The sequence below is a fragment of the Taudactylus pleione genome, unplaced genomic scaffold (assembly GCF_031769625.1).
Source record: "Taudactylus pleione unplaced genomic scaffold, aTauple2 ptg001984l, whole genome shotgun sequence".
NCBI classification, from domain to species: Eukaryota; Metazoa; Chordata; class Amphibia; order Anura; family Myobatrachidae; genus Taudactylus; species Taudactylus pleione.
Window position 1 is genome coordinate 925,698 of NW_028286380.1, and position 72,089 is coordinate 997,786.

General features: G+C 45.0%; 1 protein-coding gene across 1 annotated transcript; it reads right to left on the reverse strand.

The window, feature by feature from the left end:
* Positions 1-19,297: 19,297 nt before the first annotated feature.
* On the reverse strand, positions 19,298-57,360 carry GPX1 (glutathione peroxidase 1). The gene is made up of 2 exons (XM_088465368.1): positions 57,102-57,360; positions 19,298-20,063 (listed from the first exon to the last, which is right to left on the reverse strand). The coding sequence occupies exons 1-2, from the start codon at positions 57,324-57,326 to the stop codon at positions 19,698-19,700; spliced, it is 591 nt and encodes a 196-aa protein (XP_088321494.1). The 5' UTR covers positions 57,327-57,360; the 3' UTR covers positions 19,298-19,697.
* Positions 57,361-72,089: the final 14,729 nt, after the last annotated feature.

Genomic DNA, 72,089 nt, shown 5'->3' on the forward strand with positions numbered 1-72,089 from the left:
GCCTATCTATGCTCTCTCCCTACCTATGCTTTCTGCCTACCTATGCTCTCTACCTATCTACCTATGCTCTCTCCCTACCTATGCTCTCTGCCTATCTACCTATGCTCTCTGCCTACCTATACTCTCTACCTATGCTCTCTGCCTATCTATGCTTTCTGCCTATCTATGCTCTCTGCCTATCTATGCTCTCTGCCTACCTATATTCTCTACCTATGCTCTCTGCCTATCTATGCTCTCTCCCTACCTATATTCTCTACCTATGCTCTCTGCCTATCTATGCTCTCTCCCTACCTATATTCTCTACCTATGCTCTCTGCCTACCTATGCTCTATATCTATGCTCTCTGACTACCTATGATCTCTGCCTATAAGTCTATGCTCTCTGCCTACCTATGCTTTCTGCCTACTTATGCTCTATATCTATGCTCTCTATCTATGCTCTCTGCCTATCTATGCTCTCTCCCTACCTATATTCTCTACCTATACTCTCTGCCTACCTATGCTCTCTGCCTGTGCTCTCTGCCTATCTGCCTATGCTCTCTGCCAGCCTATGCTCTCTGTCTATCTACCTATACTCTGTGCCTAGGTATGCTCTCTGCCTACCTATGCTCTCTGCCTATCTATGCTCTATATCTATGATCTCTGCCTACCTATGTTCTCTATCTATGCTCTCTCCCTACCTATGCTTTCTGCCTATCTATGCTCTCTCCCTACCTATATTCTCTACCTATGCTCTCTGCCTACATATGCTCTATATCTATGCTCTCTCCCTACCTATGCTTTCTGCCTATCTATGCTCTCTGCCTACCTATGATCTCTGCCTATATATGTCTATGCTCTCTGCCTACCTATGCTCTCTGCCTACCTATGCTCTCTGACTACCTATGCTCTCTGACTACCTATGCTCTCTGACTACCTATGCTCTCTGACTACCTATGCTCTCTGACTACCTATGCTCTCTGCCTACCTATGCTCTCTGCCTACCTATGTTCTCTATCAATGCTCTCTCCCTACCTATGCTTTCTGCCTATCTATGCTCTCTCCCTACCTATATTCTCTACCTATGATCTCTGCCTACATATGCTCTCTATCTATGCTTTCTGCCTATCTATGCTCTCTCCCTACCTATGCTCTCTCCCTACCTATGCTCTCTCCCTACCTATGCTCTCTGCCTATCTATGCTCTCTGCCTATCTATGCTCTCTGCCTATCTATGCTCTTTCCCTACCTATATTCTCTACCTATGCTCTCTGCCTACATATGCTCTATATCTATGCTCTCTCCCTACCTATGCTCTCTGCCTATCTATGCTCTCTGCCTATCTATGCTCTCTGCCTATCTATGCTCTCTGCCTATCTATGCTCTCTGCCTATCTATGCTCTCTGCCTACCTATGCTCTCTGCCTATCTATGCTCTATATCTATGATCTCTGCCTACCTATGTTCTCTATCTATGCTCTCTCCCTACCTATGCTTTCTGCCTATCTATGCTCTCTCCCTACCTATATTCTCTACCTATGCTCTCTGCCTACATATGCTCTATATCTATGCTCTCTCCCTACCTATGCTTTCTGCCTATCTATGCTCTCTGCCTACCTATGATCTCTGCCTATATATGTCTATGCTCTCTGCCTACCTATGCTCTCTGCCTACCTATGCTCTCTGACTACCTATGCTCTCTGACTACCTATGCTCTCTGACTACCTATGCTCTCTGACTACCTATGCTCTCTGACTACCTATGCTCTCTGCCTACCTATGTTCTCTATCAATGCTCTCTCCCTACCTATGCTTTCTGCCTATCTATGCTCTCTCCCTACCTATATTCTCTACCTATGATCTCTGCCTACATATGCTCTCTATCTATGCTTTCTGCCTATCTATGCTCTCTCCCTACCTATGCTCTCTCCCTACCTATGCTCTCTCCCTACCTATGCTCTCTCCCTACCTATGCTCTCTGCCTATCTATGCTCTCTCCCTACCTATGCTCTCTCCCTACCTATGCTCTCTGCCTATCTATGCTCTCTGCCTATCTATGCTCTCTGCCTATCTATGCTCTCTGCCTATCTATGCTCTCTGCCTATCTATGCTCTCTGCCTATCTATGCTCTCTGCCTACCTATGATCTCTGCCTATATATGTCTATGCTCTCTGCCTACCTATGCTCTCTGACTACCTATGCTCTCTGACTACCTATGCTCTCTATCTATGCTCTCTCCCTACCTATGCTTTCTGCCTATCTATGCTCTTTCCCTACCTATGCTTTCTGCCTATCTATGCTCTCTCCCTACCTATATTCTCTACCTATGCTCTCTGACTACCTATGCTCTCTGCCTACCTATGTTCTCTATCTATGCTCTCTCCCTACCTATGCTTTCTGCCTATCTATGCTCTCTCCCTACCTATATTCTCTACCTATGATCTCTGCCTACATATGCTCTCTATCTATGCTCTCTGCCTATCTATGCTCTCTGCCTATCTATGCTTTCTCCCTACCTATGCTCTCTCCCTACCTATGCTCTCTCCCTACCTATGCTCTCTGCCTATCTATGCTCTCTGCCTATCTATGCTCTCTGCCTATCTATGCTCTCTGCCTATCTATGCTCTCTGCCTACCTATGATCTCTGCCTATATATGTCTATGCTCTTTGCCTACCTATGCTCTCTATCTATGCTCTCTGCCTACCTATGCTCTCTGCCTACCTATGCTCTCTGCCTACCTATGATCTCTGCCTATATATGTCTGTGCTCTCTGCCTGCCTATGCTCTCTGCCTACCTATTCTCTCTGCCTGCCTATGCTCTCTGCCTACCTATGATCTCTGCCTATATATGTCTATGCTCTCTGCCTACCTATGCTCTCTATCTATGCTCTCTCCCTACCTATGCTCTCTGCCTATATATGTCTATGCTCTCTGCCTATCTGTGCTCTCTGCCAACTATACTCTCTTCCTACCTATGCTCTCTGCCTGTGCTCTCTGCCTATCTACCTATGCTCTCTGCCTATCTATGCTCTCTCCCTACCTATATTCTCTACCTATGCTCTCTATCTATGCTCTCTGCCTTTCTGTATTATCTGCCTACCTATGCTCTCTGCCTACCTATGCTCTCTGTTGACCTATGATCTCTGCCTATATATGTCTATTCTCTCTGCCTATCTATGCTCTCTGCCAACTATATTCTCTTCCTACCTATGCTCTCTGCCTGTGCTCTCTGCCTATCTACCTATGCTCTCTGCCTATCTATGCTCTCTCCCTACCTATATTCTCTACCTATGCTCTCTATCTATGCTCTCTGCCTATCTATGCTCTATAATTATGCTCTCTGCCTACCTATGATCTCTGCTTATATATCTCTATGCTCTCTGCCTACCTATACTCTCTACCTATGCTCTCTGCCTATCTATGCTTTCTGCCTATCTATGCTCTCTCCCTACCTATATTCTCTACCTATGCTCTCTGCCTATCTATGCTCTCTCCCTACCTATATTCTCTACCTATGCTCTCTGCCTACATATGCTCTATATCTATGATCTCTGCCTATCTATGATCTCTGCCTATATATGTCTATGCTCTCTGCCTACCTATGCTCTCTCCCTACCTATATTCTCTACCTATGCTCTCTGCCTTCCTATGATCTCTGCCTATATATGTCTATGCTCTCTGCCTATCTATTCTCTCTGCCAACTATACTCTCTGCCTACCTATGCTCTCTGCCTATCTACCTATGCTCTCTGCCTATCTATACTCTATGCCTATGTCTATACTCTCTGCCCTCTGCCTATGCTCTCTGCCTATCTACCTATACTCTCTGCCTATCTATGCTCTCTCCCTACCTATATTCTCTACCTATACTCTCTGCCTACCTATGCTCTCTGCCTGTGCTCTCTGCCTATCTGCCTATGCTCTCTGACTACCTGTGATCTCTGCCTGCCTATGCTCTCTGTCTATCTACCTATACTCTGTGCCTATGTATGCTCTCTGCCTACCTATGCTCTCTGCCTATCTATGCTCTATATCTATGATCTCTGCCTACCTATGTTCTCTACCTATGCTCTCTCCCTACCTATGCTTTCTGCCTATCTATGCTCTCTCCCTACCTATATTCTCTACCTATGCTCTCTGCCTATCTATGCTCTCTCCCTACCTATATTCTCTACCTATGCTCTCTGCCTATCTATGCTCTATAATTATGCTCTCTGCCTACCTATGATCTCTGCTTATATATCTCTATGCTCTCTGCCTACCTATACTCTCTACCTATGCTCTCTGCCTACCTATGTTCTCTATCTATGCTCTCTCCCTACCTATGCTTTCTGCCTATCTATGCTCTCTCCCTACCTATATTCTCTACCTATGCTCTCTGCCTACATATGCTCTATATCTATGCTCTCTCCCTACCTATGCTTTCTGCCTATCTATGCTCTCTGCCTACCTATGATCTCTGCCTATCTATGCTCTCTGCCTACCTATATTCTCTACCTATGCTCTCTGCCTATCTATGCTCTCTCCCTACCTATATTCTCTACCTATGCTCTCTGCCTACATATGCTCTATATCTATGATCTCTGCCTATCTATGATCTCTGCCTATATATGTCTATGCTCTCTGCCTACCTATACTCTCTACCTATTCTCTCTGCCAACTATACTCTCTGCCTACCTATGCTCTCTGCCTACCTATGCTCTCTGCCTACCTATGCTCTCTGCCTACCTATGCTCTCTGCCTACCTATGCTCTCTGACTACCTATGCTCTCTGCCTACCTATGCTCTCTGCCTACCTATGCTCTCTATCTATGCTCTCTCCCTACCTATGCTTTCTGCCTATCTATGCTCTCTCCCTACCTATATTCTCTACCTATGATCTCTGCCTACATATGCTCTCTATCTATGCTCTCTGCCTATCTATGCTCTCTGCCTATCTATGCTCTCTGCCTATCTATGCTCTCTGCCTATCTATGCTCTCTGCCTATCTATGCTCTCTGCCTATCTATGCTTTCTGCCTATCTATGCTCTCTCCCTACCTATGCTCTCTGCCTATCTATGCTCTCTCCCTACCTATGATCTCTGCCTATATATGTCTATGCTCTCTGCCTACCTATGCTCTCTGCCTACCTATTCTCTCTGCCTGCCTATGCTCTCTGCCTACCTATGATCTCTGCCTATATATGTCTATGCTTTCTGCCAACTATACTCTCTGCCTATCTATTCTCTCTGCCAACTATGCTCTCTGCCTATCTACCAATGCTCTCTGCCTATCTATACTCTCTGCCTATGTCTATGCTCTCTGCCCTCTGCCTATGCTCTCTGCCTATCTACCTATACTCTCTGCCTATCTATGCTCTCTCCCTACCTATATTCTCTACCTATGCTCTCTCCCTACCTATGCTTTCTGCCTACCTATTCTCTCTGACTATATATGTCTATGCTCTCTGCCTACCTATGCTCTCTATCTATGCTCTCTCCCTACCTATGCTTTCTGCCTATCTATGCTCTCTGCCTACCTATGATCTCTGCCTATCTATGATCTCTGCCTATATATGTCTATGCTCTCTGCCTATCTATTCTCTCTGCCTGCCTATGCTCTCTGCCTACCTATGATCTCTGCCTATATATGTCTATGCTCTCTGCCTATCTATGCTCTCTGCCAACTATACTCTCTTCCTACCTATGCTCTCTGCCTGTGCTCTCTGCCTATCTACCTATGCTCTCTGCCTATCTATGCTCTCTATCTATGCTCTCTGCCTATCTATGCTCTCTCCCTACCTATATTCTCTACCTATGCTCTCTATCTATGCTCTCTGCCTTTCTGTATTATCTGCCTACCTATGCTCTCTGCCTACCTATGCTCTCTGCCTATATATGTCTATTCTCTCTGCCTATCTATGCTCTCTGCCAACTATATTCTCTTCCTACCTATGCTCTCTGCCTATCTATGCTCTCTCCCTACCTATATTCTCTACCTATGCTCTCTATCTATGCTCTCTGCCTATCTATGCTCTATATTTATCCTCTCTGCCTACCTATGATCTCTGCTTATATATCTCTATGCTCTCTGCCTACCTATACTCTCTGCCTATCTATGCTTTCTGCCTATCTATGCTCTCTCCCTACCTAATTCTCTACCTATGCTCTCTGCCTACATATGCTCTATATCTATGATCTCTGCCTATCTATGCTATCTGCCTATGCTCTCTGCCTACCTATGCTCTCTCCCTACCTATATTCTCTACCTATGCTCTCTGCCTACCTATGATCTCTGCCTATATATGTCTATGCTCTCTGCCTATCTATTCTCTCTGCCTACCTATGCTCTCTGCCTATCTACCAATGCTCTCTGCCTATCTATTCTCTCTGCCTATGTCTCTGCCCTCTGCCTATGCTCTCTGCCTATGCTCTCTGCCTATCTACCTATACTCTCTGCCTATCTATGCTCTCTGCCTATCTACCAATGCTCTCTCCCTACCTATATTCTCTACCTATGCTCTCTGCCTACCTATGCTCTCTGCCTACCTATGCTCTCTGCCTATCTACCTATGCTCTCTGCCTATCTATTCTCTCTGCCAACTATACTCTCTGCCTATCTATTCTCTCTGCCTATCTACCAATGCTCTCTGCCTATCTATACTCTCTGCCTATGTCTATGCTCTCTGCCTATCTACCTATACTCTCTGCCTATCTATGCTCTCTCCCTACCTATATTCTCTACCTATGCTCTCTGCCTACCTATGCTCTCTCCCTACCTATATTCTCTACCTATGCTCTCTGCCTATCTATACTCTCTGCCTATGTACATGCTCTCTGCCTGCCTATGCTCTCTGCCTGTGCTCTCTATCTACCTATGCTCTCTACCTATGCTCTCTGCCTATCTATACTCTATGCCTATACTCTCTACCTATGCTCTCTGCCAACTATACGCTCTGCCTATCTATGTCTATGCCTGCCTATGCTCTCTGCCTGCGCTCTCTGCCTATCTATACTCTCTGCCTACCTATTGTCTCTGTCTTGCTCTCTATCTATACTCTCTGCCTACCTATTGTCTCTGTCTTGCTCTCTATCTATGCTCTCTGCCTACCTATACTCTCTGCCTATCTATTCTCCCTACCTATGCTCTCTGTCTACCTATGCTCTGTCTACCTATACTCTCTGCCTATCTATGTCTATGCCTGCCTATGCTCTCTGCCCTCTGCCTATGCTATCTTCCTATCTATGATCTCTGCCTACCTATTGTCTCTGTCTTGCTCTTTATCTATCTATTGTTACTGAGTTATCCAGACCAATAGCAAATTTGAGCTGCTCACATGCTGAGGGGGGCGAGAAGACATACATGTCCAATCATTGTTATGTTTGTCTTCATGGAGAACCTCCAGGCACTCCACAACCACGTCACAAACACCAGGCTTTTCTTCCGTCCTGCCCCAGGTCCCATTGGGATACATCGGCTTCTGGCTTTCTTCCTGCGGCTGCCAGTCCAGTAGCCCAAAATTTTATACATCCTGAGGGCAGTCATTGGGACTGATTGGCTGTCGTTGCCGTCATTCAAGCCAGCTGAGAGGGAGGGGCAGATATTTGCCGGGCCACGGAGCTTCACTCAGGAGATAGGACTGGGGTGTCAAATCCGTCGGCCTGTCCCAACCAAAACTGTCCGAGTGGCCTACTATGTGGACTACCCCCTTACCCTGGATGGCACATCCAAGTGGCACCCTGGCAAGTGCCAACTTGGCCAAAGGGTAGGTAAGCCCATTGGTTATCACTCAAAATGCAAATAGCAGCTTTCGTCATGGTATTATCCCAGCACCAGATCACAGCATTCTTCCAGTATCCCTGCAGGGAAAGTAAATCTCATGCTCCACACAGCACAGTGGTAATACTGGGTCAGGGGAGTGTAAGGAGCCAGCAGGTAATCAGTACACAGGACAGTGGTAATACTGTGTCAGGGGAGTGTAAGGAAGAGCCAGCAGGGAGTCAGCACACAGGACAGTGGTAATACTGGGTCAGGGGAGTGTAAGGAGCCAGCAGGTAATCAGTACACAGGACAGTGGTAATACTGTGTCAGGGGAGTGTAAGGAAGAGCCAACAGGGACTCAGCACACAGGACAGTGGTAATACTGTGTCAGGGGAGTGTAAGGAGCCAGCACACAGGACAGTGGTAATACTGTGTCAGGGGAGTGTAAGGAGCCAGCACACAGGACAGTGGTAATACTGTGTTAGGGGAGGGGAAGTAAGAGCCAGCAGGGACTCAGCACACAGGACAGTGGTAATACTGTGTCAGGGGAGTGTAAGGAGCCAGCAGGGACTCAGCACACAGGACAGTGGTAATACTGTGTCAGAGGAGGGGAAGTAAGAGCCAGCAGGGACTCAGCACACAGGACAGTGGTAATACTGTGTTAGGGGAGTGTAAGGAAGAGCCAGCAGGGACTCGGCACACAGGACAGTGGTAATACTGTGTCAGGGGAGGGGAAGTAAGAGCCAGCAGGGACTCAGCACACAGGACAGTGGTAATACTGTGTCAGGGGAGTGTAAGGAGCCAGCAGGGACTCAGCACACAGGACAGTGGTAATACTGTGTCAGAGGAGGGGAAGTAAGAGCCAGCAGGGACTCAGCACACAGGACAGTGGTAATACTGTCAGGGGAGTGTAAGGAGCCAGCAGGGACTCAGCACACAGGACAGTGGTAATACTGTGTCAGGGGAGTGTAAGGAGCCAGCAGGGAGTCAGCACACAGGACAGTGGTAATACTGTGTCAGGGGAATGTAAGGAAGAGCCAGCAGGGAGTCAGCACACAGGACAGTGGTAATACTGTGTCAGGGGAGGGGAAGTAAGAGCCAGCAGGGAGTCAGCACACAGGACAGTGGTAATACTGTGTCAGGGGAGTGTAAGGAGCCAGCAGGGACTCAGCACACAGGACAGTGGTAATACTGTGTCAGGGGAGTGTAAGGAAGAGCCAGCAGGGACTCAGCACACAGGACAGTGGTAATACTGTGTTAGGGGAGTGTAAGGAGCCAGCAGGGACTCAGCACACAGGACAGTGGCAATACTGTGTCAGAGGAGGGGAAGTAAGAGCCAACAGGGACTCAGCACACAGGACAGTGGTAATACTGTGTTAGGGGAGTGTAAGGAAGAGCCAGCAGGGACTCAGCACACAGGACAATGGTAATACTGTGTCAGGGGAGTGTAAGGAGCCAGCAGGGACTCAGCACACAGGACAGTGGTAATATTGTGTCAGGGGGGTGTAAGGAGCCAGCAGGGACTCAGCACACAGGACAGTGGTAATACTGTGTCAGGGGAGGGGAAGTAAGAGCCAGCAGGGACTCAGCACACAGGACAGTGGTAATACTGTGTCAGGGGAGTGTAAGGAAGAGCCAGCAGGGACTCAGCACACAGGACAGTGGTAATACTGTGTCAGGGGAGGGGAAGTAAGAGCCAACAGGGACTCAGCACACAGGACAGTGGTAATACTGTCAGGGGAGTGTAAGGAGCCAGCAGGGACTCAGCACACAGGACAGTGGTAATACTGTGTCAGGGGAGTGTAAGGAGCCAACAGGGACTCAGCACACAGGACAGTGGTAATACTGTGTCAGGGGAGTGTAAGGAGCCAGCAGGGACTCAGCACACAGGACAGTGGTAATACTGTGTTAGGGGAGTGTAAGGAAGAGCCAGCAGGGACTCAGCACACAGGACAGTGGTAATACTGTGTCAGGGGAGTGTAAGGAGCCAGCACACAGGACAGTGGTAATACTGTGTCAGGGGAGGGGAAGTAAGAGCCAGCAGGGACTCAGCACACAGGACAGTGGTAATACTGTGTCAGGGGAGTGTAAGGAAGAGCCAGCAGGGACTCAGCACACAGGACAGTGGTAATACTGTGTCAGGGGAGTGTAAGGAAGAGCCAGCAGGGACTCAGCACACAGGACAGTGGCAATACTGTGTCAGGGGAGGGGAAGTAAGAGCCAGCAGGGACTCAGCACACAGGACAGTGGTAATACTGTGTTAGGGGAGTGTAAGGAAGAGCCAGCAGGGACTCAGCACACAGGACAATGGTAATACTGTGTCAGGGGAGTGTAAGGAGCCAGCAGGGACTCAGCACACAGGACAGTGGTAATATTGTGTCAGGGGGGTGTAAGGAGCCAGCAGGGACTCAGCACACAGGACAATGGTAATACTGTGTCAGGGGAGGGGAAGTAAGAGCCAACAGGGACTCAGCACACAGGACAGTGGTAATACTGTCAGGGGAGTGTAAGGAGCCAGCAGGGACTCAGCACACAGGACAGTGGTAATACTGTGTCAGGGGAGTGTAAGGAGCCAGCAGGGACTCAGCACACAGGACAGTGGTAATACTGTGACAGGGGCGTGTAAGGAGCCAGCAGGGACTCAGCACACAGGACAGTGGTAATACTGTGTCAGGGGAATGTAAGGAAGAGCCAGCAGGGAGTCAGCACACAGGACAGTGGTAATACTGTGTCAGGGGGGTGTAAGGAGCCAGCAGGGACTCAGCACACAGGACAGTGGTAATACTGTGACAGGGGAGTGTAAGGAGCCAGCAGGGACTCAGCACACAGGACAGTGGTAATATTGTGTCAGGGGAGTGTAAGGAGCCAGCAGGGAGTCAGCACACAGGACAGTGGTAATACTGTGTCAGGGGAGTGTAAGGAAGAGCCAGCAGGGACTCAGCACACAGGACAGTGGTAATACTGTGTCAGGGGAGTGTAAGGAGCCAGCACACAGGACAGTGGTAATACTGTGTCAGGGGAGGGGAAGTAAGAGCCAGCAGGGACTCAGCACACAGGACAGTGGTAATACTGTGTCAGGGGAGTGTAAGGAGCCAGCAGGGACTCAGCACACAGGACAGTGGTAATACTGGGTCAGGGGAGTGTAAGGAGCCAGCACACAGGACAGTGGTAATACTGTGTCAGGGGAGGGGAAGTAAGAGCCAGCAGGGACTCAGCACACAGGACAGTGGTAATACTGTGTCAGGGGAATGTAAGGAAGAGCCAGCAGGGACTCAGCACACAGGACAGTGGTAATACTGTGACAGGGGAGTGTAAGGAGCCAGCAGGGACTCAGCACACAGGACAGTGGTAATATTGTGTCAGGGGAGTGTAAGGAGCCAGCAGGGACTCAGCACACAGGACAGTGGTAATACTGTGTCAGGGGAGGGGAAGTAAGAGCCAGCAGGGAGTCAGCACACAGGACAGTGGTAATACTGTGTCAGGGGAGTGTAAGGAGCCAGCAGGGACTCAGCACACAGGACAGTGGTAATACTGTGTCAGGGGAGTGTAAGGAAGAGCCAGCAGGGACTCAGCACACAGGACAGTGGTAATACTGTGTTAGGGGAGTGTAAGGAGCCAGCAGGGACTCAGCACACAGGACAGTGGTAATACTGTGTCAGGGGAATGTAAGGAGCCAGCAGGGACTCAGCACACAGGACAGTGGTAATACTGTGTCAGGGGAGTGTAAGGAGCCAGCAGGGAGTCAGCACACAGGACAGTGGTAATACTGTGTCAGGGGAGTGTAAGGAAGAGCCAACAGGGACTCAGCACACAGGACAGTGGTAATACTGTGTCAGGGGAGTGTAAGCAGGGCTCATAAAGAATTGTGAATAAGCACAAGAGGTCTTGGCTGGGTTACGATGATGAGTTCAGGAAATGTTGTGCCGCCTAGGAGAAGAAGACTGGCAGACAGGCAGGTACACGGGTGATGGTAGAGGGAGCGAGGTTCGTGGAAGAGAGGTAAATTTCGGTATTGTCGGCACAGTGGTGGTAGCAAAGTCCAAAGGAACTGATAAACTATCTGAGGGAAGAAGTGTAGAGGAGAAATGTGAGCAGGCGGCGGGGCGATGTGGGTGTAGATACGGAGAAGTGGTTGTTCACGTAGATGACCAGGACAGAGCCGAGTTGTGGACCCCGATTGAGTGGAAGGTTTGGCGGTGCAGAGGGTGATCCAATGTGTCAAATGCTGCCGTGATGTCCCGGAGTATAATAATAGTGAATTTGGCTTTGGCCGTGAGAAGGTCATCTGTGAGCTTGGCAAGGGCAGTTTTGGTGGAATGAAGCAGATTGGAGTGGGGTCTAGGAGGAGGTGGGAGGTGATTGTACATGACCCGCAGCAGCTTAGAGGCAAAGGGGCGAGAGATGGGGCAGTAGTTAGTGAGAGAGGAGTTATGAGAGCTAGGCATGCTTGAATGATGAGGGGAAGGTGCCAGAGGAGATATGTTGACCAGGTGGGCAATGTGTGGTGATGCCTCAGGTGGTGGAGGGGGGTTTGGGGGACCGGAGGACAGGAGAGGAGATGGACCCAGGGTGGTAGGTGTAGGGTGTAGAGCAGCACCGTTATATTGGTCACACAGTGATATATATACATGGTGTGAGGGGAAATAGTAACTGCAGAGGCCTTGTGCCGGTATTACTCTCCACTTGTAAAACAAATGTGCAAATTCATGGTGATTCATCTGTTCCCTGCGAGCGTTACCCGGGAAGTGAGGCGCTGTATTGTAAATAAGTGACTCACCCACAGAGCTGACACCTAAAGGAACGGCGAGGGTGCACATCCAGCAGGGAGAATTAGGGCACAGTTGGGTAATAGACAATAAAAATATCTCCAGCCAAAACCACATCTCCTTCACACACTTAACTGTTTCATCACCATAAAGGCACAAAACTTATATAAGAGACAATATTCCGATCATGAATCTCACTTCCTCTTATCTACAGCATACCCACAGTAAGCCAAAATTGGGCGCAAGGTTTTTTCCTCACTAAACCTCGCGCCTAATTGAATATGCCCCATAGTCTGTTGACTAGAGACAGGGAAAAGAAACACCCATAGCAGTTGTATAGCATTGGTCCTCCTACAGCCCCTCCCCCGCCAGGTGTATAGCATTGGTCCTCCCACAGCCCCTCCCCGCCCACCAGGTATATAGCATGGGTCCTCCTACACCCCCCCCCCCACCAGGTGTATAGCATGGGACCTCCTACACCCCCCCAACCAGGCGTATAGCATGGGTCCTCCTACACCCCCCAACCAGGCGTATAGCATGGGTCCTCCTACACCCCCACCAGGTGTATAGCATGGGTCCTCCTACACCCCCCCTCCCCCCCCACCAGGTGTATAGCATGGGACCTCCTACACCCCCCTCCCCCCCCCACCAGGTGTATAGCATGGGTCCTCCTACACCCCCCCAACCAGGTGTATAGCATGGGTCCTCCTACACCCCCCCAACCAGGTGTATAGCATGGGTCCCCCTCTCCCCCCCCCCCCCCACCAGGTGTATAGCATGGGTCCTCCTACACCCCCACCAGGTGTATAGCATGGGTCCTCCTACACCCCCCCAACCAGGTGTATAGCATGGGTCCTCCTACACCCCCCTCTCCCCCCCCCCACCAGGTGTTTAGCATGGGTCCTCCTACACCCCCCTCTCCCCCCCCGACCAGGTGTATAGCATGGGTCCTCCTACACCCCCCTCTCCCCCCCCACCAGGTGTATAGCATGGGTCCTCCTACACCCCCACCAGGTGTATAGCATGGGTCCTCCTACACCCCCCACCAGGTGTGTAGCATGGGTCCTCCTACACCCCCCCCGCCAGGTGTATAGCATGGGTCCTCCTACACCCCCCTCTCCCCCCCCCCACCAGGTGTATAGCATGGGTCCTCCTACACCCCCCTCTCCCCCCCCACCAGGTGTATAGCATGGGTCCTCCTACACCCCCCCCGCCAGGTGTATAGCATGGGTCCTCCTACACCCCCCTCTCCCCCCCCCACCAGGTGTATAGCATGGGTCCTCCTACACCCCCCTCTCCCCCCCCACCAGGTGTATAGCATGGGTCCTCCTACACCCCCACCAGGTGTATAGCATGGGTCCTCCTACACCCCCCTCTCCCCCCCCCACCAGGTGTATAGCATGGGTCCTCCTACACCCCCACCAGGTGTATAGCATGGGTCCTCCTACACCCCCCACCAGGTGTGTAGCATGGGTCCTCCTACACCCCCCCCGCCAGGTGTATAGCATGGGTCCTCCTACACCCCCCTCTCCCCCCCCCACCAGGTGTATAGCATGGGTCCTCCTACACCCCCCACCAGGTGTATAGCATGGGTCCTCCTACACCCCCCACCAGGTGTATAGCATGGGTCCTCCTACCCCCCCCACCAGGTGTATAGCATGGGTCCTCCTACACCCCCCACCAGGTGTATAGCATGGGTCCTCCTACACCCCCCCCACCAGGTGTATAGCATGGGTCCTCCTACACCCCCCCCACCAGGTGTATAGCATGGGTCCTCCTACACCCCCCCCACCAGGTGTATAGCATGGGTCCTCCTACACCCCCCACCAGGTGTATAGCATGGGTCCTCCTACACCCCCCACCAGGTGTATAGCATGGGTCCTCCTACCCCCCCCACCAGGTGTATAGCATGGGTCCTCCTACACCCCCCACCAGGTGTATAGCATGGGTCCTCCTACACCCCCCACCAGGTGTATAGCATGGGTCCTCCTACACCCCCCTCTCCCCCCCCCCACCAGGTGTATAGCATGGGTCCTCCTACACCCCCCTCTCCCCCCCCCCCCACCAGGTGTATAGCATGGGTCCTCCTACACCCCCCTCTCCCCCCCCCACCAGGTGTATAGCATGTGTCCTCCTACACCCCCCACCAGGTGTATAGCATGTGTCCTCCTACACCCCCCACCAGGTGTATAGCATGGGTCCTCCTACACCCCCCACCAGGTGTATAGCATGTGTCCTCCTACACCCCCCACCAGGTGTATAGCATGGGTCCTCCTACACCCCCCTCCCCCCCCACCAGGTGTATAGCATGGGTCCTCCTACACCCCCCCAACCAGGTGTATAGCATGGGTCCCCCTCTCCCCCCCCCCCCACCAGGTGTATAGCATGGGTCCTCCTACCCCCCCACCAGGTGTATAGCATGGGTCCTCCTACACCCCCCTCTCCCCCCCCACCAGGTGTATAGCATGGGTCCTCCTACACCCCCACCAGGTGTATAGCATGGGTCCTCCTACACCCCCCTCTCCCCCCCCCCCCCCACCAGGTGTATAGCATGGGTCCTCCTACCCCCCCACCAGGTGTATAGCATGGGTCCTCCTACACCCCCCTCTCCCCCCCCACCAGGTGTATAGCATGGGTCCTCCTACACCCCCACCAGGTGTGTAGCATGGGTCCTCCTACACCCCCCCCCGCCAGGTGTATAGCATGGGTCCTCCTACACCCCCCTCTCCCCCCCCCACCAGGTGTATAGCATGGGTCCTCCTACACCCCCACCAGGTGTATAGCATGGGTCCTCCTACACCCCCCTCTCCCCCCCCCACCAGGTGTATAGCATGGGTCCTCCTACACCCCCACCAGGTGTATAGCATGGGTCCTCCTACACCCCCCCACCAGGTGTGTAGCATGGGTCCTCCTACACCCCCCCCGCCAGGTGTATAGCATGGGTCCTCCTACACCCCCCTCTCCCCCCCCCACCAGGTGTATAGCATGGGTCCTCCTACACCCCCCCCACCAGGTGTATAGCATGGGTCCTCCTACACCCCCCACCAGGTGTATAGCATGGGTCCTCCTACACCCCCCTCTCCCCCCCCCACCAGGTGTATAGCATGGGTCCTCCTACACCCCCCCCACCAGGTGTATAGCATGGGTCCTCCTACACCCCCCACCAGGTGTATAGCATGGGTCCTCCTACACCCCCCTCTCCCCCCCCCCACCAGGTGTATAGCATGGGTCCTCCTACACCCCCCTCTCCCCCCCCCCCACCAGGTGTATAGCATGGGTCCTCCTACACCCCCCTCTCCCCCCCCACCAGGTGTATAGCATGTGTCCTCCTACACCCCCCACCAGGTGTATAGCATGTGTCCTCCTACACCCCCCACCAGGTGTATAGCATGTGTCCTCCTACACCCCCCACCAGGTGTATAGCATGGGTCCTCCTACACCCCCCTCCCCCCCCACCAGGTGTATAGCATGGGTCCTCCTACACCCCCCCAACCAGGTGTATAGCATGGGTCCCCCTCTCCCCCCCCCCCCCACCAGGTGTATAGCATGGGTCCTCCTACCCCCCCACCAGGTGTATAGCATGGGTCCTCCTACACCCCCCTCTCCCCCCCCACCAGGTGTATAGCATGGGTCCTCCTACACCCCCACCAGGTGTATAGCATGGGTCCTCCTACACCCCCCTCTCCCCCCCCCCCCCCACCAGGTGTATAGCATGGGTCCTCCTACCCCCCCACCAGGTGTATAGCATGGGTCCTCCTACACCCCCCTCTCCCCCCCCACCAGGTGTATAGCATGGGTCCTCCTACACCCCCACCAGGTGTATAGCATGGGTCCTCCTACACCCCCCACCAGGTGTGTAGCATGGGTCCTCCTACACCCCCCCCGCCAGGTGTATAGCATGGGTCCTCCTACACCCCCCTCTCCCCCCCCCACCAGGTGTATAGCATGGGTCCTCCTACACCCCCCACCAGGTGTATAGCATGGGTCCTCCTACCCCCCCCACCAGGTGTATAGCATGGGTCCTCCTACCCCCCCCACCAGGTGTATAGCATGGGTCCTCCTACACCCCCCCCACCAGGTGTATAGCATGGGTCCTCCTACACCCCCCCCACCAGGTGTATAGCATGGGTCCTCCTACACCCCCCACCAGGTGTATAGCATGGGTCCTCCTACACCCCCCACCAGGTGTATAGCATGGGTCCTCCTACCCCCCCCACCAGGTGTATAGCATGGGTCCTCCTACACCCCCCACCAGGTGTATAGCATGGGTCCTCCTACACCCCCCACCAGGTGTATAGCATGGGTCCTCCTACACCCCCCACCAGGTGTATAGCATGGGTCCTCCTACACCCCCCTCTCCCCCCCCCCACCAGGTGTATAGCATGGGTCCTCCTACACCCCCCTCTCCCCCCCCCCCACCAGGTGTATAGCATGGGTCCTCCTACACCCCCCTCTCCCCCCCCCACCAGGTGTATAGCATGTGTCCTCCTACACCCCCCACCAGGTGTATAGCATGTGTCCTCCTACACCCCCCACCAGGTGTATAGCATGGGTCCTCCTACACCCCCCACCAGGTGTATAGCATGTGTCCTCCTACACCCCCCACCAGGTGTATAGCATGGGTCCTCCTACACCCCCCTCCCCCCCCACCAGGTGTATAGCATGGGTCCTCCTACACCCCCCCCACCAGGTGTATAGCATGGGTCCTCCTACACCCCCCTCCCCCCCCCACCAGGTGTATAGCATGGGTCCTCCTACACCCCCCTCCCCCCCCCACCAGGTGTATAGCATGGGTCCTCCTACACCCCCCTCCCCCCCCCCCACCAGGTGTATAGCATGGGTCCTCCTACACCCCCCTCCCCCCCCCCCACCAGGTGTATAGCATGGGTCCTCCTACACCCCCCCCCACCAGGTGTATAGCATGTGTCCTCTTACACTCCCCTCCCCCCCCCACCAGGTGTATAGCATGGGTCCTCCTACACCCCCCCCCCTCCCCCCCCCATCCAGGTGTATAGCATGGGAATGGCAGCGCGGTGTGGCAGCGTACGAGAGCGCGGTACGGCAGCGTGGCAGCGCACGAGAGCGCGGTACGGCGAACGCGGTGTGCCAGTGTACATACGAGACGGCAATGACACTAAGATATGAAGCCATAGAGAATGTGTGGGAGGAGAGTAATACATCCTCTCACCTTAGGGCCAATTTATCAAGATCTGGGCATAATATTAGCAGCCAAAGTCAGATTGCAGGATTCTGTTCTACCGAGTAGGGTGCGCAGGGGGAGGAGTCAGAGTGAGTAATCCCAGCGAGTGGGCTGTGAATAGGTCAATGGTGAGATTACAGCCTCGCTGGCCAGTACTAAGCGAGAGCCCGGCCTCAATTAGAAAGCACATAACGAGCACAATACACCCCAATAGGCCCCATCACTATGTATTCCTCCCCCTTCCCCCATCTTCCGGGCTCTGAGCAGGCCCAGGCTGCCCCACATCTAGGTCCCATTTCTATATGGCATTAATGTAGTGTCGGTCCCAGTCCTCTGTCATCTTACACATGAAGCTGCTAGAATAGGTCCCCAGGGTGAGAGGGGAGAGATCAGAGGGACCAGGGTGATGCCGGCATCCCAGTGCAGAGTAACGGAAAAGGGATGCCAGGGGGAACAGACCAGCAGGGAATAGAGTGATGGGCACTGCATGAGTATGGGCATCTGCCAAGTGTCACTTCAACACTGTGCAAAGGGATTAAAACACTGTATAGCCTCAACAGGAGGAACATCCAAAATCCACTTATGCACCAATACCACCAGAGGCACCGCACTAAGGGCCCGATTCAGACCCGCTCGCAAGCGGATCGATGGTGGCCCAGTGCACATGCGCAAGACCCGGATGGCGACGAGCAAACAGTCGCTCTGGTTCTCGTACCAAAGGGGGCATGCGGTCAATGTTCACCGCACGCCCCCTTTGGTGGGCGGGCCGGGGGGGTGGCTTCCCAGACTGAGGCATTCCCATGTGAACGCCTCAGTTTGGGGGCAGCCCCACTGACATCACGTGTGATGTCAGTGGGAGAGATTTCGGCTCTGTGAGAGCCGAAATCTCTCTGGGGCTTGCAGCAACGAGATCCTACCACAAGGGTCTGTCACAAGCCCGATGGTCGCAATGGTCTTGACCATCGCTACCATCTTCCTGGCCACTCGCTATAGCTGTGGTTTGTCACCCACAGCTATACGAGCGGCCAGGAGGCCGCTCTAAAAATGAAGGCCGGCCCTGATTCAGAGCGAGCGCTCTGTCAGAGCGTCCGGCTCTGAATCAGGCCCCAAGTCTGAGCCGGATACAGTGCTCCCCAGCCCGGACATGGCGGAGGCACGGCACTGTCTGAGCCGGATACAGGGCTCCCCAGCCCGGACATGGCGGAGGCACGGCACTGTCTGAGCCGGATACAGGGCTCCCCAGCCCGGACATGGCGGAGGCACGGCACTGTCTGAGCCGGATACAGGGCTCCCCAGCCCGGACATGGCGGAGGCACGGCACTGCGGGGCCTGGTGCATATTACAAGCAAGCAAACAGCAAGACTGGTTCTTCCCTGTAAGAGCTGTAACCCTATGAGAAGAAGGTCGACAGCGCTCTTCACCAGTAACAAATACAAGACACAAATTCATCATCAGGGAGCAGCAGTGTCACAGAGGCAATGTGTACCTCATGCCTCAGTGAGGTCACTAGATTGTAACTTCATGGATATGGGCACCGCTGCCTTCATTGTTGCTCAATACCAGAGCAGTCACCAGTTATTACATTACCTGTAACAGAAGCTCAAGCAACTATAAGACTTTGTAAATGTAGTTTATTAGAGGTCACATCAGATCCCCCCCCATCATCCCCTCCATTCAGAGACCCCCACAGGCCAGTTAGACACATCAGCTCTCCCCCTGCAGGTTTCAAGGGAGAGCATCATAAATAAGAGCCTGGAGGTGTCTGCAGTTAGGACTGAAGATTCTGGGGGTATAAAAGGGACCTTGAGCCAGACGGGAGGCATCAGCCAAACTCACAACTCCCACCATCTGTGCCGAGGGCCATCGTCCAGCACCGGACCGCAAGAATGACCAGGTCTGCGCACAGGCAGCTCTTCTACTGTACAGAACATACAGCAACAGTCTCAGTTACATGGATAAGTCAGGCAGCCTGGCATGAGGAGGGTTAATCACAAGTTGTGCGATTATGCCGCCATTACATCTTATCGTCCAGCGAAACATCGCGGAGTAGCTTCTCTATGTCCTCCAGGATGTTGATGGTTTCGAAGCGGCGACCATATCTCTTGAACGGGACACCGTCTGCACCAATCAGAAACTTCTCGAAGTTCCAGGATATGTCACTGCGTCGCACCGGGGACCAGATGATGCTCTTTGGGTCACCCATGAGAGAGACGGGGTCATCGCTGGGGTACGGGAGCTGCTCCTTCAGGAAGGTAAAGAGAGGGTGCTCCTTCTCCCCATTAACGTCACACTTCTCAAACAGGGTGAAGTTGGGCTCAAAGCCACCCCCCGGGCGTACATGCTTCAGTGAGTTCAGGATCTCCTGGTTACTGTTGTTCTCCTACAGGATGGAGACAGAACGCGCGTTACACACCAGTCACATCATATTACTGTCCGTGTACTAATACTACATATAGGTGTATGATCTACCAGGATATAGTGTAATATGGCATAGAATATAGATGTATAATGTAATACAGGGGGAACATGGCATATAACAGACTATAATACCCCATATTACATTGTACACCTGTATCATACAATAGGTCTGTTATAGGAGGGGACATGGCATATATTACATTATAACCCTATATTATACTACAGTAGTGTAATATAGGAGGAACATATTATAGTATAATATAGTGATATGATATATGGTGACAGTAGTGTACAGGAGCCCAGCACAGTGTTAATAGCGTGTAGGAGGAGGACAGGAGCCCGCACACGAAGGTGATCATAGAGAGCCCGGCACACAAGTGTGACCATAGTGATAATAGTAACAGTAGTGATCATAGTGACAGCAGTTATCTTAGTGATAGTGACAGTAGTGATCGTAGTGACAGTAGTGTGTAGGACAGGAGCCCGGCACACAAGAGTGATCATAGTGACAACAGTAATAGTGATCATAGTGACAACAGTAATAGTGATCATATTGACAGCAGTGAGGATAGTGATCATAGTAATAGTGATCATAGTGACAGTAGTAATAGTGATCATAGTGACAGTAGTAATAGTGATCATAGTGACAGTAGTAATAGTGATCATAGTGACAGTAGTAATAGTGATCATAGTGACAGTAGTGAGGATAGTGATGGTAGTGACAGTAGTAATAGTGATGATAGTGACAGCAGTAATAGTGATCATAGTGACAGTAGTGAGGATAGTGATGGTAGTCAGTAGTGAGGATAGTTATGGTAGTGACAGTAGTAATAGTGATGATAGTGACAGTAGTAATAGTGATCAGTGACAGTAGTAATAGTGATCATAGTGACAGTAGTGAGGATAGTGATGGTAGTCAGTAGTGAGGAGAGTGATCAGTGACAGTAGTGAGGATAGTGATGATAGTGACAGTAGTGAGGATAGTGATGGTAGTGACAGTAGTGAGGATAGTGACAGTAGTGAGGATAGTGACAGTAGTGAGGATAGTGATGACAGTGACAGTAGTGAGGATAGTGACAGTAGTGATCATAGTGACAGTAGTAATAGTGAGGATAGTGATCGTAGTGAGGATAGTGATGGTAGTGACAGTAGTAATAGTGATGATAGTGACAGTAGTGAGGATAGTGATGACAGTGACAGTAGTGATGGTAGTGACAGTAGTAATAGTGATCGTAGTGAGGATAGTGATGGTAGTGACAGTAGTAATAGTGACAGTAGTGAGGATAGTGGTGACAGTAGTGAGGATAGTGACAGTAGTGAGGATAGTGATGACAGTGACAGTAGTGAGGATAGTGACAGTAGTAATAGTGAGGATAGTGAGGATAGTGACAGTAGTAATAGTGAGGATAGTGACAGTAGTGAGGATAGTGATGGTGATGACAGTGACAGTAGTGAGGATAGTGATGGTAGTGACAGTAGTAATAGTGATGGTAGTGACAGTAGTAATAGTGATGGTAGTGACAGTAGTAATAGTGATGGTAGTGACAGTAGTGAGGATAGTGACAGTAGTAATAGTGATGACAGTGACAGTAGTGAGGATAGTGATGATAGTGACAGTAGTGAGGGTAGTGACAGTAGTGAGGATAGTGATGGTAGTGAGGATAGTGACAGTAGTGAGGATAGTGATGATAGTGACAGTAGTAATAGTGATCATAGTGACAGTAGTGAGGATAGTGATGGTAGTGACAGTAGTAATAGTGATCATAGTGACAGTAGTGAGGATAGTGACAGTAGTAATAGTGATGGTAGTGACAGTAGTAATAGTGATGATAGTGACAGTAGTGAGGATAGTGATGGTAGTGACAATAGTGATGGTAGTGACAGTAGTGATGGTAGTGACAGTAGTAATAGTGATGATAGTGACAGTAGTAATAGTGAGGATAGTGACAGTAGTGAGGATAGTGATGACAGTGACAGTAGTGAGGATAGTGATCATAGTGACAGTAGTGATCATAGTGACAGTAGTGATCATAGTGACAGTAGTGATCATAGTGACAGTAGTGAGGATAGTGACAGTAGTGAGGATAGTGACAGCAGTAATAGTGATCATAGTGACAGTAGTGAGGATAGTGATCGTAGCGAGGATAGTTATGGTATTGACAGCAGTAACAGTGATCATAGTGACAGTAGTGAGGATAGTGATGGTAGTCAGTAGTGAGGATAGTGATGGTAGTGACAGCAGTAATAGTGATCATAGTGACAGTAGTGAGGATAGTGATGGTAGTCAGTAGTGAGGATAGTGATCGTAGTGAGGATAGTGATGGTAGTAATAGTGATCATAGTGACAGTAGTGAGGATAGTGATGGTAGTGACAGTAGTAATAGTGAGGATAGTGACAGTAGTGAGGATAGTGACAGTAGTGAGGATAGTGACAGTAGTGACAATAGTGATGGTAGTGACAGTAGTAATAGTGATCATAGTGACAGTAGTGAGGACAGTGATGGTAGTGATCAGTGACAGCAGTAATAGGGATCATAGTGACAGTAGTGATGATAGTGACAGTAATGATCATAGTGATGATAGTGACAGCAGTGATCAGTGAGGATAGTGATCAGTGAGGATAGTGATGATAGTGACAGTAGTGAGGATAGTGATGACAGTGACAGTAGTGATAGTGATCATGGTGACAGTAATGATCATAGTGACAGTAGTGAGGATAGTGACAGTAGTGAGGATAGTGATGACAGTGACAGTAGTGATAGTGACAGTAGTGAGGATAGTGACAGTAGTGAGGATAGTGACAGTAGTGAGGATAGTGATGATAGTGACAGTAGTGAGGATAGTGATGACAGTGACAGTAGTAATAGTGTTCATAGTGACAGTAGTGAGGATAGTGATGGTAGTGACAGTAGTAATAGTGTTCATAGTGACAGTAGTGAGGATAGTGATGGTAGTGACAGTAGTAATAGTGAGGATAGTGATCGTAGTGAGGATAGTGATGGTAGTGACAGTAGTAATAGTGATGATAGTGACAGTAGTGAGGATAGTGATGACAGTGACAGTAGTGATGGTAGTGACAGTAGTAATAGTGATCGTAGTGAGGATAGTGATGGTAGTGACAGTAGTAATAGTGATCGTAGTGAGGATAGTGATGGTAGTGACAGTAGTAATAGTGACAGTAGTGAGGATAGTGGTGACAGTAGTGAGGATAGTGATGATAGTGACAGTAGTGAGGATAGTGATGGTAGTGACAGTAGTAATAGTGAGGATAGTGATCGTAGTGAGGATAGTGATGATAGTGACAGTAGTGAGGATAGTGATGACAGTGACAGTAGTAATAGTGATGATAGTAGTAATAGTGATCATAGTGACAGTATTGAGGATAGTGATGATAGTGACAGTAGTGATGACAGTGACAGTAGTGAGGATAGTGACAGTAGTGAGGATAGTGATGGTAGTGACAGTAGTGAGGATAGTGATGGTAGTGACAGTAGTGAGGATAGTGATGGTAGTGACAGTAGTGAGGATAGTGATGGTAGTGACAGTAGTAATAGTGATGATAGTGACAGTAGTGAGGATAGTGATGGTAGTGACAGTAGTAATAGTGATGGTAGTGAGGATAGTGACAGTAGTAATAGTGATCATAGTGACAGTAGTGAGGATAGTGATGGTAGTCAGTAGTGAGGATAGTGATCGTAGTGAGGATAGTGATGGTAGTAATAGTGATGATAGTGACAGTAGTGAGGATAGTGACAGTAGTGACAGTAGTAATAGTGATCATAGTGACAGTAGTGAGGACAGTGATGGTAGTGATCAGTGACAGCAGTAATAGGGATCATAGTGACAGTAGTGATGATAGTGACAGTAATGATCATAGTGATGATAGTGACAGCAGTGATCAGTGAGGATAGTGATCAGTGAGGATAGTGATGATAGTGACAGTAGTGAGGATAGTGATGGTAGTGACAGTAGTAATAGTGATGATAGTGACAGTAGTGAGGATAGTGATGGTAGTGATAGTGATCATAGTGACAGTAGTGAGGATAGTGATGACAGTGACAGTAGTGAGGATAGTGATGGTAGTGACAGTAGTAATAGTGATCATAGTGACAGTAGTGAGGATAGTGATGGTAGTGACAGTAGTAATAGTGAGGATAGTGATCGTAGTGAGGATAGTGATGGTAGTGACAGTAGTAATAGTGATGGTAGTGAGGATAGTGATGATAGTGACAGTAGTGAGGATAGTGATGGTAGTGACAGTAGTAATAGTGATCATAGTGACAGTAGTGAGGATAGTGACAGTAGTAATAGTGAGGATAGTGATGGTAGTGACAGTAGTAATAGTGATGGTAGTGACAGTAGTAATAGTGATGGTAGTGACAGTAGTAATAGTGATGGTAGTGAGGATAGTGATGATAGTGATCGTAGTGATGGTAGTGACAGTAGTAATAGTGATGATAGTGACAGTAGTGAGGATAGTGATGACAGTGACAGTAGTGAGGATAGTGATGACAGTGACAGTAGTGAGGATAGTGACAGTAGTGATGACAGTGACAGTAGTGAGGATAGTGATGATAGTGACAGTAGTGAGGATAGTGACAGTAGTGAGGATAGTGATGGTAGTGACAGTAGTAATAGTGATGACAGTGACAGTAGTGAGGATAGTGATGGTAGTGACAGTAGTAATAGTGATCATAGTGACAGTAGTGAGGATAGTGACAGTAGTAATAGTGAGGATAGTGATGGTAGTGACAGTAGTAATAGTGATGGTAGTGACAGTAGTAATAGTGATGGTAGTGACAGTAGTAATAGTGATGATAGTGACAGTAGTGAGGATAGTGATGACAGTGACAGTAGTGAGGATAGTGACAATAGTGATGGTAGTGACAGTAGTAATAGTGATGATAGTGACAATAGTGATGGTAGTGACAGTAGTAATAGTGATGGTAGTAGAGTAGTGAGGATAGTGATGGTAGTCAGTAGTGAGGATAGTGATGGTAGTGACAGTAGTGAGGATAGTGACAGTAGTGAGGATAGTGACGGTAGTGAGGATAGTGAGGATAGTGATGGTAGTGACAGTATTGAGGATAGTGATCATAGTGACAGTAGTGAGGATAGTGATGATAGTGACAGTAGTGAGGATAGTGATGGTAGTGACAGTAGTAATAGTGATGATAGTGACAGTAGTGAGGATAGTGACAGTAGTGAGGATAGTGATGACAGTGACAGTAGTGATGGTAGTGACAGTAGTAATAGTGATCGTAGTGAGGATAGTTATGGTAGTGACAGTAGTAATAGTGACAGTAGTGAGGATAGTGGTGACAGTAGTGAGGATAGTGATGATAGTGACAGTAGTGATCATAGTGACAGTAGTGAGGATAGTGATGGTAGTGACAGTAGTAATAGTGAGGATAGTGATCGTAGTGAGGATAGTGATGGTAGTGACAGTAGTAATAGTGATGGTAGTGAGGATAGTGATGATAGTGACAGTAGTGAGGATAGTGACAGTAGTAATAGTGAGGATAGTGATGGTAGTGACAGTAGTAATAGTGATGGTAGTGACAGTAGTAATAGTGATGGTAGTGACAGTAGTAATAGTGATGGTAGTGACAGTAGTAATAGTGATGGTAGTGAGGATAGTGATGATAGTGATCGTAGTGATGGTAGTGACAGTAGTAATAGTGATCATAGTGACAGTAGTGAGGATAGTGATGGTAGTGACAGTAGTGAGGATAGTGATGGTAGTGACAGTAGTGAGGATAGTGATGGTAGTGACAGTAGTGAGGATAGTGATGGTAGTGACAGTAGTGAGGATAGTGATGGTAGTGACAGTAGTAATAGTGATGACAGTGACAGTAGTGAGGATAGTGACGGTAGTGACGGTAGTAATAGTGAGGATAGTGACAGTAGTAATAGTGACAGTAGTGAGGATAGTGATGGTAGTGACAGTAGTAATAGTGATGATAGTGACAGTAGTGAGGATAGTGATGGTAGTGACAATAGTGATGGTAGTGACAGTAGTAATAGTGATGATAGTGACAATAGTGATGGTAGTGACAGTAGTAATAGTGATGATAGTGACAGTAGTGAGGATAGTGAGGATAGTGACAGTAGTAATAGTGATGGTAGTGACGGTAGTAATAGTGACAGTAGTGAGGATAGTGATGGTATTGACAGTAGTGATGGTAGTGACAGTAGTAATAGTGATGGTAGTAGAGTAGTGAGGATAGTGATGGTAGTGACAGTAGTGAGGATAGTGATGGTAGTGACAGTAGTGAGGATAGTGACGGTAGTGAGGACAGTGATGGTAGTGATCAGTGACAGCAGTAATAGGGATCATAGTGACAGTAGTGAGGATAGTGATGGTAGTGACAGTAGTGAGGATAGTGACAGTAATGATCATAGTGATGATAGTGACAGCAGTGATCAGTGAGGATAGTGATCAGTGAGGATAGTGATCAGTGAGGATAGTGATCAGTGAGGATAGTGACAGTAGTGATCAGTGACAGCAGTAATAGTGATGATAGTGATCATAGTGACAGTAGTGAGGATAGTGATGGTAGTGACAGTAGTAATAGTGAGGATAGTGACAGTAGTGAGGATAGTGACAGTAGTAATAGTGATCATAGTGATGGTAGTGACAGTAGTAATAGTGATCATAGTGACAGTAGTGAGGACAGTGATGGTAGTGATCAGTGACAGCAGTAATAGGGATCATAGTGACAGTAGTGAGGATAGTGATGGTAGTGACAGTAGTGAGGATAGTGACAGCAGTAATAGTGATCATAGTGACAGTAGTGAGGATAGTGATGGTAGTCAGTAGTGAGGATAGTTATGGTAGTGACAGTAGTAATAGTGATCATAGTGACCGTAGTGAGGATAGTGACCGTAGTGAGGATAGTGATCGTAGTGAGGATAGTGATCATAGTGAGGATAGTTATGGTAGTGACAGTAGTAATAGGGATCATAGTGACAGTAGTGAGGATAGTGACAGTAATGATCATAGTGATGATAGTGACAGCAGTGATCAGTGAGGATAGTGATGATAGTGACAGTAGTGAGGATAGTGATGATAGTGACAGTAGTGAGGATAGTGATGACAGTGACAGTAGTGATAGTGAGGATAGTGACAGTAGTGAGGATAGTGACAGTAGTGAGGATAGTGACAGTAGTGAGGATAGTGACAGTAGTGAGGATAGTGATGACAGTGACAGTAGTGAGGATAGTGATGGTAGTGACAGTAGTAATAGTGAGGATAGTGATGACAGTGACAGTAGTGAGGATAGTGATGATAGTGACAGTAGTAATAGTGATCATAGTGACAGTAGTGAGGATAGTGATGGTAGTGACAGTAGTAATAGTGTTCATAGTGACAGTAGTGAGGATAGTGATGGTAGTGACAGTAGTAATAGTGAGGATAGTGATCGTAGTGAGGATAGTGATGGTAGTGACAGTAGTAATAGTGATGATAGTGACAGTAGTGAGGATAGTGATGACAGTGACAGTAGTGATGGTAGTGACAGTAGTAATAGTGATCGTAGTGAGGATAGTGATGGTAGTGACAGTAGTAATAGTGATCGTAGTGAGGATAGTTATGGTAGTGACAGTAGTAATAGTGACAGTAGTGAGGATAGTGGTGACAGTAGTGAGGATAGTGATGATAGTGACAGTAGTGATGATAGTGACAGTAGTGAGGATAGTGATGACAGTGACAGTAGTGAGGATAGTGATGACAGTGACAGTAGTGAGGATAGTGATGGTAGTGACAGTAGTAATAGTGAGGATAGTGACAGTAGTGAGGATAGTGATGACAGTGACAGTAGTAATAGTGACAGTAGTGAGGATAGTGGTGACAGTAGTGATGATAGTGACAGTAGTGAGGATAGTGACAGTAGTGAGGATAGTGACAGTAGTGAGGATAGTGATGACAGTGACAATAGTGAGGATAGTGATGACAGTGACAGTAGTGAGGATAGTGATGATAGTGACAGTAGTAATAGTGATCATAGTGACAGTAGTGAGGATAGTGATGGTAGTGACAGTAGTAATAGTGTTCATAGTGACAGTAGTGAGGATAGTGATGGTAGTGACAGTAGTAATAGTGAGGATAGTGATCGTAGTGAGGATAGTGATGGTAGTGACAGTAGTAATAGTGATGATAGTGACAGTAGTGAGGATAGTGATGACAGTGACAGTAGTGATGGTAGTGACAGTAGTAATAGTGATCGTAGTGAGGATAGTGATGGTAGTGACAGTAGTAATAGTGATCGTAGTGAGGATAGTTATGGTAGTGACAGTAGTAATAGTGACAGTAGTGAGGATAGTGGTGACAGTAGTGAGGATAGTGATGATAGTGACAGTAGTGATGATAGTGACAGTAGTGAGGATAGTGATGACAGTGACAGTAGTGAGGATAGTGATGACAGTGACAGTAGTGAGGATAGTGATGGTAGTGACAGTAGTAATAGTGAGGATAGTGACAGTAGTGAGGATAGTGATGACAGTGACAGTAGTAATAGTGACAGTAGTGAGGATAGTGGTGACAGTAGTGATGATAGTGACAGTAGTGAGGATAGTGACAGTAGTGAGGATAGTGACAGTAGTGAGGATAGTGATGACAGTGACAGTAGTGAGGATAGTGATGATAGTGACAGTAGTGAGGATAGTGATAGTAGTGAGGATAGTGATGGTAGTGACAGTAGTGAGGATAGTGATGGTAGTGACAGTAGTGAGGATAGTGATGATAGTGACAGTAGTGAGGATAGTGATGGTAGTGACAGTAGTAATAGTGATGGTAGTGAGGATAGTGACAGTAGTAATAGTGACAGTAGTGATGATAGTGACAGTAGTGAGGATAGTGATGGTAGTGACAGTAGTAATAGTGATGATAGTGACAGTAGTGAGGATAGTGATGATAGTGATCATAGTGACAGTAGTGATGACAGTGACAGTAGTGAGGATAGTGATGGTAGTGACAGTAGTAATAGTGATCATAGTGACAGTAGTGAGGATAGTGATGGTAGTGACAGTAGTAATAGTGAGGATAGTGATCGTAGTGAGGATAGTGATGGTAGTGACAGTAGTAATAGTGATGGTAGTGAGGATAGTGATGATAGTGACAGTAGTGAGGATAGTGATGGTAGTGACAGTAGTAATAGTGATCATAGTGACAGTAGTGAGGATAGTGACAGTAGTAATAGTGAGGATAGTGATGGTAGTGACAGTAGTAATAGTGATGGTAGTGACAGTAGTAATAGTGATGGTAGTGACAGTAGTAATAGTGATGGTAGTGACAGTAGTAATAGTGATGATAGTGACAGTAGTGAGGATAGTGATGACAGTGACAGTAGTGATGGTAGTGACAGTAGTAATAGTGATCGTAGTGAGGATAGTTATGGTAGTGACAGTAGTAATAGTGATCATAGTGACAGTAGTGAGGATAGTGACAGTAGTAATAGTGAGGATAGTGATGGTAGTGACAGTAGTAATAGTGATGGTAGTGACAGTAGTAATAGTGATGGTAGTGACAGTAGTAATAGTGATGGTAGTGACAGTAGTAATAGTGATGGTAGTGACAGTAGTAATAGTGATGGTAGTGACAGTAGTAATAGTGATGGTAGTGATAGTAGTAATAGTGATGGTAGTGAGGATAGTGATGATAGTGATCGTAGTGATGGTAGTGACAGTAGTAATAGTGAGGATAGTGACAGTAGTGAGGATAGTGATGACAGTGACAGTAGTGAGGATAGTGACAGTAGTGAGGATAGTGATGGTAGTGAGGATAGTGATGGTAGTGACAGTAGTAATAGTGATGACAGTGACAGTAGTGAGGATAGTGAGGATAGTGACAGTAGTGATGACAGTGACAGTAGTGAGGATAGTGATGATAGTGACAGTAGTGAGGATAGTGATGGTAGTGACAGTAGTGAGGATAGTGATGGTAGTGACAGTAGTGAGGATAGTGATGGTAGTGACAGTAGTGAGGATAGTGATGGTAGTGACAGTAGTGAGGATAGTGACGGTAGTGAGGATAGTGATGATAGTGACAGTAGTAATAGTGATCATAGTGACAGTAGTGAGGATAGTGATGGTAGTGACAGTAGTAATAGTGATCATAGTGACAGTAGTGAGGATAGTGATGGTAGTGACAGTAGTGAGGATAGTGACAGTAGTGAGGATAGTGACAGTAGTGACAGTAGTAATAGTGATGACAGTGACAGTAGTGAGGATAGTGATGATAGTGACAGTAGTAATAGTGATGACAGTGACAGTAGTGAGGATAGTGATGATAGTGAAAGTAGTGAGGATAGTGATGGTAGTGACAGTAGTGAGGATAGTGATGACAGTGACAGTAGTGAGGATAGTGATGACAGTGACAGTAGTGATCATAGTGAGGATAGTGACAGTAGTAATAGTGACAGTAGTGAGGATAGTGACAGTAGTGAGGATAGTGATGGTAGTGACAGTAGTGAGGATAGTGATGGTAGTGACAGTAGTGAGGATAGTGACGGTAGTGAGGATAGTGATGATAGTGACAGTAGTAATAGTGATCATAGTGACAGTAGTGAGGATAGTGATGGTAGTGACAGTAGTAATAGTGATCATAGTGACAGTAGTGAGGATAGTGATGGTAGTGACAGTAGTGAGGATAGTGACAGTAGTGAGGATAGTGACAGTAGTGACAGTAGTGAGGATAGTGATGGTAGTGACACTAGTGAGGATAGTGATGACAGTGACAGTAGTGAGGACAGTGACAGTAGTGAGGATAGTGATGATAGTGACAGTAGTGAGGATAGTGATGACAGTGACAGTAGTGATCATAGTGAGGATAGTGACAGTAGTAATAGTGATGGTAGTGACAGTAGTGATCATAGTGAGGATAGTGACAGTAGTAATAGTGATGATAGTGACAGTAGTGAGGATAGTGATGGTAGTGACAATAGTGATGGTAGTGACAGTAGTGAGGGTAGTGACAGTAGTGAGGGTAGTGACAGTAGTAATAGTGATGATAGTGACAGTAGTGATGGTAGTGACAGTAGTAATAGTGATGACAGTGACAGTAGTAATAGTGATGATAGTGACAGTAGTGAGGATAGTGATGATAGTGACAGTAGTGAGGATAGTGATGGTAGTGACAGTAGTGAGGATAGTGATGGTAGTGACAGTAGTGAGGATAGTGATGACAGTGACAGTAGTGAGGATAGTGATGATAGTGACAGTAGTGAGGATAGTGATGATAGTGACAGTAGTGAGGATAGTGATGGTAGTGACAGTAGTGAGGATAGTGATGGTAGTGACAGTAGTAATAGTGATGACAGTGACAGTAGTGAGGATAGTGATGGTAGTGACAGTAGTAATAGTGATGGTAGTGACAGTAGTAATAGTGACGGTAGTGACGGTAGTAATAGTGATGATAGTGACAGTAGTAATAGTGACAGTAGTGAGGATAGTGATGGTAGTGACAGTAGTAATAGTGATGATAGTGACAGTAGTGAGGATAGTGATGGTAGTGACAATAGTGATGGTAGTGACAGTAGTAATAGTGATGATAGTGACAATAGTGATGGTAGTGACAGTAGTAATAGTGATGATAGTGACAGTAGTGAGGATAGTGATGGTAGTGACAGTAGTAATAGTGATCATAGTGACAGTAGTGAGGATAGTGACAGTAGTAATAGTGAGGATAGTGATGGTAGTGACAGTAGTAATAGTGATGATAGTGACAATAGTGATGGTAGTGACAGTAGTAATAGTGATGATAGTGACAGTAGTGAGGATAGTGATGGTAGTGACAGTAGTAATAGTGATCATAGTGACAGTAGTGAGGATAGTGACAGTAGTAATAGTGAGGATAGTGATGGTAGTGACAGTAGTAATAGTGATGATAGTGACAGTAGTGAGGATAGTGATGGTAGTGACAGTAGTGATGGTAGTGACAGTAGTAATAGTGATGGTAGTAGAGTAGTGAGGATAGTGATGGTAGTCAGTAGTGATGGTAGTCAGTAGTGAGGATAGTGATGGTAGTCAGTAGTGAGGGTAGTCAGTAGTGAGGATAGTGATGGTAGTCAGTAGTGAGGATAGTGATGGTAGTGACAGTAGTGAGGATAGTGACGGTAGTGAGGACAGTGATGGTAGTGATCAGTGACAGCAGTAATAGGGATCATAGTGACAGTAGTGAGGATAGTGATGGTAGTGACAGTAGTGAGGATAGTGACAGTAATGATCATAGTGATGATAGTGACAGCAGTGATCAGTGAGGATAGTGATCAGTGAGGATAGTGATCAGTGAGGATAGTGACAGTAGTGATCAGTGACAGCAGTAATAGTGATGATAGTGATCATAGTGACAGTAGTGAGGATAGTGATGGTAGTGACAGTAGTAATAGTGAGGATAGTGACAGTAGTGATGATAGTGACAGTAGTGAGGATAGTGAGGATAGTGACAGTAGTAATAGTGATGGTAGTGACGGTAGTAATAGTGACAGTAGTGAGGATAGTGATGGTAGTGACAGTAGTGATGGTAGTGACAGTAGTAATAGTGACAGTAGTGAGGATAGTGATGGTAGTCAGTAGTGAGGATAGTGATGGTAGTCAGTAGTGAGGATAGTGATGGTAGTCAGTAGTGAGGATAGTGATGGTAGTGACAGTAGTGAGGATAGTGACGGTAGTGAGGACAGTGACGGTAGTGATCAGTGACAGCAGTAATAGGGATCATAGTGACAGTAGTGAGGATAGTGACAGTAATGATCATAGTGATGATAGTGACAGCAGTGATCAGTGAGGATAGTGATCAGTGAGGATAGTGATCAGTGAGGATAGTGACAGTAGTGATCAGTGACAGCAGTAATAGTGATGATAGTGATCATAGTGACAGTAGTGAGGATAGTGATGGTAGTGACAGTAGTAATAGTGAGGATAGTGACAGTAGTGAGGATAGTGACAGTAGTAATAGTGATCATAGTGATGGTAGTGACAGTAGTAATAGTGATCATAGTGACAGTAGTGAGGACAGTGATGGTAGTGATCAGTGACAGCAGTAATAGGGATCATAGTGACAGTAGTGAGGATAGTGATGGTAGTGACAGTAGTGAGGATAGTGACAGCAGTAATAGTGATCATAGTGACAGTAGTGAGGATAGTGATGGTAGTCAGTAGTGAGGATAGTTATGGTAGTGACAGTAGTAATAGTGATCATAGTGAGGATAGTGATCATAGTGAGGATAGTGATCATAGTGAGGATAGTGATCATAGTGAGGATAGTGATCATAGTGAGGATAGTGATCATAGTGATCATAGTGAGGATAGTGATCATAGTGAGGATAGTGAGGATAGTGATCATAGTGACAGTAGTGAGGATAGTGATGGTAGTCAGTAGTGAGGATAGTGATGGTAGTCAGTAGTGAGGATAGTGATGGTAGTCAGTAGTGAGGATAGTGATGGTAGTCAGTAGTGAGGATAGTGATGGTAGTCAGTAGTGAGGATAGTGATGGTAGTCAGTAGTGAGGATAGTGATGGTAGTCAGTAGTGAGGATAGTGATGGTAGTCAGTAGTGAGGATAGTGATGGTAGTCAGTAGTGAGGATAGTGATCGTAGCGAGGATAGTTATGGTAGTGACAGCAGTAATAGTGATCATAGTGACAGTAGTGAGGATAGTGATGGTAGTCAGTAGTGAGGATAGTGATCGTAGTGAGGATAGTGATGGTAGTGACAGTAGTAATAGTGATCATAGTGACAGTAGTGAGGATAGTGATGGTAGTGACAGTAGTAATAGTGAGGATAGTGACAGTAGTGAGGATAGTGACAGTAGTGAGGATAGTTATGGTAGTGACAGTAGTAATAGTGATGATAGTGACAGTAGTAATAGTGATGATAGTGACAGTAGTGAGGATAGTGATGATAGTGACAGCAGTAATAGTGATCATAGTGACAGTAGTGAGGATAGTGATGGTAGTCAGTAGTGAGGATAGTTATGGTAGTGACAGCAGTAATAGTGATCATAGTGACAGTAGTGAGGATAGTGATGGTAGTTCGTAGCGAGGATAGTTATGGTAGTGACAGCAGTAATAGTGATGATAGTGAGTAGTGAGGATAGTGATGGTAATGACAGTAGTAATAGTGATCATAGTGACAGTAGTGAGGATAGTGATGGTAGTGACAGTAGTAATAGTGATCATAGTGACAGTAGTGAGGACAGTGATGGTAGTGATCAGTGACAGCAGTAATAGTGATCATAGTGACAGTAGTGAGGATAGTGATGGTAGTCAGTAGTGAGGATAGTGATGGTAGTGACAGTAGTAATAGTGATGATAGTGACAGCAGTAATAGTGATCATAGTGACAGTAGTGAGGATAGTGATGGTAGTCAGTAGTGAGGATAGTTATGGTAGTGACAGTAGTAATAGTGATGATAGTGACAGTAGTGATCATAGTGACAGTAGTGAGGATAGTGACAGTAATGAGGATAGTGACAGTAATGAGGATAGTGATCATAGTGACAGTAATGAGGATAGTGACAGTAATGAGGATAGTGATCAGTGACAGCAGTAATAGTGATCATAGTGACAGTAGTGAGGATAGTGATGGTAGTCAGTAGTGAGGATAGTGATGGTAGTGACAGTAGTAATAGTGATGATAGTGACAGCAGTAATAGTGATCATAGTGACAGTAGTGAGGATAGTGATGGTAGTCAGTAGTGAGGATAGTGATGGTAGTGACAGTAGTAATAGTGATCATACTGACAGTAGTGAGGATAGTGATGGTAGTGACAGTAGTAATAGTGATGATAGTGACAGTAGTGATCATAGTGACAGTAGTGAGGATAGTGATCATAGTGACAGTAGTGAGGATAGTGATCAGTGACAGCAGTAATAGTGATCATAGTGACAGTAGTGAGGATAGTGATGGTAGTCAGTAGTGAGGATAGTGACAGTAGTGAGGATAGTGACAGCAGTAATAGTGATCATAGTGACAGTAGTGAGGATAGTGATGGTAGTCAGTAGTGAGGATAGTTATGGTAGTGACAGTAGTAATAGTGATGATAGTGACAGTAGTGATCATAGTGACAGTAGTGAGGATAGTGACAGTAGTGAGGATAGTGATCATAGTGACAGTAATGAGGATAGTGATCAGTGACAGCAGTAATAGTGATCATAGTGACAGTAGTGAGGATAGTGATGGTAGTCAGTAGTGAGGATAGTTATGGTAGTGACAGTAGTAATAGTGATGATAGTGACAGTAGTGATCTTAGTGACAGTAGTGAGGATAGTGACAGTAATGAGGATAGTGATCATAGTGACAGTAATGAGGATAGTGATCAGTGACAGCAGTAATAGTGATCATAGTGACAGTAGTGAGGATAGTGATGGTAGTCAGTAGTGAGGATAGTGATGGTAGTGACAGTAGTAATAGTGATGATAGTGACAGTAGTGAGGATAGTGATCATAGTGACAGTAGTGAGGATAGTGATCAGTGACAGCAGTAATAGTGATCATAGTGACAGTAGTGAGGATAGTGATGGTAGTCAGTAGTGAGGATAGTGATGGTAGTGACAGTAGTAATAGTGATGATAGTGACAGTAGTGATTATAGTGACAGTAGTGAGGATAGTGATCATAGTGACAGTAGTGAGGATAGTGATCAGTGACAGCAGTAATAGTGATCATAGTGACAGTAGTGAGGATAGTGATCAGTGACAGCAGTAATAGTGATCATAGTGATGGTAGTGAGGATAGTGATGATAGTGACAGTAGTAATAGTGACAGTAGTGAGGATAGTGACAGTAGTGAGGATAGTGATGGTAGTGACAGTAGTAATAGTGATGATAGTGACAGTAGTGAGGATAGTGATGACAGTGACAGTAGTGATAGTGATCATAGTGACAGTATTGAGGATAGTGATGACAGTGACAGTAGTGAGGATAGTGATGACAGTGACAGTAGTGAGGATAGTGATGACAGTGACAGTAGTGAGGATAGTGATGACAGTGACAGTAGTAATAGTGATCATAGTGACAGTAGTGAGGATAGTGATGGTAGTGACAGTAGTAATAGTGTTCATAGTGACAGTAGTGAGGATAGTGATGGTAGTGACAGTAGTAATAGTGAGGATAGTGATCGTAGTGAGGATAGTGATGGTAGTGACAGTAGTAATAGTGATGACAGTGACAGTAGTGAGGATAGTGATGACAGTGACAGTAGTAATAGTGATCATAGTGACAGTAGTGAGGATAGTGATGGTAGTGACAGTAGTAATAGTGTTCATAGTGACAGTAGTGAGGATAGTGATGGTAGTGACAGTAGTAATAGTGAGGATAGTGATCGTAGTGAGGATAGTGATGGTAGTGACAGTAGTAATAGTGATCATAGTGACAGTAGTGAGGATAGTGATGGTAGTGACAGTAGTGAGGATAGTGGTGACAGTAGTGAGGATAGTGATGGTAGTGACAGTAGTGAGGATAGTGATGATAGTGACAGTAGTGAGGATAGTGACAGTAGTGAGGATAGTGATGACAGTGACAGTAGTGAGGATAGTGATGACAGTGACAGTAGTGAGGATAGTGATGACAGTGACAGTAGTGAGGATAGTGATGATAGTGACAGTAGTGAGGATAGTGATGGTAGTGACAGTAGTAATAGTGATGATAGTGACAGTAGTGAGGATAGTGATGGTAGTGACAGTAGTAATAGTAGTGACAGTAGTGAGGATAGTGACAGTAGTGAGGATAGTGAGGATAGTGACAGTAGTGAGGATAGTGATGGTAGTGAGGATAGTGACAGTAGTAATAGTGACAGTAGTGATGATAGTGACAGTAGTGAGGATAGTGATGGTAGTGACAGTAGTAATAGTGATGATAGTGACAGTAGTAATAGTGATGATAGTGACAGTAGTGAGGATAGTGACAGTGAGGATAGTGACAGTAGTGATCATAGTGACAGTGAGGATAGTGACAGTAGTGAGGATAGTGACGGTAGTCAGTAGTGATGATAGTGACAGTAGTGAGGATAGTGATGGTAGTGACAGTAATAGTGATCATAGTGACAGTAGTGAGGATAGTGATGGTAGTGACAGTAGTAATAGTGATGATAGTGACAGTAGTGAGGATAGTGATGACAGTGACAGTAGTGAGGATAGTGACAGTAGTGATGACAGTGACAGTAGTGATGACAGTGACAGTAGTGAGGATAGTGATGACAGTGACAGTAGTGAGGACAGTGATGATAGTGACAGTAGTGAGGATAGTGATGATAGTGACAGTAGTAATAGTGATCATAGTGAAAGTAGTGAGGATAGTAATGGTAGTGACAGTAGTAATAGTGAGGATAGTGATCGTAGTGAGGATAGTGACAGTAGTAATAGTGAGGATAGTGATGGTAGTGAGGATAGTGATGATAGTGACAGTAGTGAGGATAGTGACAGTAGTAATAGTGAGGATAGTGATGGTAGTGACAGTAGTAATAGTGATGACAGTGACAGTAGTGAGGATAGTGACCGTAGTGAGGATAGTGACAGTAGTAATAGTGAGGATAGTGATGGTAGTGAGGATAGTGATGATAGTGACAGTAGTGAGGATAGTGACAGTAGTAATAGTGAGGATAGTGATGGTAGTGACAGTAGTAATAGTGATGACAGTGACAGTAGTGATCATAGTGACAGTAGTGATCATAGTGATGGTAGTGACAGTAGTAATAGTGATGACAGTGACAGTAGTGAGGATAGTGATGGTAGTGACAGTAGTGAGGATAGTGATGGTAGTGACAGTAGTGAGGATAGTGATGGTAGTGACAGTAGTAATAGTGATGACAGTGACAGTAGTGAGGATAGTGATGGTAGTGACAGTAGTAATAGTGATCATAGTGACAGTAGTGATCATAGTGACAGTGAGGATAGTGACAGTAGTGAGGATAGTGACGGTAGTCAGTAGTGAGGATAGTGACAGTAGTAATAGTGATGGTAGTGACAGTAGTAATAGTGATGGTAGTGACAGTAGTGAGGATAGTGATGGTAGTGACAGTAGTAATAGTGATGGTAGTGACAGTAGTAATAGTGATGGTAGTGACAGTAGTAATAGTGATGGTAGTGACAGTAGTGAGGATAGTGATGATAGTGACAGTAGTAATAGTGATGATAGTGACAGTAGTGAGGATAGTGATGGTAGTGACAGTAGTGATGACAGTGACAGTAGTGAGGATAGTGATGGTAGTGACAGTAGTAATAGTGATGACAGTGACAGTAGTGAGGATAGTGATGGTAGTAATAGTGATGACAGTGACAGTAGTGAGGATAGTGATGGTAGTGACAGTAGTGAGGATAGTGATGGTAGTGACAGTAGTAATAGTGATGACAGTGACAGTAGTGAGGATAGTGATGGTAGTGACAGTAGTGATGATAGTGACAGTAGTGATGATAGTGACGGTAGTGACAGTAGTGATGATAGTGACAGTAGTGATGATAGTGACAGTAGTAATAGTGATGGTAGTGACAGTAGTGAGGATAGTGATGGTAGTGACAGTAGTGAGGATAGTGACAGTAGTAATAGTGATGGTAGTGACAGTAGTGAGGATAGTGATGGTAGTGACAGTAGTGATGGTAGTGACAGTAGTAATAGTGAGGATAGTGACAGTAGTGAGGATAGTGATGGTAGTGACAGTAGTAATAGTGATGACAGTGACAGTAGTGATCATAGTGACAGTAGTGATGGTAGTGACAGTAGTAATAGTGATGGTAGTGACAGTAGTGATGATAGTGACAGTAGTGATGGTAGTGACAGTAGTAATAGTGATGGTAGTCAGTAGTGAGGATAGTGATGGTAGTCAGTAGTGAGGATAGTGATGGTAGTCAGTAGTGATGGTAGTCAGTAGTGATGGTAGTCAGTAGTGAGGATAGTGATGGTAGTCAGTAGTGAGGATAGTGATGGTAGTGACAGTAGTGAGGATAGTGACAGTAGTGAGGACAGTGATGGTAGTGATCAGTGACAGCAGTAATAGGGATCATAGTGACAGTAGTGAGGATAGTGATGGTAGTGACAGTAGTGAGGATAGTGACAGCAGTAATAGTGATCATAGTGACAGTAGTGAGGATAGTTATGGTAGTGACAGTAGTAATAGTGATCATAGTGACAGTAGTAATAGTGATCATAGTGAGGATAGTGATCATAGTGAGGATAGTGATCATAGTGAGGATAGTGATCATAGTGAGGATAGTGATGGTAGTCAGTAGTGAGGATAGTGATGGTAGTCAGTAGTGAGGATAGTGATGGTAGTCAGTAGTGAGGATAGTGATCGTAGCGAGGATAGTTATGGTAGTGACAGCAGTAATAGTGATCATAGTGACAGTAGTGAGGATAGTGATGGTAGTCAGTAGTGAGGATAGTGATGGTAGTGACAGCAGTAATAGTGATCATAGTGACAGTAGTGAGGATAGTGATGGTAGTCAGTAGTGAGGATAGTGATCATAGTGAGGATAGTGATGGTAGTGACAGTAGTAATAGTGATCATAGTGACAGTAGTGAGGATAGTGATGGTAGTGACAGTAGTAATAGTGAGGATAGTGACAGTAGTGAGGATAGTGACAGTAGTGAGGATAGTGACAGTAGTGAGGATAGTTATGGTAGTGACAGTAGTAATAGTGATGATAGTGACAGTAGTAATAGTGATGATAGTGACAGTAGTGAGGATAGTGACGGTAGTGACAGTAGTGATCATAGTGACAGCAGTAATAGTGATCATAGTGACAGTAGTGAGGATAGTGATGGTAGTCAGTAGTGAGGATAGTTATGGTAGTGACAGCAGTAATAGTGATCATAGTGACAGTAGTGAGGATAGTGATGGTAGTCAGTAGTGAGGATAGTGATCGTAGCGAGGATAGTTATGGTAGTGACAGCAGTAATAGTGATCATAGTGACAGTAGTGAGGATAGTGATGGTAATGACAGTAGTAATAGTGATCATAGTGACAGTAGTGAGGATAGTGATGGTAGTGACAGTAGTAATAGTGATGATAGTGACAGTAGTGATCATAGTGACAGTAGTGAGGATAGTGATCATAGTGACAGTAGTGAGGATAGTGATCATAGTGACAGTAGTGAGGATAGTGATCAGTGACAGCAGTAATAGTGATCATAGTGACAGTAGTGAGGATAGTGATGGTAGTGACAGTAGTAATAGTGATCATAGTGACAGTAGTGAGGACAGTGATGGTAGTGATCAGTGACAGCAGTAATAGGGATCATAGTGACAGTAGTGAGGATAGTGATGGTAGTCAGTAGTGAGGATAGTGACAGTAGTGAGGATAGTGACAGCAGTAATAGTGATCATAGTGACAGTAGTGAGGATAGTGATGGTAGTCAGTAGTGAGGATAGTTATGGTAGTGACAGTAGTAATAGTGATGATAGTGACAGTAGTGATGATAGTGACAGTAGTGAGGATAGTGACAGTAGTGAGGATAGTGACAGTAGTGAGGATAGTGACAGTAGTGAGGATAGTGATCATAGTGACAGTAATGAGGATAGTGACAGTAGTGAGGATAGTGATCATAGTGACAGTAATGAGGATAGTGACAGTAATGAGGATAGTGATCAGTGACAGCAGTAATAGTGCTCATAGTGACAGTAGTGAGGATAGTGATGGTAGTCAGTAGTGAGGATAGTGATGGTAGTGACAGTAGTAATAGTGATGATAGTGACAGTAGTGAGGATAGTGATCATAGTGACAGTAGTGAGGATAGTGATCAGTGACAGCAGTAATAGTGATCATAGTGACAGTAGTGAGGATAGTGATGGTAGTCAGTAGTGAGGATAGTGATGGTAGTGACAGTAGTAATAGTGATCATACTGACAGTAGTGAGGATAGTGATGGTAGTGACAGTAGTAATAGTGATGATAGTGACAGTAGTGATCATAGTGACAGTAGTGAGGATAGTGATGGTAGTCAGTAGTGAGGATAGTGATCAGTGACAGCAGTAATAGTGATCATAGTGATGGTAGTGAGGATAGTGAGGATAGTGACAGTAGTGAGGATAGTGATGGTAGTGACAGTAGTAATAGTGATGGTAGTGATGATAGTGACAGTAGTGAGGATAGTGATGACAGTGACAGTAGTAATAGTGTTCATAGTGACAGTAGTGAGGATAGTGATGGTAGTGACAGTAGTAATAGTGTTCATAGTGACAGTAGTGAGGATAGTGATGGTAGTGACAGTAGTAATAGTGAGGATAGTGATGGTAGTGACAGTAGTAATAGTGATGATAGTGACAGTAGTAATAGTGATGGTAGTGATGATAGTGACAGTAGTGAGGATAGTGATGACAGTGACAGTAGTAATAGTGTTCATAGTGACAGTAGTGAGGATAGTGATGGTAGTGACAGTAGTAATAGTGTTCATAGTGACAGTAGTGAGGATAGTGATGGTAGTGACAGTAGTAATAGTGAGGATAGTGATCGTAGTGAGGATAGTGATGGTAGTGACAGTAGTAATAGTGATGATAGTGACAGTAGTAATAGTGATGGTAGTGATGATAGTGACAGTAGTGAGGATAGTGATGACAGTGACAGTAGTAATAGTGTTCATAGTGACAGTAGTGAGGGTAGTGATGGTAGTGACAGTAGTAATAGTGATCGTAGTGAGGATAGTGATGGTAGTGACAGTAGTGAGGATAGTGATGATAGTGACAGTAGTGAGGATAGTGATGACAGTGACAGTAGTGAGGATAGTGATGACAGTGACAGTAGTGAGGATAGTGATGACAGTGACAGTAGTGAGGATAGTGATGACAGTGACAGTAGTGAGGATAGTGATGACAGTGACAGTAGTGAGGATAGTGATGGTAGTGACAGTAGTGAGGATAGTGATGGTAGTGACAGTAGTAATAGTGATGATAGTGACAGTAGTGAGGATAGTGATGGTAGTGACAGTAGTAATAGTGATGATAGTGACAGTAGTAATAGTAGTGACAGTAGTGAGGATAGTGACAGTAGTGAGGATAGTGATGGTAGTGACAGTAGTAATAGTGATGGTAGTGAGGATAGTGACAGTAGTAATAGTGACAGTAGTGAGGATAGTGATGATAGTGACAGTAGTGAGGATAGTGATGGTAGTGACAGTAGTAATAGTGATGATAGTGACAGTAGTGAGGATAGTGATGGTAGTGATAGTGATCATAGTGACAGTAGTGATCATAGTGACAGTAGTGAGGATAGTGATGGTAGTGAGTATAGTGATGGTAGTGACAGTAGTAATAGTGATGATAGTGACAGTAGTAATAGTGATGATAGTGACAGTAGTGAGGATAGTGATGGTAGTGACAGTAATAGTGATCATAGTGACAGTAGTGAGGATAGTGATGGTAGTGACAGTAGTAATAGTGATGATAGTGACAGTAGTGAGGATAGTGATGACAGTGACAGTAGTGAGGATAGTGATGATAGTGACAGTAGTGATGATAGTGACAGTAGTGAGGACAGTGACAGTAGTGAGGACAGTGACAGTAGTGAGGATAGTGATGACAGTGACAGTAGTGAGGACAGTGATGATAGTGACAGTAGTGAGGACAGTGATGATAGTGACAGTAGTAATAGTGATCATAGTGACAGTAGTGAGGATAGTGATGGTAGTGACAGTAGTAATAGTGAGGATAGTGATCGTAGTGAGGATAGTGACAGTAGTAATAGTGAGGATAGTGATCGTAGTGAGGATAGTGATGGTAGTGACAGTAGTAATAGTGATGGTAGTGAGGATAGTGATGATAGTGATGGTAGTGAGGATAGTGATGATAGTGACAGTAGTGAGGATAGTGATGATAGTGACAGTAGTGAGGATAGTGATGATAGTGACAGTAGTGAGGATAGTGATGATAGTGACAGTAGTGAGGATAGTGATGGTAGTGAGGATAGTAATAGTGATCATAGTGACAGTAGTGAGGATAGTGACAGTAGTAAAAGTGAGGATAGTGATGGTAGTGACAGTAGTAATAGTGATGATAGTGACAGTAGTGAGGATAGTGATGATAGTGACAGTAGTAATAGTGAGGATAGTGATCGTAGTGAGGATAGTGATGGTAGTGACAGTAGTAATAGTGATGGTAGTGAGGATAGTGAGGATAGTGACAGTAGTGATCATAGTGATGGTAGTGACAGTAGTAATAGTGATGGTAGTGACAGTAGTGAGGATAGTGATGGTAGTGACAGTAGTAATAGTGATGACAGTGACAGTAGTGAGGATACTGATGATAGTGACAGTAGTAATAGTGATCATAGTGACAGTAGTGAGGATAGTGATGGTAGTGACAGTAATAGTGATGATAGTGACAGTAGTGAGGATAGTGACAGTAGTAATAGTGATGGTAGTGAGGATAGTGACAGTAGTAATAGTGACAGTAGTGAGGATAGTGATGATAGTGACAGTAGTGAGGATAGTGATGGTAGTGACAGTAGTGAGGATAGTGATGGTAGTGATAGTGATCATAGTGACAGTAGTGATCATAGTGACAGTAGTGAGGATAGTGATGGTAGTGACAGTAGTAATAGTGATGATAGTGACAGTAGTAATAGTGATGATAGTGACAGTAGTGAGGATAGTGATGGTAGTGACAGTAATAGTGATCATAGTGACAGTAGTGAGGATAGTGATGGTAGTGACAATAGTAATAGTGATGATAGTGAGGATAGTGATGATAGTGACAGTAGTGAGGATAGTGATGACAGTGACAGTAGTAATAGTGATGGTAGTGAGGATAGTGACAGTAGTAATAGTGATGATAGTGACAGTAGTGAGGATAGTGATGACAGTGACAGTAGTGAGGATAGTGATGATAGTGACAGTAGTGAGGATAGTGACAGTAGTGAGGACAGTGACAGTAGTGAGGACAGTGACAGTAGTGAGGATAGTGATGGTAGTGACAGTAGTAATAGTGATCATAGTGACAGTAGTGAGGATAGTGATGGTAGTGACAGTAGTAATAGTGATCATAGTGACAGTAGTGAGGATAGTGACAGTAGTAATAGTGAGGATAGTGATCGTAGTGAGGATAGTGATGGTAGTGACAGTAGTAATAGTGATGGTAGTGAGGATAGTGATGATAGTGACAGTAGTGAGGATAGTGATGGTAGTGAGGATATTAATAGTGATCATAGTGACAGTAGTGAGGATAGTGACAGTAGTAATAGTGAGGATAGTGATGGTAGTGACAGTAGTAATAGTGATGATAGTGACAGTAGTGAGGATAGTGATGACAGTGACAGTAGTGAGGATAGTGACAGTAGTGATCATAGTGACAGTAGTGATCATAGTGACAGTAGTGATCATAGTGATGGTAGTGACAGTAGTAATAGTGATGACAGTGACAGTAGTGAGGATAGTGATGGTAGTGACAGTAGTGAGGATAGTGATGGTAGTGACAGTAGTAATAGTGATGACAGTGACAGTAGTGAGGATAGTGATGGTAGTGACAGTAGTAATAGTGATGATAGTGACAGTAGTGAGGATAGTGATGATAGTGACAGTAGTGAGGATAGTGATGATAGTGACAGTAGTGAGGATAGTGATGATAGTGACAGTAGTAATAGTAGTGACAGTAGTGAGGATAGTGACAGTAGTGAGGATAGTGATGATAGTGACAGTAGTAATAGTGATGATAGTGACAGTAGTGAGGATAGTGATGGTAGTGACAGTAGTAATAGTGATGATAGTGACAGTAGTGAGGATAGTGATGGTAGTGACAGTAGTAATAGTGATGGTAGTGAGAATAGTGACAGTAGTAATAGTGACAGTAGTGAGGATAGTGATGGTAGTGACAGTAGTGAGGATAGTGATGGTAGTGACAGTAGTAATAGTGATGATAGTGACAGTAGTAATAGTGATGATAGTGACAGTAGTGAGGATAGTGATGGTAGTGACAGTAATAGTGATCATAGTGACAGTAGTGAGGATAGTGATGATAGTGAGGATAGTGATGATAGTGACAGTAGTGAGGATAGTGATGACAGTGACAGTAGTAATAGTGATGGTAGTGAGGATAGTGATGGTAGTGACAGTAGTAATAGTGATGATAGTGACAGTAGTGAGGATAGTGATGATAGTGACAGTAGTGAGGACAGTGACAGTAGTGAGGACAGTGACAGTAGTGAGGACAGTGACAGTAGTGAGGACAGTGATGACAGTGACAGTAGTGAGGACAGTGATGATAGTGAGAGTAGTGAGGATAGTGATGGTAGTGACAGTAGTAATAGTGATCATAGTGACAGTAGTGAGGATAGTGATGGTAGTGACAGTAGTAATAGTGAGGATAGTGATCGTAGTGAGGATAGTGACAGTAGTAATAGTGAGGATAGTGATCGTAGTGAGGATAGTGATGGTAGTGACAGTAGTAATAGTGATGGTAGTGAGGATAGTGATGATAGTGACAGTAGTGAGGATAGTGATGGTAGTGAGGATAGTAATAGTGATCATAGTGACAGTAGTGAGGATAGTGACAGTAGTAATAGTGAGGATAGTGATGGTAGTGACAGTAGTAATAGTGATGATAGTGACAGTAGTGAGGATAGTGATGACAGTGACAGTAGTGAGGATAGTGACAGTAGTGATCATAGTGACAGTAGTGATGGTAGTGACAGTAGTGATGGTAGTGACAGTAGTAATAGTGATGACAGTGACAGTAGTGAGGATAGTGATGGTAGTGACAGTAGTGAGGATAGTGATGGTAGTGACAGTAGTAATAGTGATGACAGTGACAGTAGTGAGGATAGTGATGATAGTGACAGTAGTAATAGTGATCATAGTGACAGTAGTGAGGATAGTGATGGTAGTAATAGTGATGATAGTGACAGTAGTGAGGATGGTGATGGTAGTGACAGTAGTAATAGTGATGGTAGTGAGGATAGTGACAGTAGTAATAGTGACAGTAGTGAGGATAGTGATGATAGTGACAGTAGTGAGGATAGTGATGGTAGTGACAGTAGTAATAGTGATGATAGTGACAGTAGTGAGGATAGTGATGGTAGTGATAGTGATCATAGTGACAGTAGTGATCATAGTGACAGTAGTGAGGATAGTGATGGTAGTGACAGTAGTGAGGATAGTGATGGTAGTGACAGTAGTAATAGTGATGATAGTGACAGTAGTAATAGTGATGATAGTGACAGTAGTGAGGATAGTGATGGTAGTGACAGTAATAGTGATCATAGTGACGATAGTGATGGTAGTGACAGTAGTAATAGTGATGATAGTGATGATAGTGACAGTAGTGAGGATAGTGATGACAGTGACAGTAGTAATAGTGATGGTAGTGAGGATAGTGAGGGTAGTGACAGTAGTAATAGTGATGATAGTGACAGTAGTGAGGATAGTGATGACAGTGACAGTAGTGAGGATAGTGATGATAGTGACAGTAGTGATGATAGTGACAGTAGTGAGGACAGTGACAGTAGTGAGGACAGTGATGATAGTGACAGTAGTGAGGATAGTGATGATAGTGACAGTAGTAATAGTGATCATAGTGACAGTAGTGAGGATAGTGATGGTAGTGACAGTAGTAATAATGAGGATAGTGATCGTAGTGAGGATAGTGACAGTAGTAATAGTGAGGATAGTGATCATAGTGAGGATAGTGATGATAGTGACAGTAGTGAGGATAGTGATGGTAGTGAGGATATTAATAGTGATCATAGTGACAGTAGTAATAGTGAGGATAGTGATGGTAGTGACAGTAGTAATAGTGATGATAGTGACAGTAGTGAGGATAGTGATGACAGTGACAGTAGTGAGGATAGTGACAGTAGTGATCATAGTGACAGTAGTGATCATAGTGACGGTAGTGACAGTAGTAATAGTGATGACAGTGACAGTAGTGAGGATAGTGATGGTAGTGACAGTAGTGAGGATAGTGATGGTAGTGACAGTAGTAATAGTGATGATAGTGACAGTAGTGAGGATAGTGATGATAGTGACAGTAGTGAGGATAGTGATGATAGTGACAGTAGTGAGGATAGTGACAGTAGTAATAGTGATGATAGTGACAGTAGTAATAGTAGTGAGGATAGTGACAGTAGTGAGGATAGTGATGATAGTGACAGTAGTAATAGTGATGATAGTGACAGTAGTGAGGATAGTGATGGTAGTGACAGTAGTAATAGTGATGATAGTGACAGTAGTGAGGATAGTGATGGTAGTGACAGTAGTAATAGTGATGGTAGTGAGGATAGTGACAGTAGTAATAGTGACAGTAGTGATGATAGTGACAGTAGTGAGGATAGTGATGGTAGTGACAGTAGTAATAGTGATGATAGTGACAGTAGTAATAGTGATCATAGTGACAGTAGTGAGGATAGTGATGGTAGTGACAGTAGTAATAGTGATGATAGTGAGGATAGTGATGATAGTGACAGTAGTGAGGATAGTGATGACAGTGACAGTAGTAATAGTGATGGTAGTGAGGATAGTGATGATAGTGACAGTAGTGATGATAGTGACAGTAGTGAGGACAGTGACAGTAGTGAGGACAGTGACAGTAGTGAGGATAGTGACAGTAGTGAGGATAGTGACAGTAGTAATAGTGATGACAGTGACAGTAGTGATGATAGTGACAGTAGTAATAGTGATGATAGTGACAGTAGTAATAGTGATGATAGTGACAGTAGTGAGGATAGTGACAGTAGTGAGGATAGTGATGGTAGTGACAGTAGTAATAGTGATGATAGTGACAGTAGTGAGGATAGTGATGGTAGTGACAGTAGTAATAGTGATGGTAGTGAGGATAGTGACAGTAGTAATAGTGACAGTAGTGAGGATAGTGATGATAGTGACAGTAGTGAGGATAGTGATGGTAGTGACAGTAGTAATAGTGATGATAGTGACAGTAGTGAGGATAGTGATGGTAGTGATAGTGATCATAGTGACAGTAGTGATCATAGTGACAGTAGTGAGGATAGTGATGGTAGTGACAGTAGTGAGGATAGTGATGGTAGTGACAGTAGTAATAGTGATGATAGTGACAGTAGTAATAGTGATGATAGTGACAGTAGTGAGGATAGTGATGGTAGTGACAGTAATAGTGATCATAGTGACAGTAGTGAGGATAGTGATGGTAGTGACAGTAGTAATAGTGATGATAGTGAGGATAGTGATGATAGTGACAGTAGTGAGGATAGTGATGGTAGTGACAGTAATAGTGATCATAGTGACAGTAGTGAGGATAGTGATGGTAGTGACAGTAGTAATAGTGATGGTAGTGAGGATAGTGAGGGTAGTGACAGTAGTAATAGTGATGATAGTGACAGTAGTGAGGATAGTGATGACAGTGACAGTAGTGAGGATAGTGATGATAGTGACAGTAGTGATGATAGTGACAGTAGTGAGGACAGTGACAGTAGTGAGGACAGTGACAGTAGTGAGGACAGTGACAGTAGTGAGGATAGTGATGACAGTGACAGTAGTAATAGTGATCATAGTGACAGTAGTAATAGTGAGGATAGTGATCGTAGTGAGGATAGTGACAGTAGTAATAGTGAGGATAGTGATCGTAGTGAGGATAGTGATGGTAGTGACAGTAGTAATAGTGATGGTAGTGAGGATAGTGATGGTAGTGAGGATATTAATAGTGATCATAGTGACAGTAGTGAGGATAGTGACAGTAGTAATAGTGATGGTAGTGACAGTAGTAATAGTGATGACAGTGACAGTAGTGAGGATAGTGATGGTAGTGACAGTAGTGAGGATAGTGATGGTAGTGACAGTAGTAATAGTGATGATAGTGACAGTAGTGAGGATAGTGATGATAGTGACAGTAGTGAGGATAGTGATGATAGTGACAGTAGTGAGGATAGTGATGATAGTGACAGTAGTAATAGTGATGATAGTGACAGTAGTGAGGATAGTGATGGTAGGGACAGTAGTAATAGTGATGATAGTGACAGTAGTGAGGATAGTGATGGTAGTGACAGTAGTAATAGTGATGGTAGTGAGAATAGTGACAGTAGTAATAGTGACAGTAGTGAGGATAGTGATGATAGTGACAGTAGTGAGGATAGTGATGGTAGTGACAGTAGTAATAGTGATGATAGTGACAGTAGTGAGGATAGTGATGGTAGTGATAGTGATCATAGTGACAGTAGTGATCATAGTGACAGTAGTGAGGATAGTGATGGTAGTGACAGTAGTGATGGTAGTGACAGTAGTAATAGTGATGATAGTGACAGTAGTAATAGTGATGATAGTGACAGTAGTGAGGATAGTGATGGTAGTGACAGTAATAGTGATCATAGTGACAGTAGTGAGGATAGTGATGGTAGTGACAGTAGTAATAGTGATGATAGTGAGGATAGTGATGATAGTGACAGTAGTGAGGATAGTGATGACAGTGACAGTAGTAATAGTGATGGTAGTGAGGATAGTGATGGTAGTGACAGTAGTAATAGTGATGATAGTGACAGTAGTGAGGATAGTGATGACAGTGACAGTAGTGAGGATAGTGATGATAGTGACAGTAGTGATGATAGTGACAGTAGTGAGGACAGTGACAGTAGTGAGGACAGTGACAGTAGTGAGGACAGTGATGACAGTGACAGTAGTGAGGATAGTGATGGTAGTGACAGTAGTAATAGTGAGGATAGTGATCGTAGTGAGGATAGTGACAGTAGTAATAGTGAGGATAGTGATCGTAGTGAGGATAGTGATGGTAGTGACAGTAGTAATAGTGATGGTAGTGAGGATAGTGATGATAGTGACAGTAGTGAGGATAGTGATGGTAGTGAGGATAGTAATAGTGATCATAGTGACAGTAGTGAGGATAGTGACAGTAGTAATAGTGAGGATAGTGATGGTAGTGACAGTAGTAATAGTGATGATAGTGACAGTAGTGAGGATAGTGATGACAGTGACAGTAGTGAGGATAGTGACAGTAGTGATCATAGTGACAGTAGTGAGGATAGTGATGGTAGTGACAGTAGTGAGGATAGTGATGGTAGTGACAGTAGTAATAGTGATGACAGTGACAGTAGTGAGGATAGTGATGGTAGTGACAGTAGTAATAGTGATGATAGTGACAGTAGTGATAGTGATGATAGTGACAGTAGTGAGGATAGTGATGATAGTGACAGTAGTGAGGATAGTGACAGTAGTGAGGATAGTGATGATAGTGACAGTAGTAATAGTGATGATAGTGACAGTAGTAATAGTAGTGACAGTAGTGAGGATAGTGACAGTAGTGAGGATAGTGATGATAGTGACAGTAGTAATAGTGATGATAGTGACAGTAGTGAGGATAGTGATGGTAGTGACAGTAGTAATAGTGATGATAGTGACAGTAGTGAGGATAGTGATGGTAGTGACAGTTGTAATAGTGATGGTAGTGAGGATAGTGACAGTAGTAATAGTGACAGTAGTGAGGATAGTGATGATAGTGACAGTAGTGAGGATAGTGATGGTAGTGACAGTAGTAATAGTGATGATAGTGACAGTAGTGAGGATAGTGATGGTAGTGATAGTGATCATAGTGACAGTAGTGATCATAGTGACAGTAGTGAGGATAGTGACAGTAGTGAGGATAGTGACAGTAGTGACAGTAGTGAGGATAGTGATGATAGTGACAGTAGTAATAGTGATGATAGTGACAGTAGTGAGGATAGTGATGGTAGTGACAGTAGTAATAGTGATGATAGTGAGGATAGTGATGATAGTGACAGTAGTGAGGATAGTGATGACAGTGACAGTAGTGAGGATAGTGATGACAGTGACAGTAGTGAGGACAGTGACAGTAGTGAGGATAGTGATGATAGTGATGATAGTGACAGTAGTGAGGATAGTGATGATAGTGACAGTAGTGAGGATAGTGATGATAGTGACAGTAGTAATAGTGATCATAGTGACAGTAGTGAGGATAGTGATGGTAGTGACAGTAGTAATAGTGAGGATAGTGATCGTAGTGAGGATAGTGACAGTAGTAATAGTGAGGATAGTGATCGTAGTGAGGATAGTGATGGTAGTGACAGTAGTAATAGTGATGGTAGTGAGGATAGTGATGATAGTGACAGTAGTGAGGATAGTGATGGTAGTGAGGATAGTAATAGTGATCATAGTGACAGTAGTGAGGATAGTGACAGTAGTAATAGTGAGGATAGTGATGGTAGTGACAGTAGTAATAGTGATGATAGTGACAGTAGTGAGGATAGTGATGACAGTGACAGTAGTGAGGATAGTGACAGTAGTGATCATAGTGACAGTAGTGATCATAGTGATGGTAGTGACAGTAGTAATAGTGATGACAGTGACAGTAGTGAGGATAGTGATGGTAGTGACAGTAGTGAGGATAGTGATGGTAGTGACAGTAGTAATAGTGATGACAGTGACAGTAGTGAGGATAGTGATGGTAGTAATAGTGATCATAGTGACAGTAGTGAGGATAGTGATGGTAGTGACAGTAGTAATAGTGATGATAGTGACAGTAGTGAGGATAGTGATGGTAGTGACAGTAGTAATAGTGATGGTAGTGAGGATAGTGACAGTAGTAATAGTGACGGTAGTGATGATAGTGACAGTAGTGAGGATAGTGATGGTAGTGACAGTAGTAATAGTGATGATAGTGACAGTAGTGAGGATAGTGATGGTAGTGATAGTGATCATAGTGACAGTAGTGATCATAGTGACAGTAGTGAGGATAGTGATGGTAGTGACAGTAGTAATAGTGATGATAGTGACAGTAGTAATAGTGATGATAGTGACAGTAGTGAGGATAGTGATGGTAGTGACAGTAATAGTGATCATAGTGACAGTAGTGAGGATAGTGATGGTAGTGACAGTAGTAATAGTGATGATAGTGAGGATAGTGATGATAGTGACAGTAGTGAGGATAGTGATGACAGTGACAGTAGTAATAGTGATGGTAGTGAGGATAGTGATGGTAGTGACAGTAGTAATAGTGATGATAGTGACAGTAGTGAGGATAGTGATGACAGTGACAGTAGTGAGGATAGTGATGATAGTGACAGTAGTGATGATAGTGACAGTAGTGAGGACAGTGACAGTAGTGAGGACAGTGACAGTAGTGAGGATAGTGATGACAGTGACAGTAGTGAGGACAGTGATGATAGTGACAGTAGTGAGGATAGTGATGATAGTGACAGTAGTAATAGTGATCATAGTGACAGTAGTGAGGATAGTGATGGTAGTGACAGTAGTAATAGTGAGGATAGTGATCGTAGTGAGGATAGTGACAGTAGTAATAGTGAGGATAGTGATCGTAGTGAGGATAGTGATGGTAGTGACAGTAGTAATAGTGATGGTAGTGAGGATAGTGATGATAGTGACAGTAGTGAGGATAGTGATGGTAGTGAGGATAGTAATAGTGATCATAGTGACAGTAGTGAGGATAGTGACAGTAGTAATAGTGAGGATAGTGATGGTAGTGACAGTAGTAATAGTGATGATAGTGACAGTAGTGAGGATAGTGATGACAGTGACAGTAGTGAGGATAGTGACAGTAGTGATCATAGTGACAGTAGTGATCATAGTGATGGTAGTGACAGTAGTAATAGTGATGACAGTGACAGTAGTGAGGATAGTGATGGTAGTGACAGTAGTGAGGATAGTGATGGTAGTGACAGTAGTAATAGTGATGACAGTGACAGTAGTGAGGATAGTGATGATAGTGACAGTAGTGAGGATAGTGATGATAGTGACAGTAGTGAGGATAGTGATGGTAGTGACAGTAGTAATAGTGATGATAGTGACAGTAGTGAGGATAGTGATGGTAGTGACAGTAGTAATAGTGATGGTAGTGAGGATAGTGACAGTAGTAATAGTGACAGTAGTGAGGATAGTGATGATAGTGACAGTAGTGAGGATAGTGATGGTAGTGACAGTAGTAATAGTGATGATAGTGACAGTAGTGAGGATAGTGATGGTAGTGATAGTGATCATAGTGACAGTAGTGATCATAGTGACAGTAGTGAGGATAGTGATGGTAGTGACAGTAGTGAGGATAGTGATGGTAGTGACAGTAGTAATAGTGATGATAGTGACAGTAGTAATAGTGATGATAGTGACAGTAGTGAGGATAGTGATGGTAGTGACAGTAATAGTGATCATAGTGACAGTAGTGAGGATAGTGATGGTAGTGACAGTAGTAATAGTGATGATAGTGACAGTATTAATAGTGATTATAGTGACAGTAGTGAGGATAGTGATGATAGTGACAGTAGTGAGGATAGTGATGATAGTGACAGTAGTGAGGATAGTGATGGTAGTGACAGTAGTAATAGTGATGATAGTGACAGTAGTGAGGATAGTGATGATAGTGACAGTAGTGAGGATAGTGATGATAGTGACAGTAGTGAGGATAGTGATGATAGTGACAGTAGTGAGGATAGTGACAGTAGTAATAGTGATGGTAGTGACAGTAGTAATAGTGATGGTAGTGACAGTAGTGAGGATAGTGATGACAGTGACAGTAGTGAGGATAGTGACAGTAGTGATCATAGTGACAGTAGTGATCATAGTGATGGTAGTGACAGTAGTAATAGTGATGACAGTGACAGTAGTGAGGATAGTGATGGTAGTGACAGTAGTGAGGATAGTGATGGTAGTGACAGTAGTAATAGTGATGATAGTGACAGTAGTGAGGATAGTGATGATAGTGACAGTAGTGAGGATAGTGATGATAGTGACAGTAGTGAGGATAGTGATGATAGTGACAGTAGTGAGGATAGTGATGGTAGTGACAGTAGTAATAGTGATGATAGTGACAGTAGTAATAGTGATGATAGTGACAGTAGTGAGGATAGTGATGATAGTGACAGTAGTGAGGATAGTGATGATAGTAACAGTAGTGAGGATAGTGATGATAGTGACAGTAGTAATAGTGATGGTAGTGACAGTAGTAATAGTGATGGTAGTGACAGTAGTGAGGATAGTGATGACAGTGACAGTAGTGAGGATAGTGACAGTAGTGATCATAGTGATGGTAGTGACAGTAGTAATAGTGATGACAGTGACAGTAGTGAGGATAGTGATGGTAGTGACAGTAGTGAGGATAGTGATGGTAGTGACAGTAGTAATAGTGATGATAGTGACAGTAGTGAGGATAGTGATGATAGTGACAGTAGTGAGGATAGTGATGATAGTGACAGTAGTGAGGATAGTGATGGTAGTGACAGTAGTAATAGTGATGATAGTGACAGTAGTGAGGATAGTGATGATAGTGACAGTAGTGAGGATAGTGATGATAGTGACAGTAGTAATAGTGATGACAGTGACAGTAGTAATAGTGATGGTAGTGACAGTAGTGAGGATAGTGATGATAGTGACAGTAGTGAGGATAGTGATGGTAGTGACAGTAGTAATAGTGATGATAGTGACAGTAGTGAGGATAGTGATGACAGTGACAGTAGTGAGGATAGTGATGACAGTGACAGTAGTGATGATAGTGACAGTAGTGAGGACAGTGACAGTAGTGAGGACAGTGACAGTAGTGAGGATAGTGATGACAGTGACAGTAGTGAGGACAGTGATGATAGTGACAGTAGTGAGGATAGTGATGATAGTGACAGTAGTAATAGTGATCATAGTGACAGTAGTGAGGATAGTGATGGTAGTGACAGTAGTAATAGTGAGGATAGTGATCGTAGTGAGGATAGTGACAGTAGTAATAGTGAGGATAGTGATCGTAGTGAGGATAGTGATGGTAGTGACAGTAGTAATAGTGATGGTAGTGAGGATAGTGATGATAGTGACAGTAGTGAGGATAGTGATGGTAGTGAGGATAGTAATAGTGATCATAGTGACAGTAGTAATAGTGAGGATAGTGATGGTAGTGACAGTAGTAATAGTGATGATAGTGACAGTAGTGAGGATAGTGATGACAGTGACAGTAGTGAGGATAGTGACAGTAGTGATCATAGTGACAGTAGTGACAGTAGTAATAGTGATGACAGTGACAGTAGTGAGGATAGTGATGGTAGTGACAGTAGTGAGGATAGTGATGGTAGTGACAGTAGTAATAGTGATGACAGTGACAGTAGTGAGGATAGTGATGATAGTGACAGTAGTGAGGATAGTGATGATAGTGACAGTAGTGAGGATAGTGATGATAGTGACAGTAGTGAGGATAGTGATGGTAGTGACAGTAGTAATAGTGATGATAGTGACAGTAGTGAGGATAGTGATGGTAGTGACAGTAGTAATAGTGATGGTAGTGAGGATAGTGACAGTAGTAATAGTGACAGTAGTGAGGATAGTGACAGTAGTGAGGATAGTGATGGTAGTGACAGTAGTAATAGTGATGATAGTGACAGTAGTGAGGATAGTGATGGTAGTGATAGTGATCATAGTGACAGTAGTGATCATAGTGACAGTAGTGAGGATAGTGATGGTAGTGACAGTAGTGAGGATAGTGATGGTAGTGACAGTAGTAATAGTGATGATAGTGACAGTAGTAATAGTGATGATAGTGACAGTAGTGAGGATAGTGATGGTAGTGACAGTAATAGTGATCATAGTGACAGTAGTGAGGATAGTGATGGTAGTGACAGTAGTAATAGTGATGATAGTGACAGTAGTAATAGTGATGATAGTGACAGTAGTGAGGATAGTGATGATAGTGACAGTAGTGAGGATAGTGATGATAGTGACAGTAGTGAGGATAGTGATGGTAGTGACAGTAGTAATAGTGATGATAGTGACAGTAGTGAGGATAGTGATGATAGTGACAGTAGTGAGGATAGTGATGATAGTGACAGTAGTGAGGATAGTGATGATAGTGACAGTAGTGAGGATAGTGACAGTAGTAATAGTGATGGTAGTGACAGTAGTAATAGTGATGGTAGTGACAGTAGTGAGGATAGTGATGACAGTGACAGTAGTGAGGATAGTGACAGTAGTGATCATAGTGACAGTAGTGATCATAGTGATGGTAGTGACAGTAGTAATAGTGATGACAGTGACAGTAGTGAGGATAGTGATGGTAGTGACAGTAGTGAGGATAGTGATGGTAGTGACAGTAGTAATAGTGATGATAGTGACAGTAGTGAGGATAGTGATGATAGTGACAGTAGTGAGGATAGTGATGATAGTGACAGTAGTGAGGATAGTGATGATAGTGACAGTAGTGAGGATAGTGATGATAGTGACAGTAGTGAGGATAGTGATGGTAGTGACAGTAGTAATAGTGATGATAGTGACAGTAGTGAGGATAGTGATGATAGTGACAGTAGTGAGGATAGTGATGATAGTGACAGTAGTGAGGATAGTGATGATAGTGACAGTAGTGAGGATAGTGATGATAGTGACAGTAGTAATAGTGATGGTAGTGACAGTAGTAATAGTGATGGTAGTGACAGTAGTGAGGATAGTGATGACAGTGACAGTAGTGAGGATAGTGACAGTAGTGATCATAGTGATGGTAGTGACAGTAGTAATAGTGATGACAGTGACAGTAGTGAGGATAGTGATGGTAGTGACAGTAGTGAGGATAGTGACAGTAGTGATCATAGTGATGGTAGTGACAGTAGTAATAGTGATGACAGTGACAGTAGTGAGGATAGTGATGGTAGTGACAGTAGTGAGGATAGTGATGGTAGTGACAGTAGTAATAGTGATGATAGTGACAGTAGTGAGGATAGTGATGATAGTGACAGTAGTGAGGATAGTGATGATAGTGACAGTAGTGAGGATAGTGATGGTAGTGACAGTAGTAATAGTGATGATAGTGACAGTAGTGAGGATAGTGATGATAGTGACAGTAGTGAGGATAGTGATGATAGTGACAGTAGTGAGGATAGTGATGATAGTGACAGTAGTAATAGTGATGACAGTGACAGTAGTAATAGTGATGGTAGTGACAGTAGTGAGGATAGTGATGATAGTGACAGTAGTGAGGATAGTGATGATAGTGACAGTAGTGAGGATAGTGATGATAGTGACAGTAGTAATAGTGATGGTAGTGATCGTAGTGAGGATAGTGACAGTAGTAATAGTGATGGTAGTGACAGTAGTGATCATAGTGAGTGTGCAGCACGGGAGTCACCTGGTGTCCGAATTGGTTGCAGGGGAAGCCGAGCACCCGCAGTCCCCGGGCCGCGTACTCGTTGTGCAGCCGGCACATCTGCGTGTAGTCCCGGACGGTTGTCCCTCAGAGCGAGGCCACGTTCTCGATCAGCAGCACCTGCCCCCGGTACCGGGACAGCGCCAGGGACTCCCCGGTGGCTAGCAGCCGGGCGGAGAACTCGTACACGGTGCGGGCAGCGCACATGGCGGAGACAGGAGGAGGGATGTGCCCGGGACTGCGGGAGGAGGTCTTATATACCCCGGGGCGGGGGCACCGCGGGCACGCCCACTCACCAATCACAGCATCTCACACTCCGGACATACCGTGCAGGGGGCGTGGCCACAATACCACGGGAGTACTCATCACGTGTCCCCATCTAATACCCCGGAGTACTCATCACGTGCCCCCATCTAATACCCCCCCCCGGAGTACTCATCACGTGTCCCCATCTAATACCCCGGAGTACTCATCACGTGTCCCCATCTAATACCCCGGAGTACTCATCACGTGTCCCCATCTAATACCCCGGAGTACTCATCACGTGCCCCCATCTAATACCCCGGAGTACTCATCACGTGCCCCCATCTAATACCCCCCCCCGGAGTACTCATCACGTGCCCCCATCTAATACCCCCCCCCGGAGTACTCATCACGTGCCCCCATCTAATACCCCCCCCCCCCGGAGTACTCATCACGTGCCCCCATCTAATACCCCGGAGTACTCATCACGTGCCCCCATCTAATACCCCGGAGTACTCATCACGTGCCCCCATCTAATACCCCCCCCCCCGAGTACTCATCACGTGTCCCCATCTAATACCCCGGAGTACTCATCACGTGCCCCCATCTAATACCCCCCCCGGAGTACTCATCACGTGTCCCCATCTAATACCCCGGAGTACTCATCACGTGTCCCCATCTAATACCCCGGAGTACTCATCACGTGTCCCCATCTAATACCCCGGAGTACTCATCACGTGCCCCCATCTAATACCCCGGAGTACTCATCACGTGCCCCCATCTAATACCCCCCCCCCCCGGAGTACTCATCACGTGCCCCCATCTAATACCCCCCCCGGAGTACTCATCACATGCCCCCATCTAATACCCCCCCCCCCGGAGTACTCATCACGTGCCCCCATCTAATACCCCGGAGTACTCATCACGTGCCCCCATCTAATACCCCGGAGTACTCATCACGTGCCCCCATCTAATACCCCCCCCCCCGAGTACTCATCACGTGCCCCCATCTAATACCCCGGAGTACTCATCACGTGCCCCCATCTAATACCCCGGAGTACTCATCACGTGCCCCCATCTAATACCCCGGAGTACTCATCACGTGCCCCCATCTAATACCCCGGAGTACTCAGCACTTGTCTCCACGTGGTGAAGATGACGGCCACAGCACTGAAGGGGTTAGCCCTGGAGCCAGGGCGCTATCTTTATATGAATAATGCAGGCGCAGAGCGCAAATTGCACGTTATTAATGTAGAACTACCTGTCCGTGGTCCCACGTCGGGTGTCTGCGCTGCTCAGAACACCAGAAAATGGCCGCCACACACTACAGTGTGCCCGGACTTTACTGCGCATGCACAGAACGCCGGAAAAATGGCCACCACAGTCTACTAAGGCTCCGGTGGCTACCGGCCACCGGGGAGTGAGGAGGGGGCCCTGCACAGGGAGTGCACACGGGCCCCCTCCTCTCTTAAGACGCCCCTGGGATGAGAAGTTATAGGAATCCTTTGGAGACTAATTTGGCTCATTCACTGAACAGTGGAAATAAAGAATCGAAACCTTCTGTGTTATTTAAGGAGAGTACACACACACCGATTTTGTGAACGATTATCGAGAACTATATCATTTATCGTTCACTTTCTGAGTTAAAACGATGAACGATTATCGTTCATGCGCGTTCACGTTTGTAGTTCAGTCAGACTGATCAACTCAACAATTTTCAGTACGGGAATATGCAAAAGTCATTTGTAGTTCAAAAATATCGTTCATTACATTTAGTAAATGCACAATTTTAGTAAACAATTTTCATTCATTTTTCCCTTTAGACTATTTTATTCTTTAAGGAGGATTGGACTTTTGTAAGGACACCCTTATTTTTTGTGTGTGAACCACAATAGCGCCTATTTGGATACTATATATTCTGGAGATTGGTGAAGGCTCCACAGTATTCACATCGGACATTGTAGTTGTTTTTTGCACAAGTTTATAGATTGTATTTTTCTTTTACATAATTCTGTTTGAAAGGTGGAAAAAGCTGTTCTCATGGATATAATCCAGAACTAGTAATATTTCCCTGATCGTCTCTATAACTCTCCCATGTACTATCTTTATTCTCTAGACCCCCCTCTTCCTCACTAGGCCAGACCATCATCTCGTTACATCCATAATCAGCACATTCACAATGCTATGGGCGATACATCTCTCACTGGCCAGTCGCTATGGGCGTTACCACAGTGTACTACAGTAACATGGGGACGCCGGCCAGTGGGCTCCGCCTCCTACACACAGAACACTAGAGTTATACATGTGCGCAAGCAGCATCCTCCATATTGGTACATGGACTCAGACTCCCACAGGTTCTGACTGTTCTTCAGAAATACTCAAGTGTATATATAGCTGTGTGCTGTACTGTACATCTCGCATGACAAGTGTATATATGGCTGTGTGCTGTACTGTACATCCCACACAACAAGTGTATATATAGCTGTGTGCTGTACTGTACATCCCACACAACAAGTGTATATATAGCTGTGTGCTGTACTGTACATCCCGCACAACAAGTGTATATATAGCTGTGTGCTGTACTGTACATCCCGCACGACAAGTGTATATATGGCTGTGTGCTGTACTGTACATCCCGCACGACAAGTGTATATATAGCTGTGTGCTGTACTGTACATCCCGCAGGACAAGTGTATATATGGCTGTGTGCTGTACTATACATCCCGCATGACAAGTGTATATATGGCTGTGTGCTGTACTGTACATACCGCACAACAAGTGTATATATAGCTGTGTGCTGTACTGTACATCCCGCACGACAAGTGTATATATAGCTGTGTGCTGTACTGTACATCCCGCACGACAAGTGTATATATAGCTGTGTGCTGTACTGTACAACCCGCACAAGTGTATATATAGCTGTGTGCTGTACTGTACATCCCGCACGACAAGTGTATATATAGCTGTGTGCTGTACTGTACATCCCGCATGACAAGTGTATATATAGCTGTGTGCTGTACTGTACATCCCGCACAAGTGTATATATAGCTGTGTGCTGTACTGTACATCCCGCACAAGTGTATATATAGCTGTGTGCTGTACTGTACATCCCACACAAGTGTATATATAGCTGTGTGCTGTACTGTACATCCCGCACAACAAGTGTATATATAGCTGTGTGCTGTACTGTACATCCCGCATGACAAGTGTATATATAGCTGTGTGCTGTACTGTACATCCCGCACAAGTGTATATATAGCTGTGTGCTGTACTGTACATCCCGCACAAGTGTATATATAGCTGTGTGCTGTACTGTACATCCCGCACAAGTGTATATATAGCTGTGTGCTGTACTGTACATCCCGCACAACAAGTGTATATATAGCTGTGTGCTGTACTGTACATCCCGCATGACAAGTGTATATATAGCTGTGTGCTGTACTGTACATCCCGCACAAGTGTATATATAGCTGTGTGCTGTACTGTACATCCCGCACAAGTGTATATATGGCTGTGTGCTGTACTGTACATCCCGCATGACAAGTGTATATATAGCTGTGTGCTGTACTGTACATCCTGCACAACAAGTGTATATATAGCTGTGTGCTGTACTGTACATCCCGCATGACAAGTGTATATATAGCTGTGTGCTGTACTGTACATCCAGCACAAGTGTATATATGGCTGTGTGCTGTACTGTACATCCCGCATGACAAGTGTATATATGGCTGTGTGCTGTACTGTACATCCCGCAGGACAAGTGTATATACTGTATGACTGTGTGCTGTACTGTACATCCCGCATGACAAGTGTATATATAGCTGTGTGCTGTACTGTACATCCCGCACAAGTGTATATATAGCTGTGTGCTGTACTGTACATCCCGCACAAGTGTATATATAGCTGTGTGCTGTACTGTACATCCCGCAGGACAAGTGTATATATAGCTGTGTGCTGTACTGTACATCCCGCATGACAAGTGTATATATGGCTGTGTGCTGTACTGTACATCCCGCAGGACAAGTGTATATACTGTATGACTGTGTGCTGTACTGTACATCCCGCATGACAAGTGTATATATAGCTGTGTGCTGTACTGTACATCCCGCACAAGTGTATATATAGCTGTGTGCTGTACTGTACATCCCGCAGGACAAGTGTATATACTGTATGACTGTGTGCTGTACTGTACATCCCGCATGACAAGTGTATATATAGCTGTGTGCTGTACTGTACATCCCGCACAAGTGTATATATAGCTGTGCGCTGTACTGTACATCCCGCATGACAAGTGTATATATAGCTGTGTGCTGTACTGTACATCCCGCATGACAAGTGTATATATAGCTGTGTGCTGTACTGTACATCCCGCACAAGTGTATATATGGCTGTGTGCTGTACTGTACATCCCGCACAAGTGTATATATACCTGTGTGCTGTACTGTACATCCCGCAGGACAAGTGTATATACTGTATGACTGTGTGCTGTACTGTACATCCCGCATGACAAGTGTATATATAGCTGTGTGCTGTACTGTACATCCCGCACAAGTGTATATATAGCTGTGTGCTGTACTGTACATCCCGCACAAGTGTATATATAGCTGTGTGCTGTACTGTACATCCTGCACAAGTGTATATATAGCTGTGTGCTGTACTGTACATCCCGCACAACAAGTGTATATATAGCTGTGTGCTGTACTGTACATCCCGCACGACAAGTGTATATATAGCTGTGTGCTGTACTGTACATCCCGCACGACAAGTGTATATATAGCTGTGTGCTGTACTGTACAACCCGCACAAGTGTATATATAGCTGTGTGCTGTACTGTACATCCCGCACGACAAGTGTATATATAGCTGTGTGCTGTACTGTACATCCCGCATGACAAGTGTATATATAGCTGTGTGCTGTACTGTACATCCCGCACAAGTGTATATATAGCTGTGTGCTGTACTGTACATCCCACACAAGTGTATATATAGCTGTGTGCTGTACTGTACATCCCACACAAGTGTATATATAGCTGTGTGCTGTACTGTACATCCCGCACAACAAGTGTATATATAGCTGTGTGCTGTACTGTACATCCCGCATGACAAGTGTATATATAGCTGTGTGCTGTACTGTACATCCCGCACAAGTGTATATATAGCTGTGTGCTGTACTGTACATCCCGCACAAGTGTATATATAGCTGTGTGCTGTACTGTACATCCCGCACAAGTGTATATATAGCTGTGTGCTGTACTGTACATCCCGCACAACAAGTGTATATATAGCTGTGTGCTGTACTGTACATCCCGCATGACAAGTGTATATATAGCTGTGTGCTGTACTGTACATCCCGCACAAGTGTATATATAGCTGTGTGCTGTACTGTACATCCCGCACAAGTGTATATATGGCTGTGTGCTGTACTGTACATCCCGCATGACAAGTGTATATATAGCTGTGTGCTGTACTGTACATCCTGCACAACAAGTGTATATATAGCTGTGTGCTGTACTGTACATCCCGCATGACAAGTGTATATATAGCTGTGTGCTGTACTGTACATCCAGCACAAGTGTATATATGGCTGTGTGCTGTACTGTACATCCCGCATGACAAGTGTATATATGGCTGTGTGCTGTACTGTACATCCCGCAGGACAAGTGTATATACTGTATGACTGTGTGCTGTACTGTACATCCCGCATGACAAGTGTATATATAGCTGTGTGCTGTACTGTACATCCCGCACAAGTGTATATATAGCTGTGTGCTGTACTGTACATCCCGCACAAGTGTATATATAGCTGTGTGCTGTACTGTACATCCCGCAGGACAAGTGTATATATAGCTGTGTGCTGTACTGTACATCCCGCATGACAAGTGTATATATGGCTGTGTGCTGTACTGTACATCCCGCAGGACAAGTGTATATACTGTATGACTGTGTGCTGTACTGTACATCCCGCATGACAAGTGTATATATAGCTGTGTGCTGTACTGTACATCCCGCACAAGTGTATATATAGCTGTGTGCTGTACTGTACATCCCGCAGGACAAGTGTATATACTGTATGACTGTGTGCTGTACTGTACATCCCGCATGACAAGTGTATATATAGCTGTGTGCTGTACTGTACATCCCGCACAAGTGTATATATAGCTGTGCGCTGTACTGTACATCCCGCATGACAAGTGTATATATAGCTGTGTGCTGTACTGTACATCCCGCACAAGTGTATATATGGCTGTGTGCTGTACTGTACATCCCGCACAAGTGTATATATAGCTGTGTGCTGTACTGTACATCCCGCAGGACAAGTGTATATACTGTATGACTGTGTGCTGTACTGTACATCCCGCATGACAAGTGTATATATAGCTGTGTGCTGTACTGTACATCCCGCACAAGTGTATATATAGCTGTGTGCTGTACTGTACATCCTGCACAAGTGTATATATAGCTGTGTGCTGTACTGTACATCCCGCACAACAAGTGTATATATACCTGTGTGCTGTACTGTACATCCCGCATGACAAGTGTATATATAGCTGTGTGCTGTACTGTACATCCCACATGACAAGTGTATATATGGTTGCATGCTTTACTGTACATCCCGCATGACAAGTGTATATATGGCTGTGTGCTGTACTGTACATACCGCACAACAAGTGTATATATAGCTGTGTGCTGTACTGTACATCCCGCACGACAAGTGTATATATAGCTGTGTGCTGTACTGTACATCCCGCACGACAAGTGTATATATAGCTGTGTGCTGTACTGTACAACCCGCACAAGTGTATATATAGCTGTGTGCTGTACTGTACATCCCGCACGACAAGTGTATATATAGCTGTGTGCTGTACTGTACATCCCGCATGACAAGTGTATATATAGCTGTGTGCTGTACTGTACATCCCGCACAAGTGTATATATAGCTGTGTGCTGTACTGTACATCCCGCACAAGTGTATATATAGCTGTGTGCTGTACTGTACATCCCACACAAGTGTATATATAGCTGTGTGCTGTACTGTACATCCCGCATGACAAGTGTATATATAGCTGTGTGCTGTACTGTACATCCCGCACAAGTGTATATATAGCTGTGTGCTGTACTGTACATCCCGCACAAGTGTATATATAGCTGTGTGCTGTACTGTACATCCCGCACAAGTGTATATATAGCTGTGTGCTGTACTGTACATCCCGCACAACAAGTGTATATATAGCTGTGTGCTGTACTGTACATCCCGCATGACAAGTGTATATATAGCTGTGTGCTGTACTGTACATCCCGCACAAGTGTATATATAGCTGTGTGCTGTACTGTACATCCCGCACAAGTGTATATATGGCTGTGTGCTGTACTGTACATCCCGCATGACAAGTGTATATATAGCTGTGTGCTGTACTGTACATCCTGCACAACAAGTGTATATATAGCTGTGTGCTGTACTGTACATCCCGCATGACAAGTGTATATATAGCTGTGTGCTGTACTGTACATCCAGCACAAGTGTATATATGGCTGTGTGCTGTACTGTACATCCCGCATGACAAGTGTATATATGGCTGTGTGCTGTACTGTACATCCCGCAGGACAAGTGTATATACTGTATGACTGTGTGCTGTACTGTACATCCCGCATGACAAGTGTATATATAGCTGTGTGCTGTACTGTACATCCCGCACAAGTGTATATATAGCTGTGTGCTGTACTGTACATCCCGCACAAGTGTATATATAGCTGTGTGCTGTACTGTACATCCCGCAGGACAAGTGTATATATAGCTGTGTGCTGTACTGTACATCCCGCATGACAAGTGTATATATGGCTGTGTGCTGTACTGTACATCCCGCAGGACAAGTGTATATACTGTATGACTGTGTGCTGTACTGTACATCCCGCATGACAAGTGTATATATAGCTGTGTGCTGTACTGTACATCCCGCACAAGTGTATATATAGCTGTGCGCTGTACTGTACATCCCGCATGACAAGTGTATATATAGCTGTGTGCTGTACTGTACATCCCGCATGACAAGTGTATATATAGCTGTGTGCTGTACTGTACATCCCGCACAAGTGTATATATGGCTGTGTGCTGTACTGTACATCCCGCACAAGTGTATATATACCTGTGTGCTGTACTGTACATCCCGCAGGACAAGTGTATATACTGTATGACTGTGTGCTGTACTGTACATCCCGCATGACAAGTGTATATATAGCTGTGTGCTGTACTGTACATCCCGCACAAGTGTATATATAGCTGTGTGCTGTACTGTACATCCTGCACAAGTGTATATATAGCTGTGTGCTGTACTGTACATCCCGCACAACAAGTGTATATATAGCTGTGTGCTGTACTGTACATCCCGCATGACAAGTGTATATATAGCTGTGTGCTGTACTGTACATCCCACATGACAAGTGTATATATGGTTGCATGCTTTACTGTACATCCCGCATGACAAGTGTATATATGGCTGTGTGCTGTACTGTACATCCCGCAGGACAAGTGTATATATGGCTGTGTGCTGTACTGTACATCCCGCACAACAAGTGTATATATAGCTGTGTGCTGTACTGTACATCCCGCATGACAAGTGTATATATAGCTGTGTGCTGTACTGTACATCCAGCACAAGTGTATATATGGCTGTGTGCTGTACTGTACATCCCGCATGACAAGTGTATATATGGCTGTGTGCTGTACTGTACATCCCGCAGGACAAGTGTATATACTGTATGACTGTGTGCTGTACTGTACATCCCGCATGACAAGTGTATATATAGCTGTGTGCTGTACTGTACATCCCGCACAAGTGTATATATAGCTGTGTGCTGTACTGTACATCCCGCACAAGTGTATATATAGCTGTGTGCTGTACTGTACATCCCGCAGGACAAGTGTATATATAGCTGTGTGCTGTACTGTACATCCCGCATGACAAGTGTATATATGGCTGTGTGCTGTACTGTACATCCCGCAGGACAAGTGTATATACTGTATGACTGTGTGCTGTACTGTACATCCCGCATGACAAGTGTATATATAGCTGTGTGCTGTACTGTACATCCCGCACAAGTGTATATATAGCTGTGTGCTGTACTGTACATCCCGCAGGACAAGTGTATATACTGTATGACTGTGTGCTGTACTGTACATCCCGCATGACAAGTGTATATATAGCTGTGTGCTGTACTGTACATCCCGCACAAGTGTATATATGGCTGTGTGCTGTACTGTACATCCCGCACAAGTGTATATATAGCTGTGTGCTGTACTGTACATCCCGCAGGACAAGTGTATATACTGTATGACTGTGTGCTGTACTGTACATCCCGCACAAGTGTATATATGGCTGTGTGCTGTACTGTACATCCCGCATGACAAGTGTATATATAGCTGTGTGCTGTACTGTACATCCCGCATGACAAGTGTATATATAGCTGTGTGCTGTACTGTACATCCCGCAGGACAAGTGTATATATAGCTGTGTGCTGTACTGTACATCCCGCAGGACAAGTGTATATACTGTATGACTGTGTGCTGTACTGTACATCCCGCAGGACAAGTGTATATACTATATGGCTGTGTGCTTTACTGTACATGCCGCATGACAAGTGTATATATGGCTGTGTGCTGTACTGTACATCCCGCAGGACAAGTGTATATACTATATAGCTGTGTGCTGTACTGTACATCCCACATGACAAGTGTATATATGGATGTGTGCTGTACTGTACATCCCACATGACAAGTGTATATACTATATGGCTGTGTGCTGTACTGTACATCCCGCATGACAAGTGTATATATAGCTGTGTGCTGTACTGTACATCCCACATGACAAGTGTATATATAGCTGTGTGCTGTACTGTACATCCCGCACAAGTGTATATATGGCTGTGTGCTGTACTGTACATCCCGCATGACAAGTGTATATATAGCTGTGTGCTGTACTGTACATCCCGCATGACAAGTGTATATATAGCTGTGTGCTGTACTGTACATCCCGCACAAGTGTATATATGGCTGTGTGCTGTACTGTACATCCCGCACAACAAGTGTATATATAGCTGTGTGCTGTACTGTACATCCCGCATGACAAGTGTATATATAGCTGTGTGCTGTACTGTACATCCCACATGACAAGTGTATATATGGTTGCATGCTTTACTGTACATCCCGCATGACAAGTGTATATATGGCTGTGTGCTGTACTGTACATCCCGCAGGACAAGTGTATATACTATATAGCTGTGTGCTGTACTGTACATCCCGCAGGACAAGTGTATATATGGCTGTGTGCTGTACTGTACATCCCGCACAACAAGTGTATATATAGCTGTGTGCTGTACTGTACATCCCGCATGACAAGTGTATATATAGCTGTGTGCTGTACTGTACATCCCACATGACAAGTGTATATATGGTTGCATGCTTTACTGTACATCCCGCATGACAAGTGTATATATAGCTGTGTGCTGTACTGTACATCCCGCACAAGTGTATATATAGCTGTGTGCTGTACTGTACATCCCGCATGACAAGTGTATATATAGCTGTGTGCTGTACTGTACATCCCGCACAAGTGTATATATGGCTGTGTGCTGTACTGTACATCCCGCACAAGTGTATATATAGCTGTGTGCTGTACTGTACATCCCGCAGGACAAGTGTATATACTGTATGACTGTGTGCTGTACTGTACATCCCGCAGGACAAGTGTATATACTATATGGCTGTGTGCTTTACTGTACATCCCGCATGACAAGTGTATATATGGCTGTGTGCTGTACTGTACATCCCACATGACAAGTGTATATATGGATGTGTGCTGTACTGTACATCCCGCAGGACAAGTGTATATACTATATAGCTGTGTGCTGTACTATACATCCCGCATGACAAGTGTATATATGGCTGCCTGCTGTACTGTACATCCCGCAGGACAAGTGTATATATGGCTGTGTGCTGTACTGTACATCCCGCACGACAAGTGTATATATGGCTGTGTGCTGTACTATACATCCCGCATGACAAGTGTATATATGGCTGTGTGCTGTACTGTACATCCCGCACAACAAGTGTATATATAGCTGTGTGCTGTACTGTACATCCCGCACGACAAGTGTATATATAGCTGTGTGCTGTACTGTACATCCCGCACAAGTGTATATATAGCTGTGTGCTGTACTGTACATCCCGCACAACAAGTGTATATATAGCTGTGTGCTGTACTGTACATCCCGCATGACAAGTGTATATATAGCTGTGTGCTGTACTGTACATCCCACATGACAAGTGTATATATGGTTGCATGCTTTACTGTACATCCCGCATGACAAGTGTATATATGGCTGTGTGCTGTACTGTACATCCCGCAGGACAAGTGTATATATGGCTGTGTGCTGTACTGTACATCCCGCACAACAAGTGTATATATAGCTGTGTGCTGTACTGTACATCCCGCATGACAAGTGTATATATAGCTGTGTGCTGTACTGTACATCCCACATGACAAGTGTATATATGGCTGTGTGCTGTACTGTACATCCCGCACAAGTGTATATATAGCTGTGTGCTGTACTGTACATCCCGCATGACAAGTGTATATACTGTATGACTGTGTGCTGTACTGTACATCCCGCAGGACAAGTGTATATACTATATGGCTGTGTGCTTTACTGTACATCCCGCATGACAAGTGTATATATGGCTGTGTGCTGTACTGTACATCCCGCAGGACAAGTGTATATACTATATAGCTGTGTGCTGTACTGTACATCCCACATGACAAGTGTATATATGGATGTGTGCTGTACTGTACATCCCACATGACAAGTGTATATACTATATGGCTGTGTGCTGTACTGTACATCCCACATGACAAGTGTATATATGGCTGCCTGCTGTACTGTACATCCCGCATGACAAGTGTATATATGGCTGTGTGCTGTACTGTACATCCCGCAGGACAAGTGTATATATAGCTGTGTGCTGTACTGTACATCCCACATGACAAGTGTATATATGGTTGCATGCTTTACTGTACATCCCGCATGACAAGTGTATATATAGCTGTGTGCTGTACTGTACATCCCACATGACAAGTGTATATATGGCTGTGTGCTGTACTGTACATCCCGCACAAGTGTATATATAGCTGTGTGCTGTACTGTACATCCCGCATGACAAGTGTATATATAGCTGTGTGCTGTACTGTACATCCCGCACAAGTGTATATATGGCTGTGTGCTGTACTGTACATCCCGCACAAGTGTATATATAGCTGTGTGCTGTACTGTACATCCCGCAGGACAAGTGTATATACTGTATGACTGTGTGCTGTACTGTACATCCCGCAGGACAAGTGTATATACTATAAGGCTGTGTGCTTTACTGTACATCCCGCATGACAAGTGTATATATGGCTGTGTGCTGTACTGTACATCCCGCAGGACAAGTGTATATACTATATGGCTGTGTGCTGTACTGTACATCCCACATGACAAGTGTATATATGGATGTGTGCTGTACTGTACATCCCACATGACAAGTGTATATACTATATGGCTGTGTGCTGTACTGTACATCCCACATGACAAGTGTATATATGGCTGCCTGCTGTACTGTACATCCCGCATGACAAGTGTATATATGGCTGTGTGCTGTACTGTACATCCCGCAGGACAAGTGTATATATGGTTGCATGCTTTACTGTACATCCCGCATGACAAATGTATATATAGCTGTGTGCTGTACTGTACATCCCACATGACAAGTGTATATACTGTATGACTGTGTGCTGTACTGTACATCCCGCATGACAAGTGTATATATAGCTGTGTGCTGTACTGTACATCCCGCACAACAAGTGTATATATAGCTGTGTGCTGTAGTGTACATCCCGCATGACAAGTGTATATATGGTTGCATGCTTTACTGTACATCCCGCATGACAAATGTATATATAGCTGTGTGCTGTACTGTACATCCCACATGACAAGTGTATATATGGCTGTGTGCTGTACTGTACAACCCGCACAAGTGTATATATAGCTGTGTGCTGTACTGTACATCCCGCATGACAAGTGTATATATAGCTGTGTGCTGTACTGTACATCCCACATGACAAGTGTATATATGGCTGTGTGCTGTACTGTACATCCCGCACAAGTGTATATATAGCTGTGTGCTGTACTGTACATCCTGCACAAGTGTATATATGGCTGTGTGCTGTACTGTACATCTCGCACAAGTGTATATATAGCTGTGTGCTGTACTGTACATCCCGCAGGACAAGTGTATATACTGTATGACTGTGTGCTGTACTGTACATCCCACATGACAAGTGTATATACTATATGGCTGTGTGCTGTACTGTACATCCCGCACAAGTGTATATATGGCTGTGTGCTGTACTGTACATCCCGCAGGACAAGTGTATATATAGCTGTGTGCTGTACTGTACATCCCGCACGACAAGTGTATATATAGCTGTGTGCTGTACTGTACATCCCGAACGACAAGTGTATATATAGCTGTGTGCTGTACTGTACATCCCGCATGACAAGTGTATATATAGCTGTGTGCTGTACTGTACATCCCGCACAAGTGTATATATAGCTGTGTGCTGTACTGTACATCCCGCACAAGTGTATATATAGCTGTGTGCTGTACTGTACATCCCGCACAAGTGTATATATAGCTGTGTGCTGTACTGTACATCCCGCACAAGTGTATATATGGCTGTGTGCTGTACTGTACATCCCGCATGACAAGTGTATATATAGCTGTGTGCTGTACTGTACATCCTGCACAACAAGTGTATATATAGCTGTGTGCTGTACTGTACATCCCGCATGACAAGTGTATATATAGCTGTGTGCTGTACTGTACATCCAGCACAAGTGTATATATGGCTGTGTGCTGTACTGTACATCCCGCATGACAAGTGTATATATGGCTGTGTGCTGTACTGTACATCCCGCAGGACAAGTGTATATACTGTATGACTGTGTGCTGTACTGTACATCCCGCAAGACAAGTGTATATATAGCTGTGTGCTGTACTGTACATCCCGCACAAGTGTATATATAGCTGTGTGCTGTACTGTACATCCCGCACAAGTGTATATATAGCTGTGTGCTGTACTGTACATCCCGCAGGACAAGTGTATATATAGCTGTGTGCTGTACTGTACATCCCGCATGACAAGTGTATATATGGCTGTGTGCTGTACTGTACATCCCGCAGGACAAGTGTATATACTGTATGACTGTGTGCTGTACTGTACATCCCGCATGACAAGTGTATATATAGCTGTGTGCTGTACTGTACATCCCGCACAAGTGTATATATAGCTGTGTGCTGTACTGTACATCCCGCAGGACAAGTGTATATACTGTATGACTGTGTGCTGTACTGTACATCCCGCATGACAAGTGTATATATAGCTGTGTGCTGTACTGTACATCCCGCACAAGTGTATATATAGCTGTGCGCTGTACTGTACATCCCGCATGACAAGTGTATATACTGTATGACTGTGTGCTGTACTGTACATCCCGCACAAGTGTATATATGGCTGTGTGCTGTACTGTACATCCCGCACAAGTGTATATATAGCTGTGTGCTGTACTGTACATCCCGCAGGACAAGTGTATATACTGTATGACTGTGTGCTGTACTGTACATCCCGCACAAGTGTAT